This window comes from Anomaloglossus baeobatrachus, chromosome 1 (genome assembly GCF_048569485.1).
Source record: "Anomaloglossus baeobatrachus isolate aAnoBae1 chromosome 1, aAnoBae1.hap1, whole genome shotgun sequence".
Lineage (NCBI taxonomy): Eukaryota > Metazoa > Chordata > Amphibia > Anura > Aromobatidae > Anomaloglossus > Anomaloglossus baeobatrachus.
Genome location: NC_134353.1, coordinates 826939552 through 827011640, shown reverse-complemented (window position 1 = coordinate 827011640; position 72089 = coordinate 826939552).

Below are 72089 nucleotides of genomic sequence, written 5' to 3'. Positions count from 1 at the left end.
AAGCTGGCAGAAGATTCCTCAGACAACCATTAATAACCTCACTGATAGTATGCCAAGTCGTAGAAGTGCGTATATCTCTGTATGTGGCACTCATACTCAATACTGAATAAATTACAATGATTGGAAAAATGTTTTCATTTTTTTACTATTTGTACTTCAGCATGTTTATCAATCAAGTAATTTTCTTGTCTTTTCCTTCTTGCTGTTGCAGCTTCAATGTTGTAGAGTAAATTTTGTTTTAAATGACATTACAGTCTCATCGTATGATTAGAGAGAGGCGAAAAGTGAAGTATTCGAGTTTGGATTATTCAGACCAAGTAATTTCTATTATTATTGTATTCATCACAAATAATGCACCTAATGCAAGTCAATGGAAGACTCGAATATTTTTCAGGAGGATTTTGGACACGTTGGTCTGGGATGGCTGAAAAATGCTTAAAATGATTGAAAAGTGTTGAAAGTGAATAAGAACAGCATGAAGAAGAACAGCATGAAGAAGATGCCTGGTGCATTGCTGACTCGTATTTGGTTTCTGGGAATAATATAGTCAGAGTATTACATGGATTAAAAGTAGGAATATTACACTCAAGAGATTGCCGTGGCGGTCACACTTCTTCCAAGTGTGCTTATTATATCTCATACATATACACTGCTTCCCCCACCCACCTTCTTTGCCACCTGTGATTGTCTGCAGTCAGACTGTCAGCGTTCCTGATTGTCTGCCCTCACAGTACCTTTATGGATCCCTGAATGGAATGTAAAAATAAATAAATAAAAAAATGCATGAGCCTACCCAGCATAAGAATACCAGCCTCCAGAAGTTGGCTTTAACTTGGCTGGGTTTCAAAATTAAGGGGACCACACTTTTTTTTTTTTTTTTTTAAATTATTTATTTAAATAATTAAAAAAGCCAACCTGGGGGTCCCTCCTATTTTGCTACACAGCCAAGATCGCACGCACAACTGGGGGCTACAGCCTGAAGCTGTCTGCTTTATCTGTGCTGGGTATCTATATATGGAGAAAACCTGCTACATTTTTATTTATTTATTTATTTATTTTCACACCCTGTTAGGAGACTGAGACAGCTACTGTGAGGACAGTCAGTCATAGACGCTGGCCGTCTAACTGCAGCCAATCACAGATGCCAGCTGAGAGTGTGGGTGGGGGAAGCAATGCATATGTATGAGATATAATGAGTGTTCCCGGAATTAATATGGCAGCCATGGGGAATCTTAGTAAGTCATTTTTTTTTTTAAAACTGTGCCTACCAATCACAGCAGCAGCAAAGATGGCTATGGCATTACTGTGATTGGAAGGCAATCTAAACATGTTTAGAGGCTAAAAATCAAATGCCAAACATGCTGGTAGGGATCTCAAATCTCACAAGGTGAATTTCAAAATACTTGATGAGTAACAGATATTGCGAATACCTTAATATCCGTGCGAGTAACGAATAGTGCCAAGTAAATTCACTCATCACCACATATCATGTGTTTTATGTGATCTTATGGTCTTAGCATATGCGGTATACTGACATCTCAGTATACAATGTATAATTGTATGATGTTCCTCATTGACTTGCATTTGGTTGACTATTCGTGATGAATACTGGAATAGTGCTAGGTATTTGGTACGAATGTCAAAAACCTGAATATTTTAGTATTTGCTCATCACCACTAAATAGTATATAGCTACCATGTTTTTTCAAAAATTAGACACTATCTTATATTTATTTTGCCCCCCAAAAAAGCACTAGGACTAATTTTTGGAGGGAGGTCTTATTCTTGGAGAAATATGGTTGGGGGTAAGTTTACCCCCCAAAAAAGCAGCCCCGCCCACTTCCCATGAGACTCATACTTACTAGACCCGGCGGACGTCTGCGTGGCTCCCAGGTCCTCCTTGTGATCTCCGGTGGGTGCTGCACGCCGTCCTCCCCTGCTTCTGGCCGGCCCACTCACACACACAGCAGATCACAGATCTCACACTCACACACACACACACACACACACACATCACATCCAGCGTTCAAGAATGCTTCGGGCCGCAGGGAATGATGAAATGAAGTCACATGTGTCCCGCAGGTCCTATAAGTAAGCATTGCAGCAAGTCCTTGCATTCCACTGCACAGCCTCTCAGGATTCTGCCGGTGGGAAGAAATCGGTGTCACTGCATGTGGTATGTGTGCGATCCGATGTGTGTGTGCGATCTGATTAGGTGTGCGATCTCATTGTGTCTGCGCAATCTCATTGTGTCTGCGCGATCTCATTGTGTCTGCGCGATCTCATTGTGTCTGCGCGATCTCATTGTGTCTGCGCGATCTCATTGTGTCTGCGCGATCTCATTGTGTCTGCGCGATCTCATTGTGTCTGCGCGATCTCATTGTGTCTGCGCGATCCAATGTTTGTGTGAGAGATCTGATTGTGTGTGTGTGTGTGAGATTGGATATGTGTGGTGGGTGCCATCACTGCAGGGCCTCCGCTCGACATCTAGTGAGTGTGATTGCGGGGTGCACGCTGTCTATAATGAAGTATCCTGCAGTATCTGTAACTTTTTTAGCTGCACGGACACTTCATTATTGAACCACGACTAGGGTTTTTTTTTGGTGAAGAGCTTATATTTAAGCCTTACACCGAAAATACTGAAAATCCCTGCTAGGGCTTATTTTTAGGGAGGTCTTATTTTTGGAAAAACATGATAGATGTGTACACCTTTAAATAAACTTTATTTATAGTGACTAGGAAACATGACAGCAAATCCACTAAAGTGAGCAAACAAAGAGAGAAAAAGGAAGCGCTGTGAAGGATCTAATGAAGAGGGGTAAACATAATATGCCAAAGGCGCTCACCTGGAAGGGTTGTACACCCCTGCACAACCACGGTTACGGCAGGGAAGACCAATAGTATGCTGGCTGGAGCTGGGCGGTGGTGGCTTCTGCATCTGTCACTCTATGGGCGTTATCCAATTACAGTCAGGAAGCGCGTCACCGCAGGCATCCTGGCAACCACAAGTCCTTAAAACAGGAAAAAAAATGAAAGGATTTCGGAACTTCTCCTGCCGTTAATCCCTCAGCGTGTGTAGATCATAGATTAGACTGAGCAGAACAACGGTCAATCGGAGCACTGGGAATGATGAAAACTTCAGTATATTAAAAGAACAGATCATTATTGCCCTCTACGGCCACTAAAGGATATACACGTTTACATGTGTATACGTGTATGTATTTTCTCATGCAAAGATACAGTATTTATTATTATTATTATTATTATCTAACAACTTGCTTTAATATATGAATAATTCAGAGCAACAAAAAGCTTAAAAAAAAAAAAAATTAGATAATCGTACTTATACACAAGCTTGTACATAACATGGTGAATAAACCTTGTGTGATTAAACGAGCTAATGCGTAAATAGCCTTCAGTGAAATATCTACTCCCAGAAAGTAATGCATAGAAATTATACAGGCAACAGCATAAAAAAACTAAATAAACAAGGTAAAAAGCAGAATACTGGAATTCCATTAGACAATATGCTTTAGGTCATTTATTTTGGTTTGCCCTGGGTCATAAAAAAACACTTATGCTCTCTGGCATTAAACCCATAGTCATTCTACTCTTCAGATATTACCCAGAAGCACTTGAGTGTTGTTAATGATTAATGCCATCACAGTCCAGCCACAAACCTTTCTGCTGCAGATAATGCCAGGCAGCAAGCGCGCTTGACACTTTTAATGTATAATTAAGTAGAAAAAGTCAGCACTCAGTATGCAAATTTTTCAAAATGATGAATGGTGCCATACAGCAGTAGGGATTGATTTGGTGTAAATGAAACTAATTAAGGAAATGTCAAACATAATTAATAAAACAGGTTTAAGCTGCAAAACATTGTCAGTTGAATGAATGAGGAGGCAGTGGCTCCCATTGTTTCTGCTTTATTTAGAGCTAGTGTTTAGCTTGTACTCTATTCCTAAATGCACTTTCACCACCTCACACCCTCCACTACCAATTCCCAGAGAGGGGGAAAATAAATTTGCGTGTCTCTCCACTGACTGCAGAAATTAATTGCAGAAACCTTGTCCTATCCAAGTGTTACATTCACTCACAGGACATTAACATAACTAATTTAAAAAAGCCCAAATGACTGCATAATAGAGGACTGTCAGTGTGCCTGACAGTCTTTGGTCATACCAAATTAGCTTGAATGTCTAATTGAAATTTTTTTCCCTCAGAACTCTTTTCATAATTTTATTCTTAGCTATTCATTTTTGATAAGAACAAAGGTTTGATAATTTAAAAAAAAGGAGAGCTTGACCTATAATTACTAAGAGGAAATTAGGAGAGCTTGGAAAAGTCAGATTCAGTCCTGCTAATGATGCAAGAGACCTGAAGTCCTCGAGGGAATTGGAAGAATAATGGAATCTCCTATTTTTACGGATGACCTGTGAACCGGGGTTGACTTTAGCGGTGAATCCAGTGTTCTGCAGATCACTTCATTAACACTAGGAGGTTATACTGTAAGTGCATGAAGAACAGTTTAGTACTTGTGTTTTGATTTACTTGCTGATTTAGTGTTCAGATGAATTGTTTGGTAAAGTTTTTGCTTAATGATTTTTGGACACTGACGAGCAAAAGGCTTACAATGCTTTGAACTTTTGAGTTTCAGGTTCCATATCTCACCATCCACTGCATCTTTGAGAGTGAGACTACGTCCATTTTAAGGGTAAACCCACACGAGCGTATGAATCGGACAAGTGCAATGTGAGAAAATCTCGCAGTGCACTGGGACCAATGTTAGTCAATGAGGCAGAGCAGATGGTCAGCATCTGCTGTTCCTTTCTGTGTTTTGTCCTGATGAAGAAGGCGGAGATGCCTTTGAAATGCGTTGACCTGTAAAAATAAATAAAGGGAATTCACGATATCCCTCGGATTTGTGGTTTTTAGGGCAGCATTGAACTCGATTTCCTTAAACCATTTTCTGACTTCTACTACAGACAAGATGAAACTTGGAGACCTGAATAAGAGTATCCATATTAAAAAAAAATTTGGTGCAGACACTAGGACAGTTTCAGCAATTTCTCGAAAGTACCCCTAGAGTCTTTTGACAGCAGTGTTGCATGAGTCATACAATACATAGGTTGTGTCCAGCATTTACAGCCTTCAAATGAAGAGGTAGGTGGTTGAGTGACAGGTGTAGGCCTCATGCTCTGAGAACCCTGTCACTATAGGCAAGAAAAAAAAGTGGAAGTTCAGCTGTTGTTCGACAGTGAAGAAGCAAGAGATGCATTTGATGAAGTGGCCAGTGGTTTAGGATGCCCACTAGGCCGCATTTTCACACAGTAAGATTCCCAGATTAACATATGTTGGTAGACCATGTGCCGGTTAATGCATGTATGACGCCCTGGCCTATGAGGTCATCACAAGGGTGCCGTTCAATCTGCCCTTCTGCATGGTACCCGCACCTCCTTGGTTACGGGTCCTATCAATTTGGTGTTGCTACCAACAGGTGTATCAAAATCCTGAGGAACACTCTGCACCACACCCACCAACCACCCATTGGGCAGCCTGAGGGGAATAGGGCCACCCAGATGGAGGGATGGAAGAGGGAGGGCAGAGATGTCAGTTGTACAGTTGTAGAGTTGTACAGTGGAAGTGGAGCAGTGAGCAGCGGTGACAGGACAGGTCACGCTGTGGAGCTGGGCTCCTATACCCGTCCCAGGTGCCAGACATTGGCCTGGCCAGAAGGAGCTGGAACCCCAGTCGCAGGGGGTAGTGACAGGGGGCACAGTGCTGCTACAGAGAGAATCTTCAGGAACTGTTCCCCACTCGCTCCAGAACTGGGGTACTAGCGGAATGAGGGGGATAGGACTTCCCACAACCGTCCAGAAAATCCCAAGCGTGAGCCCTGAGAGCAGGCTCACCCTGCTAGCCACGCAGGTGAGCGGGACCCGAATCGCTTCATGTGAGAGGGATCCACGAGTAGGACACACAGTGCAAAGGGACAAGGCTTCAGACCAACCTGTAACACCAAAGGGGCACGGACCCAAAATACTCGCCCAAAGAGAGCAGGATACTCAAGAGTTTGGTTTACCTGGTGTCAGTGACTTTGGACTGTGCGAGTACCCGCTATCCCTGTTCACCCGACGGGTCCCCCACACCATCCTTCACCGGGTTCTGGGACATCACTCCCCCTGCCCATGGAGGGGTTAACATCTCAAACTGCCACACACCATCGTCCCCGGGCTCCCCCCAAATGGCAGCGGTGGTCCCTCATGTTACCACACACCGTGGGTGGCATCATGAACATTATCCTATTCACCACCCAAAGCAACAACATTCCCCTTTTTATTTCTGAGGTACTCACTCGACCCCGCCTTGGATCCGGAGATCCCTCGAGCCACTGTGGATCCGGGTCCGAGCAGCCCGTCGGCTGTCGCGGGGGCGGCACACATGTAGTATTCAAATTCTTGGAACTTTTGCCACTACTGAGTCTTTGTTTACAAACTCTGCAGATAACAAAAGCTGGGTCATAATTTGTGGTCTCAAAAAAGGCCCAGGATAAGCACCCCTTCCTGCAAACTACAGACACAAGACTGTTGTTAGCCACAGCCAGAGCTGTAGCTGAGGACGCAGTACTTGTCATGGTTGCATCAGTACGAGATTGTGCGGGAATCGGCATCATAACTTTCTAGTCTTCCTCCTTCTCCTCTGCTGAGCTAATCAGCTGCATGCCTCTGGGTTCACACTAAGTGTGATCTCCAACCTAATCATCATCATCTCTGTCATCCCATTCATCACCCTGACAGTCACCCTAATTTTCCTGCGCTGACATGTGGTGACAAGAGTCTTGATTCTTCTCAACCCTACTTTGTCCGACCCCCGGATCCAAGTCACAAATATTTTGGGCATCTGTGCAGATGCTTTCCTCCTCTTGTGTCTAGGAATCTTTGGAGCTACTATATTCGGGTGTCTGCCTGCAGAAAACGTATATGCCCAAAAATGGTGCAAGACAGAACACACACTGACTCTGTCTGCTCCATTATAGTCAATGGCCCCTTCGGCGTATTTGTTTAAAACAAGTTTTGCAGGGGGGAGGGGAGTTTGGACGGATGCCCTGATGGAATTAGTGAACGTAGGTGAAAATGCAATGTGAAAGCGGCCTAAGTCATAGGGTATGTGTGCATGTTGCATTCTGGCATGACAAATATAAAGCAGCGTTTTGTCACTGCATGTGTGTGGCGCCCTGGACAAGCCAGGTCGTCACAGAACTACACCAACACACCCCACACCCCGGCTAGGCACACCGAAGTCAAACACAAAAATCCTTGTTGCCTTCCTCCAGGGGCTGATGTTCACACCAGGGGGTGGGCCAGGCGGTTGGTCCCACCCACCGAGGAGTTCACAGTCCTGGAGGCGGGAAAACAGTTCAGATCAGTTTTGGAGAGTGAAGTGGTAGCAGAGGGGACTGACCGCATCCAGGTGTGTGGCCCGGACGGTACAGGAAGGTTGGCAGACGGTGGTGACCGTCTGCAGGAAAGGCTGATTGGAGCAAACCGTAAGGACCGTGGACGGGCGGTGGCCCGGCGGTACCTGAACGATCGGAGAGCAAAGAGAAGCCAGCACCATCCAGCAGGGCTTACGGACCCTGACCAGGCTAGGAGTCACCGTAAAACCGGTCAAATCCATTAGCGAAGGGAACCTCCGGAGTTTCCCAGCAGTCAAGACCCGATTGAAGGCAACAGCTCACACCATAAAAGGGAAGCACAGTCACCGCCAAGGCAACAGTTCCCAGGGCCAGAGCCTTCGGACAAAAGGGGCTCCATCAGCACCCATTCAAGCTGGGGAGCGGGTTACCGGTGGGAACCCATTGGAACCGTAAACACAACATAGGTGCAGGGAAAGGCAGTCACCATCAACCTACCGGAAGGAGAACAACCGCAGCCGCCTGTGGGACCCGTCCATCCAGCCATTTGTTTGACCAGAGACTCTGTGTGAATTACTGGCTGAGTGAGTACCACCGTGCCGTGCGGCACAGCGCTGCCCCTGCGACCCTGCACCTCACCAGGCCCCGTAATCCGCCTGCCATCCATCCCTACCCCTTCACCGGGCCCCGGGACAACCAACCCCCCTACCCACGGAGGGGAGAACCAACATCCCAGCTGCTCCCTGTCACCACTCCCGGGATCCTCGTCCAGAGCAGCGGTGGTGTCACAACCTCACCACAACCGTGGGTGGCGTCATGGACAATATCCCTAAACCCAAACCACCCCCTTTCACTCACGGGCGAGGAACGCCGCTTGAGTCCCCGGGATCCGGCCCACCGCTCGAGCCACCACTGAGCAGCAGCAGCAGCAGCAGCCAGACCCGAGCAGTGGGTGAGCGCTGCGTCCCCTCCTCCGCCCGCGACATGTGCGTTTCAAAAAGCATCCAAAACGCTGCATTTTAGATGCATTTTGAATGCATTTTGGATGCATTTTTGACAGTGCAGTCTCACTCGGCTTAGCTACATCCCCATAGAAGCATGGCTGGCTGCGAGACAGTCACGCGATCATCATGAACTTGAATGAACTTCACCCACCCAACTTTATTGTCATCGCGCGGCTCTGTCTGTGTGCCATGGCCTGATTTGCGATCACAGGTGAAGGACTCACGGCTGACTGCAAATCCCCTGAGTGACTGAAGTGAGCCGCACGATCAGCGGTGCCGTCACTCAGGTTACCCACGGCCAGCTGAAGTCCTCCACCCGAGACCTGTGGCTGCAGGTAACCTGAGTGACATCATCACTGATCACGCAGCTCACTTCAGTTGCTGCGTGGAGCTGACAGAGAGCGACGGTGTTCTATGGCCACTCCTGTCAGCTTCATGTAGCAGAGCTGGATGCGTCGTGGGACATCATGTGGATTACGTCGTACCTGGAGGGCTGTTTGGGGATTTTAGTAAAGTGGTGAAAGAGGGTGGTTTTTTTTTTTTTTTCAAATAATGGATTTTTTGGGTGTATGTGTTTATTTACTTTCACTTACAGGTTAATAATGGGGGGTATCTCATAGATGCCTGCCATTATTAACCTAGGACTTAGTGGCAGCTATGGGCTGTCATTAACTACTTATTACCTCGATTGCCACAGCACCAGGGCAATTCGGGATGAGCCGGGTAGAGTCCCGGGACTGTCGCATCTAAATTGATGCGGCGATTCCGGGCGGCTGCTGGCTGATATTGTTAGGCTGGGGGGCTCCCAATAACGTGGGGCTCCCCATCCTGAGAATACAAGCCTTCAGCCATGTGGCTTTACCTTGGCTGGTATCAAAATTGTGGGGGACCGCACGCCGTTTTTTTAAATTATTTATTTTACTGCACTACATAGACCCGCCCACCGGCGGCTGTGATTGACAGCTGTCTCACTGCAACCACTCAGTGTGGGGGCTCGTCTGAATGCAATCAAACATAGGCGCCGGTGGGTGGGGGAAGCAGTAAATACGAGATGGAATAATGAGCGGCCGGCATTTTCAAAAGCAGGAGAAGTCGCCAGAGCTTTGTGACGCCGGTGATCGGTGAGTATGAGAGAGGGGGGAGAGAGAGAAACCGACAGACAGACAGTGAGAGACTGACATGGACAGAGAGAGAGAGATTGAGATGGACACAGAGAAAGAGAGACCGACACAGACGGAGAGACCGAAAGACCTGCGTTCTGTTTGTCAAAAAAGCATGCAGAACGCAACAAAAATGCAATGCAAGCGCACTTTGGTTGCGTTTTGACACACCTCATTGATTTCAATGGGTGGAAAATGTAACCAAAACGCACAAAAGAAGTGGCATGCAGTGTTTTTAAATGCATCGATTTTGTCAAATATTTGGCATCCAAAACGCTGCGTTTAAAAAAGCAACGTGCTCATGGAATTTGCTGACTTCTCATAGACTTTGCTGGGGAAGAAGAATGCATGTGTGTCGCCCCCGTGGAAGCAGGCAAGATGCTTGGATCCGGGTTCGCTGTGGCTCGAGGGTCTCCGGACCCGGCGTCAACTCAAATGAAAAAGGGGGGAATTTACAGGGGAGTTGATGTATAGTACGTGACGCCACCCGTGTTGTACGGTAATTTGGGGAGTACCGCCACTGCCATTGGGAGTACCCAGGGTGATGGAGTGGGGCAGCCAGGTGTTGTCGCCCTCCACGGGTAGGGGGGGGGATACCCTGGCACTCGGTGTGGGATGCCGGGGGATGCAGGAATCACTCTCATACTCACTCAGTTCATAAGCAGACACCGACAACCAGGTAAACCAATTCTCTGGGTACCACTGCCGCTGAGGGGAGCTCGTCTGGATCCCGTCCCCTATAGTGTTGCCTGGTGATCCGTGACCTGCCTCCTGGCACTAATGCAGCCCAATGCTGCCGCGCCCCAGGGCCTGCAGGGGAGCTGATCGGACCCGGGTGTCCGCTTCTCAGAGTCTATGTCAGTGGAAGCCAGTACACGATTCCGTGACCCCCAGAGGCCACTTGTAAAAGGGGTTATATTTACAGGGGATAGATAGTTTTTAATGTCCGTGATGCCACTTGCGGTATGCGACAATGTGTAGAAGCCACCGCTGCATAATATCTCACCAATGGGGCTGATGGTATAGGGCAGCCTGGATGTTATCACTCTCCGCAAGTAGAGCGGTGCCCCAGGGGAGGATGTTGGTGGTTGTAGTAGTATGTTAGTTTATAATGCAAGAAAGCAGCAGTAATGGAGACCACACAGGGACTGAAGGTTAACCGGTTCTTTACTCACACAGGTGGTAAGATGTAGCCTGGTGCTGGTTGCAGGGGTCCCAGGTTCCTTTTTTCCAGTGCTGGTCCTGTGGCTCCGTTGGCTCTGTCTCTGGCACCTCGTAATTGGAGGTCCCAGTGACGTGAAGCTGTTTGGGGTCTCTCCCTGATTCCCTCTCTCCTGCTGCTGCTGGCCCGTATGACAGGTGGCGTGAACCGATGCGGCGCCAGACCTTCGTGACGCTTCCTGGTTCCCTCTCTGCCACTGTGTCCCGGACACTCTGATGGTGATGAACCGTGAAGGTCCCCGTCACCTGCAGACTTGCGAGATGGTCCTGAAACTTCCACCTGGCCTAGGGCTCTGTACCCTGCTGTGCCCTGGTCCCTGGAGTTCCTATTACTCGACTCCCTGGCGACTACTCCTTATGCGCCATCTAAGACCACCTCAAGCCCTTGCAGTGGACCAGAGCCACCACACATACATCCATCCTCCACTCCTCCTTCTTTTAACTAAAAACTGTTATTTTAAACTGACTCTTTGACCACTCCCCTCCATGGGCTTCCAGCTCCCGGATTGGGCAGATGCCAGCCAATGGGCAGCGACCCCTCTAAACCCGTTGCTAACCTGTTGCCTGGGCTGGGGAGTGGACAATTTGAATGTCGGTTGTCAGCACTGAACTCCAGGAGCCTGGGATTTTGTTGTTTCTTAGCAACACCTGACACCATAGTGTGCAGGGTGCTGCACTAAGTGTAACTTCAACGTGGTGGCCAGGTAGTATGGAACTTGCCGGGTCCCGCTCCCCACTGTGGCTAAGTGTGGGAGCTTGCTCTCAGGGCTCACGCTTGGGATTTTCTGGACCGTTTTGGATTGGAAAGTCCTATCCCCTCAGTTGCGCTAATGCCCCGAATCTGGAGCGGGTTGGAACAGATCATAAAGGCTCCGTTCTCCTCAGGTGAATTGTCGGGTTGCCTGAAGCTACTCCCCGACCTAGGGTCCTTGTACCCCGTCATGTCTTTGGTCCAAGACCGGTGACAGTGCTAGGCTGCTGGCTGTCCTCCTCGACAGGTCTAGGCACCTTGCCACAACCCCCTGTGACCTGGGGTCCAACTCCTCTAGGGCCAGACCACCGTCTGTAACCTAGGCAGCTTCTCTAGGGACCTCCTCTCTCTCTCTCCTTCACACTTTCTCTCTGACTTCCCTCCTCACCTCCCCTCCCTTACACCCCAGGTGGAGACTCTATTCCATTCAAGCTGTCCACTGGTGTGCCTGGTGGGTGTGGTGCAGGGTGTCTCTAGGATTTGATTTGCTGTTGGAGGCAACACCATTTAGATAGGGACTCAGAGCCAAGAAGGAGGTGGAATACTGCATGGAAGGGCAGCTTGTGCAGTACCCTGTGATGACCTGATAGTCCAGGGGCGTCACACATGCATTTACGCTGCTGTTTTAAACACTGCGTAAACGCGGGAAAAAAACGCAATAGCCATACAGCTGTGTGACTGACAAAGAAAGACAGTGGAGTAGCCTGTCCAGTAACAGAAGTTGTTAGTTTTGTTTGGCTAGGATAAACCAGTGTTTTTTCAGTAGAGCTTTAAAGAACCTTAGCATCCACTCCATATACACCTTGAGAGAGGGGAGCCAGCACGATCTGAAAATGGCATGCATCATATAAAAAGTGCAAATTCACAGATTTATTCCAACTATACTGTAATATAAATGAGATTTTTAGCAAATAATTGATCAATTCTTTGAGCCACCCCTGCCAACGTCACGGCAAATCTCAATAGGGGGGGTCCTACTCTATATTCTGTATTTCATGTGCCATGCGGCCTCCTAGATAAAAGTTAAAAGCAGAACCATAATGGAGCACACATACCTGTAACCTGTATATATAACCGCTTCTATGTTGCAAAAGAGGCAATTGTGGATAGAGGCCAGCCCAGGTCCCAGCATGTGGAGCAAGCGCTACACATACCAGGACTATATCAGAACTGACCCTCCCAGTGCCAGACAGCAACCATTGATAAAGGCAGACCAGATCCAAGTATGGTGCTTAATTAGCAATGCCTGTGGAAAGGGTGAGGCAACTGAATGTGTACAGCTACCAACAGGAGGAATATATTGAAAACCAAGATCAGGCGTGCATAGCATGGTGGTGACCAGCCACCAGACATTTGTAGACATTTGCTAAAAATCTCATTTTTTTTATTATAGTACAGTTGGAATAAATCTTATGTATTCCTCCTGTTGGTAGCTGTTCAGATTCAGTTACCTCACCCCTTTCCACAGGCAATGCTAATTAAGCACCATTCTTGGATCTGGTCCGCCTTTATCAATGGTTGCTGTTTGGCACTGGGAGGGTCAGTTCTGATATAGTCCTGGTATGTGTAGAGCTTGCTCCACATGCTGGGACCTGGGCTGGTCTCTATCCACAATTGCCTTTTTTGCAACATGGAAGCGGCTATATACAGGTTACAGGTATGTGTGCTCCATTATGGTTCTGCTTTTAACTTTATCTAGGAGGCCGCATGGCACATGAAATACAGAATGTAGAGTAGAACCCCCCTATTGAGATTTGCCGTGACGTTGGCAGGGGTGGCTCAAAAAATTGATCAATTATTTGCTAAAAATCTCATTTTTTTTATTATAGTACAGTTGGAATAAATCTGGGAATTTTCACTTTTTATATGATGCATGCCAATTTCAGATCGTGCTGGCTCCTTTTTCTCCATATACACCTTGACAACCATGCTTATTCTTCGTTCCATCACGACATCAGGATTTCCCATTCACATTTTTGTGCCTATTGAAAAGCACAAATACCACTTTGGAGTGTGAGCTGTGCACTAATTTGTCCCTATTTAGAAGCACAAATAGGACGTTGGAGCGTGAGCACTGAGCAATATTAATTGTGCCCTATTTTAAAGCACAACTAGCACTTTGGAGCGTCAGCACTAATTTGGCCCTATTTTAAACCACAGATAGCAGGTTTGAGCTGTAGAGCTGTAACACAAAATTACCTATGGCTAGATTATCATATGCTGTTTTGTGGCACATAACTACGTTCCCTACACTGCACTTCCCTATTCTACACTATTATTCTCCTATCTATCTCTCCCAACTAGCTGCGATTAAATGCCTAGCTAAGATAACTGTCTAAGGCTATGTGCGCACTTACCGGATTTTGCCGCGGATTTTCTGCAGATTTGCTGCATGTTTCTGACTCGCCCACCCCAGGGCTATGGGACACCCGGTGCCGGGCCGGACTAGTCCGGTGGTAGTCAGTGGTGGCTGGGCCCGGCTCCGTGGCCCTGGTGGGTGTCAGTAAAATATGTGGCTTTCTTGTTAATGGTTGTGTTCGTGACGCCACCTGTGGTATGCGGCTATTAAGCCGCCGCTGCTGTGTGAGGCCTCCGGGATGATGTTATGGCAGCAATGGTAGTACTGCTCCCCACAGGTGGAGCAATGCCCGGGGCACAGTTGGTGCTTGTGAGTGTCTATGCAGCAGAAATAACAGAGGCAACTCCAAGGGTGCAGTTCAAGTTCTTTACTCACAGTTCTTGTCACAGCTGTAGCAGGACCCTCGGACTGCTGGGACCACTGTCAGGGACCTCCGCCTTCTGGGTGATTCAGAGCGTGAAATCCGGTACCCTCCTCTTAGTGTCTCCTTCTCTGCTGTCTTCACTAGCCTTGCCTTAGTTAAGATGGACCTGGCTTGGCCTCCAGTACAGCCTCCAGGCTGGGGGGTCACCTGTCGGCTGATTACCCCTTTTCTGAAGGTCTGCTCTGGGTTCTGGCCCTGGGAGCTTACAACGTCCCTGGGCCTCGGTTTTTACTGTTTGGAGATTGTCTTTGCACTCCTCCAGTCTCTAGGGACCGTCCCCTGTCGCAGCTAGTCACTCCACCGATGTCACTGTGGACCAGGCCACCGCAGCCAGCAACTACTCGTAGCGCCTCTGGGCCCTCGGCTTCGGTACCCAACAAGGACTGCTCGTGGTACCTACAGGACTACCCGCGGCCCTGCGACCCTTTTCTGTCTCTGCGTGGTGTCACCTGGACCTCTGGGTCCCAGGTTCTTCACCAGGAAGCGTCTCCTTCAGTTCCTCTGCTCCTGACTGACTTGGAGCCTTTCTTTCCTTCTTTCTTTCTTTCTTTCTTTCTTTTCCTCCTTGCCTGCCTCCAGCAGGCCTCCTCCTCCCTCCTTTCTCTCGTTCTTCTTCTCCAACTACATGCTGACTCCTCACTCTCTCACTCCCTGAGGTAAACTGAAACTAACTTGACCTTCCCTTCTCTATCTGCTCTCTGGTGGCTCCTCCCACCTCCCCAGTTGCTAAGCTACCACCCTATGGGAGCAGGGATGGGTCTTACAGCCCCTCTCAGCATGCAGCATGGGAGGGTTGCCTGCCACTTTCCCTGGTCCTGTGTGTCCCTAGCAATGGGTGTAGTGTGGATTTACCAGGGGACCGGAGTTCACTCTCTTCCTCTCCCAGAATGGGGCATCACACCGCTGATGGGGTGCAATGACCTGTGGCGACGGAAGCCTCAGGGGCGCCACATTTCGCTGCAGAAAATGTTCATAACATCTCTGCAGTGAATCACCAGCAAAACCTATGGGAAAAAAAAATCCTGTGCGCACTAGGCGGATTTTGACAGCTGCATGTTTTGCTACGGGATTCCCGCAGCAAAAACAATTGCATGTCAATTCTTTTCCACACGTCGCTGCGGGATTTCACTCCATTGACTGGAATGTAATCGTGAAATCCTGCAGGGAATAACGCAGGCAGCAAATTCTGTGCGGTTCACTGCGTTTTGCTGCGTTATTCCCTGCGGTATTTCGCGGTTTACCTCCGGTAATGTACATCGCTTGCCTGCGGTTTTGCAGGGAAGTGATGTCATTACAGGAAGAGGAAGCCGTGCAGAGAGTAAACACACACATCACAGACACACACACAGACATCACAGACACAGAAGACATAGACACAGACACATAGAACACGCATAGAAAGCAAACGGAAATATAGAAAACAAATCACGTGTGCTCCGCTGTATATTTACCGTCCAGCCGAGGGCCCGGTATTCTCAGGCTGGGGAGGGAGAGGGGCAGGGTTAATGTCCCCCGCCTCACTCCCACCTCCCGCAGCCGAGAATATCAGCCGCAGCTGCCCCGGCACTGTCGCATGCATTATGCGGCAGTACCGGCGTGTCCCCGACTCTTTCTGCCGCCATGTAGCAGTGGCAGTCAGGGTAATACAAGGGGTTAATGGTGGTGGATCACCGCCATTAACTCCAGGCTTGATTATGGCACCGTCTATGTGACAGCTGACATGATCAACCCGCAAGTAAAGTGAATAAAACACACAGAAAAATCCTTTCTTTTAAATAAAACACAAACAAGCCTCGTTCACCCGTTTATTAACCCCACCCGAAACAAAGCTACGGCGTAATCCACAGCTCCAGCATAATCCACAGGTCCTGCGCTGCTTACATCCAGCCGCGACTGACACACAGCGCAGAATGAATGCAGCCTCGCTGCAGACAGCAGAGGTAATTACCGGTCATTTCCCACGGCTGGTAATGTGAACTCACTGCCGACCGTGGGAAATGCAGCGATCTGTCCTCTGTCTATCCCTCTATCTATTCTTCTGTCTATCTATCCCTCTATCTATCTATCTATCTATCTATCCCTCTATCTATTCTTCTGCCTCTTTATCTATCTATCTATCTATCTACTATCTAAGAAAGAAATGATTTTTTTTTTCTTTTTTTTCAATGTTCTTTATTGCATTGAATGCAATAAGCACATGTACCAACCCGCACGCGGCAAAACCGCAGCAATACCGCAAACAATACCGCGGTAAAACCGCGGCAAACCGCATGCGGTTTTCGGGTGCGGTTTGCCGCGGTTTTTTACCGCGGGTGCGGTAATCTTTGAGAGCATGCGGAATTTTCTCAAGAAAATTCCATTTCCCAGTGCGCTCATAGCCTAACAGAACCTTCCCTAAGCTTTAATATTCACAAAATAGCAACGAGCCACATACAGTTAGGTCCAGAAATATTTGGACAGTGACACAATTTTCGCGAGTTGGGCTCTGCATGCCACCACTTTGGATTTGAAATGAAACCTCTACAACAGAATTCAAGTGCAGATTGTAACGTTTAATTTGAAGGTTGTTGCGAATCCTTTGGAGGCAATCACTGCCTTAAGTCTGGAACCCATGGACATCACCAAACGCTGGGTTTCCTCCTTCTTAATGCTTTGCCAGGCCTTTACATCCGCAGCCTTCAGGTCTTGCTTGTTTGTGGGTCTTTCCGTCTTAAGTCTGGATTTGAGCAAGTGAAATGCATGCTCAATTGGGTTAAGAGCTGGTGATTGACTTGGCCATTGCAGAATGTTCCACTTTTTTGCACTCATGAACTCCTGGGTAGCTTTGGCTGTATGCTTGGGGTTATTGTCCATCTGTACTATGAAGCGCCGACCGATCAACTTTGCGGCATTTGGCTGAATCTGGGCTGAAAGTATATCCCGGTACACTTCAGAATTCATCCGGCTACTCTTGTCTGCTGTTATGTCATCAATAAACACAAGTGACCCAGTGCCATTGAAAGCCATGCATGCCCATGCCATCACGTTGCCTCCACCATGTTTTACAGAGGATGTGGTGTGCCTTGGATCATGTGCCGTTCCCTTTCTTCTCCAAACTTTTTTCTTCCCATCATTCTGGTACAGGTTGATCTTTGTCTCATCTGTCCATAGAATACTTTTCCAGAACTGAGCTGGCTTCATGAGGTGTTTTTCAGCAAATTTAACTCTGGCCTGTCTATTTTTGGAACTGATGAATGGTTTGCATCTAGATGTGAACCCTTTGTATTTACTTTCATGGAGTCTTCTCTTTACTGTTGACTTAGAGACATATACACCTACTTCACTGAGAGTGTTCTAGACTTCAGTTGATGTTGCGAACGGGTTCTTCTTCACCAAAGAAAGTATGCGGCGATCATCCACCACTGTTGTCATCCGTGGACGCCCAGGCCTTTTTGAGTTCCCAAGCTCACCAGTCAATTCCTTTTTTCTCAGGATGTACCTGACTGTTGATTTTGCTACTCCAAGCATGTCTGCTATCTCTCTGATGGATTTTTTCTTTTTTTTCAGCCTCAGGATGTTCTGCTTCACCTCAATTGAGAGTTCCTTAGACCGCATGTTGTCTGGTCACAGTAACAGCTTCCAAATGCAAAACCACATACCTGTAATCAACCCCAGACCTTTTAACTACTTCATTGATTACAGGTTAACGAGGGAGACGCCTTCAGAGTTAATTGCAGCCCTTAGAGTCCCTTGTCCAATTACTTTTGGTCCCTTGAAAAAGAGGAGGCTATGCATTACAGAGCTATGATTCCTAAACCCTTTCTCCGATTTGGATGTGAAAACTCTCATATTGTAGCTGGGAGTGTGCACTTTCAGCCCATATTATATATATATAATTGTTTTTCTGAACATGTTTTTGTAAACAGCTAAAATAACAAAACGTGTGTCACTGTCCAAATATTTCTGGACCTAACTGTATAATGCATTTATATGTGGAGAGACATGAGACTTAGCAAACCAATGACACAAGCCCTTGTGTCTGAAAGTTGTGGATTTTTTCTGCGTCCTGATTGGCTACAGTGAACATCAACACATAAATTTAATAAAAGAAAAAAAAATGCCACTCCTCTGACCTCTCCCCACCCCCTTCCCTCATAATACACATCCCCTACTCATCATACAGCACGATTACAGTAATTACTCACAGAAAAATGGCAGCAGATGTAAACTGCCCAGGCCAAAAAAACTAAAGCACTACCAAGATGCAGCAAGACCTCCAATAAATGGAGGCGTCACAGGTGCAAGAGGAGCAAATCACTCCAATGATGGAGGAGAGTGATTGCTTGATGGTAAAATTGCACACTTTTGGCTTGCATAGGGCACCATTCACACATGCAGGTTCACAGTATCTGGTAAGCAGCCTATTAGTTACACCCATCCTATTAGATGCTAGTGGGCTGTGCCAGTACTACATATGTGCACCATACAGGGACAAAGGCTATAGTATGCAAGGCCTAACAAAAAGAGGCCTGGCTACATCCTGTATAAAATGTTCTGTGCAAAAGAATATATAAATATATGAGGTATTGTTTGGTATTATGGCCATAGTACGCTAGCCCACAATCCACGTCACGGATCCTCATTCTTTGGCTCCCTACATTAATATATATTTATATATAGAAAAAACAACAACAAAAAGAGTAATTAAATAATCCAATAGCTAAGCAATTACTCACAGAAAAGTGGCAGCAGATGTAATCTGCCCAGGCCACAAAAATTAATACATTATCAGGATGCAGCAAGACCTCCAATAAATGGAGGCATCACAGGTGCAAGAGGAGACTACAGTAGTCAAAGTAACATTAAAGTTTTAGAAACGCTTCGAACATGTACCTGTAGCACCCCACAGGACCTGCAGGGCTACTCCTCACAGGGCCAGTGGTATTTAGGGTTTCTGTGAATGGCCTGACCTGGCTCCTTGGCTCTGTTGGCTACATAAACGAGGGTGTAAGGTGACGGGTAATAGGGGATGGGGGTTTGCTTTGCAGCGCCACCCGTAGTATGCGGCCAGAGATTAGCTGCCGCTGTGAGATGTTGCTTTCCTCTGGGGCTGATGTAGCGCAGCTCAGATAGTCTAGCTCCCCAGAGTCCACCTGTGTGGAGTCCCAGGAAGGACGGTGGTGATGGGGGGGGGAAGGGCCGATGGCACCAAAGCGCGGAGAGGTGGTGCCGGCAAGGAAAGGGCTTACAGAACAGTTGCGGTTCAAGATCGTTTACGCACTGTCCGTAGGTCACCTGAGGAGTGCCGGGGACCACCATGATGGGCCTCAGCCGATCCCGGATAATTCAGGGGCCACTACCGGTGTTGTGGAGCGTGTGAGACCTTTCCTCCTTGCACTTTGTAGTGTGGATCCCCATGGAGTGAAGCTATTTGTGGACCCCAGTGTCCTTGGCTTTAGTTCCCATCCCGTTCTCAGGCAGCACAAAACAATTATGCGCCCGACCGTGGTCCTGACGCCTGTCTCTATATGCTGCTGTGCTCCGGGATCTTTGTGGTGGCCACAATCCAATCCCGGATAATTCAGCGGCCACCACCGGTGTTGTGGAGCGTGTGAGACCTTTCCTCCTTACACTTTGTTGTGTGGATCCCCATGGAGTCAAGCTATTTGGGGACCCCAGTGTCCTTGGCTTTAGTTCCCGTCCCGTTCTCAGGTCCGACCGTGATCCTGACGCCTGTCTCTATATGCTGCTGTGCTCCGGGATCTTTGTGGAGGCCAATGGGATGTGAAATCCCCCTTCCCTGCAGAATCTGGTGGCGTAACATGAAGTATACACCACCATAGGGCTCTGCACCCTGCCTTGCGCCGGTCCCAAAGGGGCAGTTGTGAACCCTTTGTATTTACTTTCATGGAGTCTTCTATTTACTATTGACTTAGAGACAGATACACCTACTTCACTGAGAGTGTTCTGGACTTCAGTTGATGTTGTGAATGGGTTCTTCTTCACCAAAGAAAGTATGCGGCGATCATCCACCACTGTTGTCATCCGTGGACGCCCAGGCCTTTTTGAATTCCCAAGCTCACCAGTCAATTCCTTTTTTCTCAGAATGTACCCGACTGTTGATTTTGCTACTCCAAGCATGTCTGCTCTCTCTCTGATGGATTTTTTCTTTTTTTTCAGCCTCAGGATGTTCTGCTTCACCTCAATTGAGAGTTCCTTAGACCGCATGTTGTCTGGTCACAGTAACAGCTTCCAAATGCAAAACCACACACCTGTAATCAACCCCAGACCTTTTAACTACTTCAGCGATTACAGGTTAACGAGGGAGACGCCTTCAGAGTTAATTGCAGCCCTTAGAGTCCCTTGTCCAATTACTTTTGGTCCCTTGAAAAAGAGGAGGCTATGCATTACAGAGCTATGATTCCTAAACCCTTTCTCCGATTTGGATGTGAAAACTCTCATATTGCAGCTGGGAGTGTGCACTTTCAGCCCATATTATATATATAATTGTATTTCTGAACATGTTTTTGTAAACAGCTAAAATAACAAAACTTGTGTCACTGTCCAAATATTTCTGGACCTAACTGTACATGGTATACCGCAACGTTTGTTATGCATAGAAAATAGAAAAATATAAACATTCTTCCTTTTATGGAAGGCAGGATCACTTAAACGTTGCAAACATAATAACTCTTAGTTCTTATACGAAAAGTGTACACAGTTTTTATAGAAGACCGGTATCATAAGACAATAGAAACGGATGTATAGATCAATTAGGTGATGTATCGCCACATAGCAAACAGATGTAATAAAACAGCCTATCGAAAAAAAAAACCCAGAGCAAAAACTCTTCAATAGCAAAATCCTATCGTAGTAAGAGCCCTTATCCTATACACACACACACACACATTTTATATATATATATATATATATATATATATATATATATATATATATATATATATATATATATATTATATATATATATAAAAAACTTTTGGAATATTATCTTAGTCGCTGATGATGGTAACAGAGGACTGGTCCCGCCCCCCCTGGTTCGGGACACCTATGGACAATTCTCCGATATGGTGTCCAGCTTTTTCCACACCGACTGCAGTCCAATCCATTGTTAAAATCAATCCGAGTATACGCTTCCATGGTGTACTGCGGCAACTACAATGCTCCCGGAAGGTACTGCATGATGCTCCGGGAAGGTATGTCATATCAAATAGCACCATCGGAGCTAGTGATGGTGCCGCAGCATCAGCAACAGGGGCAGCTTAACAACAAGTCCTTGTTTCCAGTAAGTCTCTGGCAGTGGGGCTCTTTTTCGCGCTCTTTGTGGTTTCTGCGCACAATGGCACGCCCCTTCTTTCCCCACGCCGAATGGTTAATGGTGGGTGTTGGTACTAAATAAATGTTTGACACAGTCCATGAATATACTGTCCTTTAGGCACATAGTACCCATTGTTAGGGGCACGCGACCCTGCTCGCAATGCCAAAGTGTAGCACTCCACAGGACCTGCAGAACTATTCATCACCGGGCCAGTGGTATTTGGGGTTGTTGTGAATGGCCCGACCCAGCTCAGTGACCCCATCAGCTACATAAAAGAGGCTGCAAGGTGACGGGTAATAGGGGATGGGAGTTTGCTTTGCAGCGACATCCGTGGTATGCAGTCAGAGATTATCCGCCGCTGCGAGATGTTGCTCTCCTCCGGGCCTGATGGTAGCACAGCTCAGATAGTCCAGCTCCCAATATGTGGAGTGAGTCCCAGGGAGGATGGTGGTGATGGGGGGACTGAAGTGCGGGGTGGCAGCGCCGGCAAGGAAAGGGCTGACATAGCAGTTGCGGTTCAAGGTCTTTTACTCACTGTCCGTAGGTCACCCCAGGAGTGCTGGTCATCGCCATGATGGGCCTCAGCCGATCCCGGAAAATTCAGGGGCCACCACAGGTGTTGTAGAGCGTATGAGACCTTTCCTCTTGCGCTTTGCAGTGTGGATCCCCATGGCGTGAAGCTACTTGGGGACCCCAGTGTCCTTGGCTTTAGTTCCCGTCTTGTTCACAGGCAGCGCAAAATAATTATGGGCCCCACCGTGGTCCTGACTAGTGTTGAGCCACCCCCCTAGTGTTCGAGTTCGGTTCAGTTCATCGAACGGTGGCTCAGTTCAGCAAACGTTTGACGAACACCTTCGAACCCCATTGAAAACAATGGGAGACAAACACATAGAAAACATCTTCTAAGGTGTCCAAAAGGTGACAAACAACTCACAAGACACCACAAACACATGGAAAGTGACAAGTACATATACTCATGCGAAAACAAAAGAGCTGGATGAGTAAAAGGAGGAGACACAGATATAGGCATGTCATGCCCTTCTAAAATCATGTAAAACACAGCAAGGGGACTCCAACCAGAGTCTCCTTTTTTTCCAAAAATTGGGCCACAGACACCACTTAAGTGGCATCAGTTGTCCCCCAGATGCAAACTTGACATGTTGATTTGTATGAAGCACAATCGAAATCCACAAGCATTTACTCTCCCCAGGATGACACAGGGGTAGAAAAGTCTTTGCAGATCCTTGACTTGTTCATCTTGATGAACGTTAGTCTGTCCACATTGTCACTGTGCTGTAGTGGGGGAGACAAGAAAGGCGCAATAGGGTTTTACCCGGTTTACAGAGTGATAGAGGATAAAAACAGTGCACTCACCTGGCCGGGTTGTGCCAGTCACAACCCCTTTATTAGCATGGATGAGCGCTTGGGTGGTTCTGCAGCGGCCCCGTTATAGAGCAGATTTTGAATATGAAGGACTGGAGAAAACGGGTTTATTGCCGCGCTAAAAACCACGAGCATGTATAAGTCAAAATATTCTCTTTATTTAGATAAATAAAGAGAATATTTTGACTTATACATGCTCGTGGTTTTTAGCGCGGCAATAAACCCGTTTTCTCCAGTCCTTCATATTCACATTGTCACTGGACAGACGCGTGCGCTTATCTGTCAGCACACACCCAGCAAAACTGAAGACATGTTCCGAGAGAACGCTGGCTGCGGGACATGACAAGATCTCCAAGGCGTAAGTGGTGAGCTCAGGCCATTTTTCCAGATTGGAAGCCCAAAATGAGCAAGGCTCCAGTTGCAGAGTCATGGCATCTATATTCACTTGGAGATACTCCTGTATCATCCTCTCCAGCCGTTGACTATGTGTCAGACTTCTTGTCTCTTGTGGCCTTGCAAAGGATGGTCTAAAAAATCATGAAACGATTCCATAAAATTGCTGTTACCACCAGATACGGTGTTGCTGGTACGGTTTGTCTGATAATGACGACAGTCCCATGGTTGGCAAGTTACAACTGTGAGATTCACTCTGTGCACCACTGGTGTTTAGTGGAAAAGCCGAGCTAAGATTGCATAACAGCTTCTGCTGATACTCCTGCATACATGTGTCCCTTTCTATGGCTGGAATTATTTCACCAAATTTTGACTTGTACCGGGAATCTAAGAGTGTGGCAATCCAGTAGTCAGCATTACTTCTAATTCGGACAATCCAAGGGTCATGTTGTAGGTAGTGCCGCAAGAAGGCCCTCATGTGTCTTGCGCATCCATGCGGACCAAGTCCTTGCTGTGTTTGTGTCGGCAAGGTGAGAATCGTGCTTTCTTCCTCTGATCTCTCCCCCAACCTCGAACAACAGAAATGTGATCAAGGTCTACCTCATCTTCTGAGTCTTACATGCCTATCGCCACTTCGTCCTCCATTTCTTCCTGGGCTCCTGCACCTTCCTCAACAGTTTGGCTGCTACCATGCGCCCTTGTTAATCCCTCTTCACCACCGTCCCATGCCTGCCGCCTTGCCGATGTTGAATGTCTGGACCTTGTGGATCTTGGTATCCCTTGGTATCCCTATCCCTTGGAATCCTCCTGTACTTCCTCCCCTTCCTCTTTTCCCTCCACCTGACTCCGAATACTGTTTAGAGTGTGCTCCAGCATGTAAATGACTGGAATTGTCATGCTGATAATGGCATTGTCAGCGCTAAACATCTTAATCACCATGTCGAAACTGTGCAGAAGGGTGCATAGGTCCTTGATCTGAGATCACTCCATCAGCATGATCTGCCCCACCTCTGCATTTCGTTGGCCCAGGCTATATGTCATAACGTATTGCACCAGGGCTCTGTGGTGCTGCCACAGCCGCTGCAACATGTGGAGAGTCGAATTCCAGAGTGTTGATACATCGCATATCAGGCGTTGAACCGGCAGGCCGAAAGACTTCTGGAGCGATGTAAGTCAGTCAGCTGTGCCGTTTGAACAGCGGAAGTGAACAGATAGTGACCGTGCCCTGTGCAGAAGCCCATCTAAGCCGGGATAGTGGGATAAAAATTGCTGGACAACAAGGCTCAACACGTGAGCCACAAGGCACGTGTGTCACCTTGCCCCGGCGAAGGGCCACACCCAGGTTTGCAGCATTGTTGCACATGGCCTTCCCTGGCTGCAGGTTGAGTGGAGACAACCATTTATGAAAATCGGTCTCTAGAGCAGACCACAACTGGTCAGCTGTGTGACTCTTATTTCCCAGACATTTCAACGTAAAGACCGCCTGATTCCGTTGAGCTCTGCTGCCAGCATAGTAAGGACGGTGTGCGAGATTCCTTGTGTGCAGTTACAACGCAGTTGGCCTGACCAGACAGGCTTTGGGCAGAGGTGGAGGACCCAGACAAGGTTGAGGAGGCAGAAGCAGTGGAGGAGCTTCTACATACAGAGGATTGATGCACAACTCATGGGGACGGCAAGACTTGTACAGCAGACCCTTCTCCATCTCTCACCATAGTTACCCAGTGCCCAGTCAGCGACATGTAACGCCCCTGTCCATGCTTACTGGTCCAAGTATCGGTGGTGAAATGCACCCTGTCACACACAGAGTTTCTCAAGGAAGCGGTGATGTTGTGTGTGACATGCTGGTGTAGCGCAGGCACACCTTTCTTGGAGAAGTAGTGCTGACTGGGCATCTGGTACTGGAGCACTGCGACGAACATAAGGTCTCGAAAATCCTCTGTGTCCACCAGGCGGAAAGGCAGCATTTCTGTAGCCAAGAGCTTGCAAAGGGTGAAAGTCAACCTCTTAGCTTTGTCATGGCTAGGAGGAAATGGTCTTTTACTTGTCCACATCTGAGGGACCAAGGGCTCTCTGCTGTGCTGAGACGGCATTGAGTAGGGTGCCCTGGAAAGCTGCTGGTCTGTGAGGAAAGTGCAGGCGGAGACATAATGTTGCCTACATCCAAAGTTGGTTCTCTCGATGTCTGAGAGAGCTCAACACCAGCAGCTGTTTCCGCTTCCAAAACAACTGATGACCTGCCAATCACACTGCCTGTTGCAGTTAAAGAGGTGGAAGGTCTGCGTTGCAAAGCATGTGTGACTGCTGTCCCCACAGTCATAGAGGATGAAGAGCGCGCAGATGCACTTGAAGGGGCAGACGGTGGTTGGCCTGCTCTGCTAGGCCGCATTGTAGCACACTGAGCTTCCCACTGGGACTTATGCTTCATATCCATGTGACGGTTCATGGACGAAGTAGTCAAACTAGTGAGATTATGGCCTCTACTTAGAGATTGTCGACAAATCTTACAGATGACATGAGTTGGAAGATCCTTTGCGATGTCAAAAAAGGACCAAGCTAGACAAGGCTTAGAGTCCATGAGACCTGCAGAGCCACCCCGACTTGTGTTCAGAGGCAGAGTTGTGGCTGAGGATGCAGTTGTTGATATGCTTCCAGTAGTCCGTCTCTGTCCAGGAAGGCGCAAGCTAACCTCGTCGTCAGTTGCATCCTCCACCGCCTCGGCTGACCTCATCAAGTGCCTGACTGTGGGTTGACAGTAATTGGGATCTACAACCTCATCATCACCCTGTGTGTTTGCACTCCCCTCATCCTCAGAGCTAATCTCTTCCTGCCCTAACCGAATAGTTAAGTTGTCATTCCAATTAGGTATCCAAGTCTCATCGTCATCAGCATGTTCCTCATTGTCTCCACCAAGAGGAGTTACAGTTTGGGAATGAGGTTCTACATTATGCTCAGAAACGTCTTCTTCAGGACCTGAATCTGACTCACAAAGCTTCTGGCCATCACTGCAGATCAATTCCTGGTCTGGACTCACTGTAGCTTTGGAGCAGACCTCTGATTCCCAGGCTATAGTGTGACTGAACAGCTCTGCAGACTCAACCATCTCTGTTACCCCATGCTCTGCAGGGCGGGTGTAGACTTGAGAGCTGTTAGAAAGCAAGTGCGATTTGGGTGACAACTTAGAGGACTGGAGTCTTTGGGATGTTGAAGTTGAGGTGGAGGAGAGGCCACTTGATGGAGCACTTGAGATCTATTCAAGCATGTGCTTTTTTTGTGCATCATCTACCTTTGGTAGAGTTGGTCATTTCCGTAAAAAAGGGATCACATCAGATTGTCTACAGAAAGTAGTAGACATCTTACTTTTGCTGGAAGATGGCCTTTCTTCAGCAGATGTTACTGTTACTTTACCACCTACCCCACGGACACAAACTTTTTTTTTCACTTTCCAACACGCCTGTTCCCCTTTTCACCAGCATCTGTCCTTTTGCCACTCATTTTGTTTGTTACCAAATTGGACACTTAAAATGTCGTCGCAAAAATGGAGAGGTGTTGTAGATTGCAGAGGTGGTCTAGCTTTATTGACAGCTGAAGAACCAACACTGACTATCCTAGACAAGTAAACTATGCCCCTAAAACTGGAAGCACTTTTTGCAATAGAAATTGCATAGCAAAAATGGACAGGTGGGGTACAATGCAGAAATGGTGTAGCTTGGTTGTCAGCAGAGGAACCTTCACGTACTATCCCAGACAATGAAAATATGCCCCTAAAACTGGCAGCACTTTTTGCAATTTAAATTGCGTAGCAAAAATGGACAGGTGGGGTACAATGCAGAGGTGGTGTAGCTTGCTTGTCAGCAGAGGAACCCTCACGTACTATCCCTGACAATGAAACTAAGCCCCAAGGAATTGCCTGAGCTGAGTTAGACAGACGCTGTGATAAAACCTTGCACAGCGCTGCTACAGACCTGCCTAGCAAAAATGGCTATGAAGTGCTGTAATGTAGCCCTGAAAATGGCTGAAATTACAAGTAGTCCCTAATCCCTAATCCGATGTGTAGATTGCACTGTATAAATCTATAGCGCACACATCAGCAGCAGCAGCGGGAGCGGTGACTGTCACACACCCGCAGCAGAGAGACACGGCCGGAACGTGAAGTGCTGCGTGGAGGTAAGTTTGAACTCCCTGATCACTCCAGCACTTGTTCTGCATTGAGGATGCAGTGCTGAAGCCATGGTACTATATTCTTAATGCACAATGACCGCAGCATATCCGCAAGACATTCCACAAATAAACCGCAGCATGGAAACAGACAAAGTTGTACTGCGGTTTTCTGGGAGCTCCTGCGGAATGTCCTGCGGATATACAGTACAAACCAAAAGTTTGGACACACTTTCTCATTCAAAGAGTTTTCTTTATTTTCAGGACTCTGAAAATTGTAGATTCACATTGAAGCCATCAAAACTATGAATTAAAACATGTGGAATGAAATACTTAAAAAAATATGAAACAACTGAAAATATGTCTTATATTCTAGTTTCTTCAAAATAGCCACCTTATCCTTTCATAACTACTTTGCACACTTTTTGCATTCTCTTGATGGGCTTCAAGAGGTAGTCACCAGAAATGGTTTTCCAACAGTCTTGAAGGAGTTCCCAGAGATGCTTAGCACTTGTTGGCCCTTTTGGCTTCACTCTGCAGTCCAGCTCACCCCAAACCATCTCGATTGGGTTCAGGTCTGGTGACTGTGGAGACCAGGTCATCTGGCGTTGCATCCCATCACTCTCCTTCTTAGTCAAATAGCCCTTACACAGCCTGGAGGTGTGTGTTGGGGTCATTGTCCTGTTGAAAAAATAAATGATGGCCAAACTAAACGCAAACCGGATGGAATAGCACGCCACTTCAAGATTCTGTGGTAGGCATGCTGGTTCTGTATGCCTTCAATTTTGAATAAATCCCCAGCAGTGTCACCAGCAAAGCACCCCCACACCATCACACCTCCTCCTCCATGCTTCGCGGTGGGAACCAGCCATGTAGAGTCCATCCGTTCACCTTTTCTACAAAGACACGGTGGTTGGATTCAAGGATCTCAAATTTGGACTCATCAGACCAAAGAACAGATTTACACTGGTCTAATGTCCATTCCTTGTGTTCTTTAGCCCAAACAAGTCTCTTCTGCTTGTTGTCTGTCCTTAGCAGTGGTTTCCTAGCAGCTATTTTAACATGAAGACCTGCTGCACAAAGTCTCCTCTTAACAGTTGTTCTAGAGATGAGAAGGTGTGTCCAAACTTTTGGTCTGTACTGTATCTGCAGGTCACTTTTCCCTTGGGCACACAGCCTTAGTCTCCGGACTTAATGAACAAATTGTTATTAAGGCAGAAGTTAAGATTACAGCCTATTGGACAAGAGAAAAGAGGTTTCTCCCATATTTCAACCAAGAGGAAAAACTTGTATACTGCAATGATATCCCAGGAATTCTACTTTAAATGGGACTAACGGACTATTGACCAAAACACTGGTGGCTTTTTATAGACAGTTCCATTAGAAGCTTGAAGTATGGTCTTTTGTATAATGGTAAACATTGTGCATCTATTCCCATTGTCCATTCAACAAAACTTAAAAAAGAACATGAAAATGCAAAATTCATATTATAGAAAATAAGTTTTTATCAAGATCAGTGGTGGATTTGTGTTGATCTGAAGATGGTGAACTTCTTGCTTGGAAAGCAATCTGGATACACAATATACCCATGCTATATGTGCCTCTGGGATAGCAGGTCATGGTCAACAAGGGAAGAAGTTACTATTGGCTCTGCAAATATCAACAAGCTGCGTGGAAAAGAGCAAAATCATTTTCCTATCTCTTCATATTAAGCTAGGACTAATAAAGCAATTTGTTAGAGCTTAAGACAAGTCGGTTAATTGTTTCAAGTATATTTGTAGATCATTCCCTGGACTGAGCATGGGAAGACTTAGGCTATGTGCCCACGTTGCGTTTTTTCATGCTTTTCTGCAGCGTTTTCAACTGCACCTTTTTAGTGCCCAAATGGCTGCGTTTTGATTTCCCAGCAAAGTCTATGGGAAATAGGGATTTCTTGTGCCCACCATGCAGTTCAAAATGCTGCGTTTAATTTGCAAATCTTGTGGCAAAAACCATGCATTTAAAAAAGCAGCATGTCAATTGTTTTTGCCATTTGAGGTGCGTTTAGATAACATAGAAGTCAATGAGAAACAGGGAGTAACCAAGAAACATCAAAATTCCAGCGTTTTACCTGCTTTTTAGGTGCAGAAAACATGCGTTTTGGACTACTAAAACGCATGCTTTTTGCACATCAAAATAATGATTTCATATGTCCCTTTACACATACACATAGTCCGACAATTTATTTAAAGAAAATCATCATTTTATTGCTATATTTCCGTTTTTTATTAAATAACCGCTATAATTCTATTAAATCTTGCTATTTTTTTTTTTTCATACAAATATTTATGTGCCCCTTTTTTTTTCTCTTTTTTCATTTTGTTTGACTGTTGTAACTTTATTTATCAGTGTCTTGATGTTCAAAACGCATGTGTCAAAAAGCATTTGAAAAAGCATTCAAAAAGCGCTAAAAACGCATCAAATACGCATGCGTTTTCAGCGCTAAAATTCTGCAAAAGGCAACTTTGGCTAATTCAATTAAGGACAAAATGTGCATTTAGAACTGCAAGTAGGGAAAAGCAACGTGGACACATAGCCTTAAGGCTGCTTTACACAAAACAATATTGCTAGTGATCTCGTTAGCGATGTTACACGCCCAGATCGTTGTTACGATTTGCCGAGATTGCTCATAGGTCGTTTTGTAGCGGTCACAAGTACACATCTCACAAACAACGCTACATCGTTCAGCGATATATTGTTTGACCAAGACGGTCGTGTGGATGTTGTTCGTCATTGCAGGGTCAGGGTGTCAAACGTAGCAATATGTCTGCTGCATTACAAACGACGAACAATATTTTGAAACTGAACGACGTGTCAACGATCAACGATTTTCACCCTATTTGTGATCGTTTGGATTCGCACGTAGGTGTAACACGCAACAACATCGCTAACGATGACGGAAGTGTGTCGCGAAACCGTGACCCCGGTGACATAGCGTCAGATAAATCGTAGCGTGTAAAGTGGCCTTAAGGCATAACAATTGCACAAAAAACACCAAAAATGCACCGAGGCAAAAATGCAACAAAAACGCATTGCGTTTTTATCGTGTTCCTTACCGAGTTTTGTTCAATGCGTTTTTAAGTCAAAACTATTGACTGCAAGGGCTCCAAAACACTGCCAAAATGCAGAAAATAATTGACATGCTGCATCTTCAAAAACGCAGCCAAGATGCAGCTAACAAAAGATGCCCAGTGTGGACAGCAAAATAGAAATCTCATAGACTTTGCCGGAGGAAGGAAATGCATGCATGTTGGTGCATCTTTGTGACCTCAAAAACACACCAAAAACATAGCAAAAGATGCACAAAAGATGCCACATGTGAACATAGCCTAAATGCTGGAATCTTTCATGGTGCTCATATTCGTACACTCATGAACAATTCCAATTTTCCGATATACAAGAATGACACTGAGGTTTCGGCCTGTAAAGGGCCCGTTACACGCTACGATATATCTAACGATATGTCGTCGGTGTCACATCGTTAGTGACGCATATTCGGCATCGTTTGACATGTAGCGTGTGACAGCTACGAGCAACTGTGATCGAGCAAAAATACTCACCTTATCGTTGCTCGTTAACACGTCGTTCATTTTAAAAAAAAAAAAAAAAAAAATCGAGCATCCTTCTGCGCGCCGGTTGTTCATTGTTCCCGAGGCAGCACACATCGCTCTGTGTGACACCCCGGGAACGATGAACTGCAGTTTACCTGTGTCCTGCCAGCAATGCGGAAGGAAGGAGGTGGGCGGGATGTTACGTCCCGCTCATCTCCGCCCTTCCGCTTCTATTGGCTAGCTGTTGGGTGACATCGCTGTGACGCCCAACGTCCCTCCCCCTTCAGGAAGAGGATGTTCGCCACCCACAGCTAGGTCATTCAGGAGGTAAGTACGTGTGACGGGGGTTACCGACTTTGTGCGCCACGGGCAACAAATTGCCCGTAATGCACAAACGATGGGGGCGGGTGTGATCGCACATGCGATCGCACGATAAATCGCCACATGTAAAGCAGCCTTAAGAGTTCTGAAGAATCTCTTTTGTGAAGAACTACTCTAGTAATCTAGCAAGATATAGCAAGACTCTAGCAAGATATACTCCTAACTTCCAAAATGTGGTAGTTAATATGAGCATAAAGATGCACTATCGCCATCTCAAGGCAGATGGGACATACACATGATGCCAGATACTGCAGCATGAATGTCCTGATGACACACAATAAGAAAATCACATCAACTTTGTTCTTTGATACAGTGACATTAATAAAAATTAAGAACTAATTAATGTTGTATTACTTAATCAAATCATAACTAACTTTTTCTGTCATTGTTATTATTATTATTTATTATTATTATAGCGCCATTTATTCCATGGCGCTTTACAAGTGAAAGGGTATACGTACAACAATCATTAACAGTACATAACAGACTGGTACAGGAGGAGAGAGGACCCTGCCCGCGAGGGCTTACAGTCTACAGGGAATGGGTGATGGTACAATAGGTGAGGACAGAGCTGGTTGCGCAGTGGTCTACTGGACTGAGGGCTGTTGTAGGTTGTAGGCTTGTTGGAAGAGGTGGGTCTTGAGGTTCCTCTTGAAGCTTTCCACGGTAGGGGAGAGTCTGATGTGCTGAGGTAGAGCGTTCCAGAGTATGGGGGATGCACGGGAGAAATCTTGTACGCGATTGTGGGAAGAGGAGATAAGGGAGGAGCAGAGAAGGAAATCTTGTGAGGATCTGAGGTTGCGTGCAGGTAGGTACCGGGAGACTAGGTCACAGATGTAGGGAGGAGACAGGTTGTGCATGGCTTTGTATGTCATGGTTAGTGTTTTGAACTGGAGTCGTTGGGTGATGGGAAGCCAGTGAAGGGATTGGCAGAGTGGCGAGGCTGGGGAGTAGCGAGGGGAGAGGTGGATTAAGCGGGCCGCAGAGTTTAGGATAGATTGGAGGGGTGCAAGAGTGTTGGAAGGGAGGCCAGAGAGCAGGAGGTTGCAGTAGTCGAGGCGGGAGATGATGAGGGCATGCACTAATGTTTTTGCTGATTCTTGTTATATTATATATATATATTATATATATATATATTGTTATATATTTATATTGTTTTTGTATGATTTTAGACTGTTTATTTACTAGTTGTAGCAAAAATAATAATATTCTTGCAATTTTGAATGCTCTTCAATCATGTTGCATTAATTAATTAACTATTAAATATTTCAGAAATTAGAGCCAAGCTGGCAAAACCAAAGTAATATTCTTAATCTGCACCATAAATTTAATATAAAACCATTCAGACATTTTTGGCACCAAAATAACTTTAAACCAAGTAGGTGACAATGATAACCATTTTAATATGTAGATTAAAACACAGACATTAAAGAGGGTGAATGACCCCAAAATTCTGAATTTTTTTAAGTTAATAATTTGCGCTGTACCATAATATACAACACTCCTATAAACTTTGTTTTTAGATTCTACCTTTCTTTCCTCCTAAATTTAACTTCACCCACTTTATCTGTGGCTCCACCAAACTTAGCAGCTCCCTTTGTTTTTTGTATAGGTAACGTCTAATTCCCAGTGGCCAGAAGGACCTCTGCTGATGTCATGCACATGTGACCAGAAGGGGTGGGGCTTCCAACAACATAGCATACCTAGATACCAGGAATTAACGTTATTTTTCTAAGTCCTCATGGGCAAAGAGTTTATTATAATAGAAGTGGGGGACTGGGGACATGATTATAGTGGGCAGGAGGAAACATCACCACGACCACAGACCATGCCCACTAACCAAGCCCAAAGTCCTTCTAGCCACTGGGATTTAGCCACAACCTTTAAGCATAACCTCACATCCAGAGCTGGCACCAGCCAGCCTCAGTGTCCAGCACCGCCCTCTGCCCACCCGCTGCACACTCACTGGTCAGTAATCTGCCCAGGCTCTGACCTCGATCATCACTCCAGCATTGGAAATAATAGAGCTGAGGTCCTGGCTTAAACAAACCACATCCACTGTGTGATAAAGCTTCATATGTCCCCACATCACCCCTGACATATAAATACTAATAAGTAAAAAGTCTATAATGTGGAGTATGTATATCCACATATATCCCTCATAATATACTTCAGCTACTGCAAAACCTCAGTCGATAGTGATGTATGTGTGCAACTGTGTGTGTTTGTGTATATATCTATTTTTATAACTTCTATTAACCTCATATTACATTTCAACTGCTGCAGAACCTCATAATACACACCTAAGCAGCTGCAAAACCTCTTAATTTACTCCTCAGCTGCTGCAGAACCTCACAATTCACATCTTAGCTGCTTCAGAACCTTATAATTCACACATCAGCTGCTGCAAAACCTCAATATAGACACCTCAGCTGTTGCAGAACCTCACAATAAATCTTAGACCTCCTTCACCTGTACGCGTGAAAATATGCATGTATGACATGGTCCGTTTTTAGATATGTGCTCTCCGTGTAAGGCCCCTTCACACGTCCATGCAAAACACGAACGTGTTGCATGGTCCGTTGTGGAGTTCCGTGGGCCATCTGTGTGTCAGTGTGTTTGTCATCAGTGTGCTGTCCATGTGCAAGCTGTGTAACATCTGGGTAACACGCGGACAGCATGAACTTGTATACTTACCTGTTTCCGGCGCTGCTGTAACACGGGGCTTTACATGTACCAGAATAAAATGCATTTAAGATATTACAGATTTTTATATGTTAAAGATGTGCAAAGATAAATGATAGATATGTAGATAGCTTGATAAATAAAAAAAAAAGAATGCAACACTTCAAAATATGCAAAAGCAAATGGACTTTAAAAGCCCATGTGGTATGGCCACTTGTTTTTGCACATCTTGAATTGCTGCCTTTTTTGCTCTATTTACTTAATCTTTGGATATTGGTAACTGGAGGGCTTCACACAAGACGTATCATTTTTTACGCTGTTGCAATTTTTTTTTTTTTTTAGTTAGCTAGATGATAGATAGATAGATAGATAGATATCTGGCAGATATATAACTTCACAACCAAATTAAACATTATAAAATTACACCCTTTAGTGTCTGGCATGTGGAGCTTATTGTCCAACTTTGTATTAATAAAGTAAATAAATGAAAAGAAAACAAAACGGCGGGGGTTCCCTGCCATTTTTATTAACTAGTAGTAATGAGCAGATAACCAGGAATGTCAGATGCCTGTTATCTGGTTTTTAAAATCTGGTTCCAGACCGGATTCCTGTCCCCATATAAGCCTATGGGGACCAGAATCTGGCAATTGAAAATGGTGGTAGAAAGGATAGGGGATAGGAACAAGCATGCTGTACTTACCGAGCATCCGGCACGGCTGTACACTGCTTCCAGGCCACACATTCACTTCTGGGGCCACGTATTACATTCATTGTACATGCACTGCTTTCCCTGCCCACTGGCATCTGTGATTAGTTACAGTCAGACGTGCCCCCAAACTGAGTTTCAGGGTGTCAGACGACTGCTTCCAATCACAGGCGTTGTCTGCATCTATCTTGGTATAAAAATAAATAAATAAAAAATTGGTGTTGGGTCCCCCCATATTGATTCTCAGCACAGATAAAGCATATGGCTACAGGCTGCAGGCTCCATTAGATGCAACAATCCCAGCACTTTATCCAGCTCTTTCCGACTGCCCTGGTGCAATGGCAATTGGGTTAATTATGTTGGTGGTTGATATTATCTGTGAAATATCCAAAAACAGAGCTGACATAAGGCCCTGTTGTTAGTAATGGAGAAGTTTTATTCAGATATCCCATTACTAACCCATTAAGCCCATCACCCCGGGGCGATTTTCTGTGTTTTGTTTCAGTTTTTTCCTCCCCTTCTTCCAAGAGCCATAACTTGGCACTTTATTTGCAGGATGAGTTGTATGTTTGAATTACATCATTCATTCTGCCTCATATTGTGCTGGGAAATGGAAAAAAGATTCCAAGTGTGGTGAAGTTATTTTAAAAATGCAAAAGCACAATTGATTGTTTTTTGGGTTTTTTATTCACTATGTTCACTATTTTGAAAAACTGACATGGCATTATTATTCCTCAGGTCAGTATGAGTTCATAGATACCAAATACATGTAGTTTTACTTTTATCTAAGTGGTGAAAAAAATTCAGAAGTTTGTATAAAAAAAGAAGTGAACTTTTGTTGCCATTTTTGTTCTCATTTCTCTGAATCTGGGGATCAATGTTGGTTTATTTTTTGTGTCTTGAGCTGGCATTTTAAATTATACCATTTTTGGGTAGATGTGATGTTTTGATCACCTGTTATTGCATTTTAATGCACTGTTGCGGCGACCAAAAAGCTGTAATTTTGGCTTTTGGATTTTTTTCTCACTACACTGTATATTGATCAGAATAATTGATTTTATATTTTGATAGATCGGGCATTTCTGGGAGAAAACGTCTAGGTTTTTCCAATTTTTCAGTTTTTAAAACTTTTGTTTTTTAGATTTTTTATTTATTTTACTAGTCCCCCTAGGGCACTTTAAGCCTACACAGTCTGATCGCTTCTCCTGATCAGAGCAATGCTTCGGCATCACTCCAATCATGAGAAATGCTGTGTTACTGCCGACATTCACAGGAAACATGTCATGGCAGCAACAGAGGTCATCATCTGACCCCACACTGCCATGGCAACCCATTGGCATCCAGTGATGGTATCATTGGGCCAACCATGGTGCTGTCAGAGTTTGACAGTGCAATCTAAAGGTTTTAAAGGGTTTATCAGAGATCTACCCATGCCTGTTAGCCTCACATATCTGCTGATCAGATCATCAGGCATGTATCACTGCCTGAGCCCGCAATAACGTGACAGAAACAGCCAAGGATGTACCGGTACGTTCTTGGTTGTGAAGAGGTTAATAAAAAGGAAAATCACACACACAAAAATACTTTATTAAAATAGGCACTTCCCATCACTTTCATTTTTACCAGTTTATTTTATTTTTTTAAATCCCACGCAGTTCCTTCGTAGTCCAGCGAATCTGACTTAGACAAGCAAATATGATGGAGCCTCGATTTGACACTACATTGGCTTTGTCAACAGGCATTTCCAGTTTACTCTGTGCGAGACCCAATGATGCTGAATAGCAGAGACATCAGTTAAATTGCGCCTCTTCAAACGTTACTAGGTGACTCTGGACAAGATAGATAATAGATGGATAGCTAGATAATAAATATATAATGGAGATATAGATAGACAGATGATAGATAGATAAATGGATATTACATTGATAATAGACATTTTGATAATAGATATATAATAGACTCAGCACATTATACTCACCTATTTAGAAGCCTTTACCTTCCTTGGGTGTCAGTAGAGGATTGGGTGTTCAGCATCCTCTTATTCCTTTCTTTCCAGGAATATAAGTCTGTCATGTGACTCAAAGGTCCTGTCAGGATCTTCAGGCTTTTCTGAAATTGAATGGTGGAGAAAAAAGATTTCAGCTTTATTGTCTACAATTCAGCAGTCTATCCCTGCTAACAGCGGATTGGAAGACTGGTTAGTCCAATCAGTTGAGTCCTTGCCCTGCTGGCAGCACTGTGCGCTGTACAGGAGGATGAAGCAAAAAACAGGAGACTGCTCTGGCAGAGACTGCTCATGGCCTTAGGGGGGCAACTCTGGCAGAGACTGTATGTGGCTTCAGAGGGCAGATCTTGCAGAGACTCTGCGTGGTTTTGGGGGCAAGTCTGACAACCAGTCTCTGTCAGACAGGAAAACACTAGTTGGGGTGTGATTAGCTACTCGAGAATCAGGACAGAACAGGTCACATGACAAAGTGTGGTATCTAGGCAATGGTGCAGAATACTGATAGGGAGTATATTACAAACAGTCAGCATTCTGCAGCTTATGTCCACACACAAATTATAGAGAAACCCCAGACAACGCCTTTAACTGAAACAGAAACTGCTGTGTAGAAGGCTTAAAACTTGGTAAGGAACAGCCAAACTCTACTACTATAGTGAGATAGGACACAGGTCATATATATATTGTGACAAGATTGGGCACAGCAAAAAGACACAAGATAGTTATACTGTATCAGCAAGGTCTCTACAAGGCAAATATTTCAAGGCAAAGTGAGGTGCTTTTTAAGCCCTTTTGAAGAAAATCCAAAAAAATTGACAATGTTAAAGAACCTTCAAGTAGTGGATAGTCAAGGAAATTCAGTGTAATAGATGAAAGACATGCCATGCTTATTTTTGTTAGAATTTGGATGATGTACAGCAGTGTCATCAGCTCAGAACTGGCAGCAATTATTGGGACCAATCTCCACCAATCTATTGTTCTGAGAAATCTGTCCAGAAGTGGTTGTCATGGAAGAATTGTGGCCAAAAGGTCAAGTGAATATACTTTGCACAAAAACATAGATACTGGGATGTAAATAATAATAACAACCGAATACCCTGGGCTGATGTGTTAAAACATGAAACATTTGGCTGTAACAGATACGAGTTTGATTGCCAAAATGCTGTAGAGCAGTACACATGATTTTTGGCATCAGTAAAGCATGGTGGAGATTCCTTGCAAGTTTGAGGCTGCATTTTGTATATGGTGTTGGGCATTTGGTCAGAATTATGGCTGTTCTCAGTGATGAGAAATTGAGGTAGAGATTTATCATTCATTTAATACCATCAAGAAGGGTTCTGATTGGCTCCAAATTAATGACTGAAAATATGCATTCAATGTCATGAAGAACTACCTTCAGCATTCAGTAATGATATTTCCCCCACAGAGCGCCCAAATTTTAAAATGATTACATTTGTGTAGGATACCAATAGAAATAATTCTGCAAACCTACATCCACATAAAGTCTGTGGTTTGTTTTGAAAAATGTTTGGAACAATCTCCCTTTTACAAGTTCCTCTAAAAAAATGTGTACAAGTGTACCTAGAAGAACCAATGCTCATTGGAAAGCGGTCACACCAAATTAATTTTGATATGGATTTATCTTTTGTTCATTCACTTTCCATTCTGTTATTGAAAAATTATTTTTACTTTTGAAAACATGCTTACTTTGCAGCATTTTTTCCACACTTTCCTACAATTATTGCACAACACTATATATATATATACATATATATATATATATATATATATATATATATATATATATATATATAAATAGATATAGATAGATAGATGTATAGAAAATCAGAAATCTAATTGAGTAATAGTATTTCTAAGAGTACAAATGGTGGACAAAACACATTTTAAGTCAATAATTTGAATATATGAATACCTTCCCATGTTTATTCTTATCAAGTTCTTCCTATGTGGGGTATACTATCCACATTATGCTAAATCCCAGTTGATAAATATGAAAGAGATGAAGTGCCATTTAAATAGCCATAAGCCACCCATCATGGTAAACCCACCAATGACTGATGCAATTTGTCATGTTACGATGAGGTGTGTTATCTGCATACAAACACTCCTCGGTCTGAAGGTGGCAAGCATATAATCAATAATATCTGAATGAGACAATGAATCTGAATACGAAAGAATTTTAAATATTGTAAAATAAATCCATGTAATGCTTCAGACTTGACATTCTTATCAAGACTTGGCTGATGCTAATTCAACAATAAAGGCAGTATTTCGATGAGGTACTGAAAAGTAAAACTTCTATTCTTAAATACCTGCTATAAACCATACAATAGGGGAGATGTAATAATAACACCCCTCCGAGTTCAGCGCTAACCCAACTACTGATGAATATATTGTAGGCAAAAATGAATGCCAGAAAAGCAAGTTGGAAAATTTGTACAAGCATCTAGCTATTACAGCTTTTTCCAACATATTTAATATATTTACAATAAATACGTTATTTAACGGGCAAAAAAAAATACAGTATTTTTAGTTTTATAAGACCACCAGATTATAAGACAGACCCCAAATTTAAAGAAAAAAATTATGGAGTCTGTCTTACAATCCGGTTGTGTCTTACCAAGGAGGACGGCAGTGGTGGTGGACTGGGGTCACAGGAGGTGAGGGCGGTGGTGGAGTAGGGCGATGCTGCGGGCGGTGTGGTGGGTGTCCTGGCTGCTCGCTGCAGGCAATGACCGGACAGGACCATAAAGAAAGTGTCAGCATGTGGGCTTTAAAGAAATGTCACCCGTAGTCGGCGGCAGCGCAGATTTAGCTATCAGCTCAATGACAAGCAGAGATCTCATCTGTGCATGTGCCACATCATTATCCTTAAGTCTGCTGCTCGGAGATCAATGGGCATGAGGCGGCGCATGCACACATGAGATCTTGAGCTGAGAGCTCAAACTGCGCACAGCCGGCTCTGAGCGCCATTATTTGAACCCCACACCACTGACATTTTCAGGATGGCCCCTGCAGCAAGCACTAGCACCGCCTGCAGAACAGCCCACAGCATGCAGCATTTCCTCTGCCTCCTGTGACCATTCTGCACAAACCCCCAGTAAGGTACATTCAGTTTATAAGACATCCCCCTTCATTTTCCTTCCAAATTTTTGGAAGGAAAAGTGAAACTTATAATCTGAAAAATACTATGTTCATTATAAAATGCTGAACCTGTCATTCTGTACAAAGTCTGGATGGCAAGAGGACATCCCCCAGCTACTGATTGGCTTCAGCAGTGAATGAGAGACCAGTCACAGGCCATCCCTCTTCACTACTGCAGAACTAAAACTGAGAGAAAGACAAAGGGTCCATTTTTTTAAAAAAGGTGTCAGTCCGCTCAGTATATAGCACATTATATAAATCCCCTCACTATATAGCATAATATATATTTTATATATACATATATATATATATATATATATATATATATATATATATATATGCGCATTGTAAAGGACATATGACTCAAGCCGCATACAAGGTTATCCTGGAAAAACGTGAGTAGAGAATATCAGCTCACCTGTATATGTGCTCTCTCAGTTTAGATGGGATGCATGTAGTTCACCAGACAGGCAGGTCCATAAGAACATTGAGGAGAAAGGAGAAGGAGGGACTCAGCACCGATGCCTGGGTAGAAAAATATATCCAACGAAATATAAAATGTAGAAACTTTTTTCGATGATTAAAAATTTAAAATTTCAACGATTCCATAAAAACGTCATGGCTTGATGCGTTTCGGACAGTAAAAGTATGAGTAAAGTCCTTAATCATAATTATGTAACAAATTGCATGGTTCATTTTCTCCTATTACCTTATTAGAAAACTAAAACTTTGAAGCCAAAGCATCATTTTATTGGAAAGAAATTGTTACTTTTTTATTATTTTTACAGCCCAATGTTATACAATTCCGTAAATAACCTGAGGGTTAAAATTGCTTGTTACACCAGAAATGAATTCCTTGAGAGGTGTAATTTCCAGAATGGGTTCACTTGTGTGGGGGTTTATGCTGTTTTGGTTTGTCAGTGGCTCTGGTATATTAACAAGGCATTCGCAATTTATTCCAGCCAAAATGGCTCTTCTTCTCTTTCCGAACACTGCTGTGTGCCCAAACAGTAGTTTTTCACTACACATGGGGTATCAGTGTACTCAAGAGAAATTGCACAACAAATTTTGTGGTAAATTTTTTATGACTCAATGTTATAAAATTCTGTGAAACAACTGGGAGTTTAAAGTGGTCACCAAACATCTATAAAGTTCTTTGAGTGGTATAGTTTCCAAATGGGGTCATTTGTATGAGGTTTTCACTGTTTAGGCACATCAGGGGCTCTGAAAATGCTACATGATGTCCCCTAACAATTTCAGCCAAATTTGCATTTCAAAAGTCAAATAATGCCCCTTCCATTTTGAGCCCTGCTGTTTGTCCAAACAGTAGTTATATACCACATATGGGTGATTGGCGTACTCATGAAAAATTGCTCAAGAAATTGTATGGTGCTTTCCACCTGTTCCCCTTGTAAAAATGAAAACAAATTAGATTAAATCAACATTTTTGTGATAAAATGGATGTTTTCATTTTCACTGCTCAACATCATAAAATTTTCAGATGCACCTGAGGGTTCATGGTTCTTACCACACCTCTAGATAATTCCTTAAGGGGTGTAGTTTCCAAAATGGGATAATTTGTGTGGTCTACCTACTATTTAGTCACATCAGGGACTCTACAAATGCGACATGACATCCACTATCTACTCCAGACACTTTTGCACTCCAAAAGTGAAATAGCGCTCCTTCCCTATTGAGCCCTCCTGGTGGCCAAAATAGTTGTTCTTCACCACATATTGTGTATCTTTGTACTCAGGAGAAATTGTACAACAAATTTTATGGTGCATTTCCTCCTGTTACCCTTGTGAAAATGGAAAATTTAGGAAAAAACTAAAATATAGTGGGAAAAAGTAATATTTTTATTTTTTCTTTCCACAATGCTTTAGTTCTTGTGAAGTACCTGAAGGGTTAATATACTTCTTAGGCCTGTTTCAGACGTCAGTGATTCTGGTACGTATGTGACAGTTCTTATACGTACCATAATTACGGACATCTGCTGACCCTTTAAAATCAATAGTTTTCACTGACATGTTTGCATGCAGCATACACGCGTGTCTGTGATTTCCGCACGGAGACATGTCTGTTTTTTTCTGGCATTACTGATGTGCCATGGAATACACTATGGCATAAACTACACAATATATGCAGATATTGAAACAAAAATGATTATTTGAATTTTGTATATTTTTGTCTAAATTTAACTGATAATTGGCTTCAATTAGATTTGATTCACACGTCTTTTGGCATAATGTTTTGGGGACTAGTGATTAGAAAAAGGGATTTTTTAAAATAACTGGATTCTATCATATCTGCCATAAAACTAACATACAGTTAGGTCCAGAAATATTTGGACAGTGACACAATTCTCTCGAGTTGGGCTCTGCATGCCACCACATTGGATTTGAAATGAAACCTCTACAACAGAATTCAAGTGCAGATTGTAACGTTTAATTTGAAGGTTTGAACAAAAATATCTGATAGAAATTGTAGGAATTGTACACATTTCTTTACAAACACTCCACATTTTAGGAAGTCAAAAGTAATTGGACAAATAAACCAAACCCAAACAAAATATTTTTATTTTCACTATTTTGTTGCGAATCCTTTGGAGGCAATCACTGCCTTAAGTCTGGAACCCATGGACATCACCAAATGCTGGGTTTCCTCCTTCTTAATGCTTTGCCAGGCCTTTACAGCCGCAGCCTTCAGGTCTTGCTTGTTTGTGGGTCTTTCCGTCTTAAGTCTGGATTTGAGCAAGTGAAATGCATGCTCAATTGGGTTAAGATCTGGTGATTGACTTGGCCATTGCAGAATGTTCCACTTTTTTGCACTCATGAACTCCTGGGTAGCTTTGGCTGTATGCTTGGGGTCATTGTCCATCTGTACTATGAAGCGCCGTCCGATCAACTTTGCGGCATTTGGCTGAATCTGGGCTGAAAGTATATCCCTGTACACTTCAGAATTCATCCGGCTATTCTTGTCTGCTGTTATGTCATCAATAAACACAAGTGACCCAGTGCCATTGAAAGCCATGCATGCCCATGCCATCACGTTGCCTCCACCATGTTTTACAGAGGATGTGGTGTGCCTTGGATCATGTGCCGTTCCCTTTCTTCTCCAAACTTTTTTCTTCCCATCATTCTGGTACAGGTTGATCTTGGTCTCATCTGTCCATAGAATACTTTTCCAGAACTGAGCTGGCTTCATGAGGTGTTTTTCAGCAAATTTAACTCTGGCCTGTCTATTTTTGGAATTGATGAATGGTTTGCATCTAGATGTGAACCCTTTGTATTTACTTTCATGGAGTCTTCTCTTTACTGTTGACTTAGAGACAGATACACCTACTTCACTGAGAGTGTTCTGGACTTCAGTTGATGTTGTGAACGGGTTCTTCTTCACCAAAGAAAGTATGCGGTGATCATCCACCACTGTTGTCATCCGTGGACGCCCAGGCCTTTTTGAGTTCCCAAGCTCACCAGTCAATTCCTTTTTTCTCAGAATGTACCCGACTGTTGATTTTGCTACTCCAAGCATGTCTGCTATCTCTCTGATGGATTTTTTCTTTTTTTTCAGCCTCAGGATGTTCTGCTTCACCTCAATTGAGAGTTCCTTAGACCGCATGTTGTCTGGTCACAGCAACAGCTTCCAAATGCAAAACCACACACCTGTAATCAACCCCAGACCTTTTAACTACTTCATTGATTACAGGTTAACGAGGGAGATGCCTTCAGAGTTAATTGCAGCCCTTAGAGTCCCTTGTCCAATTACTTTTGGTCCCTTGAAAAAGAGGAGGCTATGCATTACAGAGCTATGATTCCTAAACCCTTTCTCCGATTTGGATGTGAAAACTCTCATATTTCAGCTGGGAGTGTGCACTTTCAGCCCATATTATATATATATATAATTGTATTTCTGAACATGTTTTTGTAAACAGCTAAAATAACAAAACTTGTGTCACTGTCCAAATATTTCTGGACCTAACTGTAGCATTCCATAATACCAACACAACAACAGTCAAAATAGATGGTGATATGTCGGAATGCTGTGCTGCTTCTTAAAAGATGGAAACATAAATACTGCTGTGTCTGCCATAAAATCCTGAAGGACAATGTACAGTCATCAAACCATGATTTGAAGCTCAAACATATTTGGCTTATGCTGCACGATAATCCTATGCAAAGGAAAAAAAAAATCCATCTTTTGCATGCTCCCAACCTCTCTGCAGCCTGTTTCACACGTCAGTGATTCTGGTACGTATGTGCTAGTTTTTATATGTACAAGAATCACAGAATCGCTAGGCAGACTCATTATAATCAATGGGTCTGAGCACATTGGGATTTTTCAATGACCATGTCTCTGTGCGGCGTACCCGCGTGTCCGTGATTACTGCACGGAGACATCACTGATGTCCCACGATCCACCACACTATGGTGTGATCCGTGAAACACGTACCAGAAAAACATGGACATTAAAAATAAAAAGCTTTTTTAACTCACCTTCTCCAGTGACGCTCTCTCCTGCCTCTACTGGCTGTTGCTTCAGAGCCAGCTAATTACTGGTATGCATATTCATGTATGCAGCCCCAGCCTACCCGGAAGAAGCTGCAGCAGGGGCAGAAACACAGCAGAGCTGAGGAGTTCAGCACCACGGACAGCAGGAGCGGGGACAGGTGAGTATACGTCCATGTGCAATCATGGAGCATGGATCACGGATTGCACATGGACAAACCATGTGTGCCGTGAATCACGGAACACGGAGGGACACATGCGTTTTTAACACGTCAGTGAAAAACATCTGTGTTTTTCACTGACATGTGAAACAGGCCTAAGGGGTACTTTGCACGTTGCGAAATCGCTAGCCGATGGTAGCGATGCCGAGCGCGATAGTACCCGCCCCCGTCGCACATGCGATATCTTGTGATAGCTGCCGTAGAGAACATTATCGCTATGGCAGCTTCACATGCACTTACCTGGTCGGCGATGTCGCTGTGACTGCCGAAGAATCCCTCCTTCAAGGAGGCGGTGCTTTCGGCACCACAGCGACGTCACTAATCGGCCAGCCAATAGAAGCGGAGGGGCGGAGATGAGCGGGATGTAAACATCCCGCCCACCTTCTCCCTTCCGCATAGCCGGTGGACGGCGGGCGCAGGTAAGGAGATGTTTGTCGCTCCTGCGGCTTCACACACAGCGATGTGTGGAGCTGCAGGAACGACAAAAAACATCATACCTGCGGACGCACCGACATTATGAAAATGAACGACGTGACACAGATCACCGATTTTTGACTGTTTCACACTCGTTCATCTTCTCTCCTAGGCTTTACACGTTGCGACGTCGTTACCGGCACTGGATGTACGTTACTTTCGATTTGACCCTAACGATATCGCAGTAGCGATGTCGCAACGTGCAAAGTACCCCTAAGACTGAGAGGAGAGCTGCTGCAAAGTGTCTCTAGCTCTGATTATTTCACTATGACCATGGTCAGCCATTAATTTGCATGAACACTATGAAAACTAATAACACAATTATTAATTATTCCCTGCAGAGGTGTAACCACATTACAATATGACCCAGAGCAAACCTTTGTATGAGGAACCCTCGTTACTTGCTCATCAGGTCATTCCTCGACATGCTATCCCCCAAACTTCATTTTTCAGCACCTCATCCCCATTTCATTGCTCAGCACGTTATCCCCCACACTTCACTTTTCGGTACGCCACCCCCACTAACTTGTTAGCTTGTCATTCTGCAGTTAACAACACCTCCCTTGCCACCGATTGATGACATCAACTCCAACCCCTCGAGTGACATCATTGCACTCAGCGGCTCAGTGCATTGAACAGCTAAGAGTGTAAGTGTCATTTCAGGAGAACTTGCAGCAGAATGTCTGTCTCTGTCTGTAGTGGATCCTCCCTTCTCCATAGAATCTTATGAGCAGCAACTGACATCTCCTATCTTATCAATGGTAAAGTCGTCAATGAAAAAAAGATTTTACCCATGAAATTAGAATTTTGAGAATGACTGATCAGTCTAGGACAGTGATGGCGAACCTATGGCACGCGTGCCACCAGGGGCACGCAGAGCCCATTTTGCTGGCACGCGTGCTGTCGCCTGATCCTGCCGATTTGATCTGCTGGTGCAGTCGCGCCGGCAGATCAAAGCTGTGTTGGAGCGGAGGAGACATTTCTCCTCGCTCTGACACTCCTCCTCCCCAGGCTGCAGGTGTGTTGCCTAGGAGACGGAGGAGCGGCGTCGGTGTAATGAGGTCTTCTGGCCGCGTGGGATCTGAGGACCCAGCGGCGCGCAGCGTGTGCAGGAAGGTGAGTTGTGTGTTGCTTTTTTTTTATAACTCGTGTGCGGCTGTGCCAAGGTGGGGATGGGGGGGCCAGTGCCAGTGCCAGCGCTAGCATGGGGTGGGGGAGAACACACATGCCAGCATGGGGTGGGGGAGAAACACACATGCCAGCATGGGGTGGGGGAGAAACACACATGCCAGCATGGGGTGGGGGAGAAACACACATGCCAGCATGGGGTGGGGGAAAAACACACATGCCAGTATGAGGGGGGAACACACATGTCAGCATGGGGTGGGGGAGGGGGAACACACATGCCAGCATAGGGTGGGGGAGGGAGAACACATGCCATCATGGGGTGGGGGAGGGAGAACACATGCCAGCATGGGGTGGGGGAGGGGGAACACACATGCCAGCATGGGGTGGGGGAGGGGGAACACACATGCCAGCATGGGTTGGGGGAGGGGGAACACACATGCCAGCATGGGGTGGGGGAGGGGGAACACACATGCCAGCATGGGGTGGGGGAGGGGGAACACACATGCCAGCATGGGGTGGGGAGGGGGAACACACATGCCAGCATGGGGTGGGGGAGGGGGAACACACATGCCAGCATGGGGGGGACATGCATGCCAGCATGGGGGGGGGACGACATGCATGCCAGGATGGGGAAACATGCATGCCAGGATGGCCAAAACATACATGCCAAGATGGAGGAAACATGCATGCCAGGATGGGGAAAACATGCATGCCAGGATGGAGGATACATGCATGCCAGGATGGGGAAAACATGCATGGCAGGATGGGGAAACATGCATGCCAGGATGGAGGAAACATGCATGCCAGAATGGAGGAAACATGCATGGCAGGATGGTGAAAACATGCATGCCAGGATGGGGAAAACATACATGCCAGGATGGAGGAAACATGCCACGATAGGGTACATTTACCAGGAAGGGGAACATTTACCAGGAAGGGGGACATTTACCTGGATGGGGGTACATTTACCTGGATGGGGTAAATTAACCAGGATTGGGAACATTTACCAGGATGGAGGACATTTACTAGGAATGGGGTACATTCCGGGCTGGGGGAACATTTACAAGGATGGGCAATATGTCAGGATGGAGTACATTTACCAGCATGGGAGAACATGCCAGAAATGAGGTATATTTACCAGGATGGGGCCATGATGGGGACAAATATACCAGAATGTAGGAAATATATATCAGGATGGGGGACATGTTTACCAAGAAGTGGCCCAGGAAGGGGGACATAACTACACAATGAAAGGGGAGGGGAGCAACTCGTACGTCTTTATGGGATTTCAAGATGTTCAGACTTTGAAATGTAGATGTGGATTACAGGGTGACATCTGATTGCATTCCAGGCTAAAATCTCTGTCTAATATGCTGAAATTTTTTCCAGAAAGATCAACTGCTGTGTCTGGAAAGGGCAGGGGCTCAGCTTCAATGTGTGGTAAGCATGCTGCCCCCTGCTGAAGAGAAGACTGCAAAGGTAAGGTTACAATCAATTATTTACATAATAGGATTGGTTGGCACTTCGGAAAAAAAATTGGGTTTAGGGCTACAGTTTGGGCACTCGGCCTGTAAAAGGTTCGCCATGACTGGTCTAGGAGGTGAAATAAGCAGCCTTACAAGCCCTAAACTAATAAAAGATTTTAAAAAATTTACAAGCCCTAAACTAATAAAAGATTTTAAAAAATTTCTTCTTTTCACATGTTCTATTGATTTATGAAATAAATAAATGAACAAAATGACAGATGCTCTCTGCTGGAGTGAATATGCTGGCTGCTGAGTCTTCAACTGCAGTTGCAGGCACAGTAGGGCTCACTGAAAGTAGCATGCTGCTTAAGTGCTGATCCACCAAATGCTCCGGCCTTCCAACCCCTCTACACCCCTGGTCCTCTCCAGCTTGAAGTCCAGAAAATGTAGCAGTGATACACAGCTTCCAATAGTAGTAACAGTATATTCTAGGCCCGCCTTGACTGCAGGCAAAACACACACAGTTTAACTTTCCCCATGACTGTGCCATTGCGCCCCTTAAAAGGTAGTGTATGTTATTCTGTGTGTGGTTGTGTCGCGGGCGGGGAGGAGCTGACTTCACTCTTGCCCTGCCTGGGCTCTCTGCCTGGTTTCTCCCGCCTCCAGAACTGTGATCTCCTTGGTGGGCGGAGCCAACCGCCTGGCCCACCCCCTGGTGTGAATCATCAGCCTCTGGAGGAAGGCAACAAGGATTTGTAGTTTAGCTGTGATGTGCCTACCTGGAGTGTGGGGTGCGGTGGTGTTGTGACCTGTGACCCCTGGCTTGCCCAGGGCGACACATTCCCCCTTAGAAAAATGCAGACCGTCCGCGGGCTGCTGTCCTACACCGGTTTTATTTTTCTGAAAAAGGGGTAACAAGGTTAAGCAAACATGAATAACATTTTTAATAACTTCTTCCCAAGACGGGAGGCACATTTACTTTTAACGTTGCAACGGTTTACGGTTACGGTTTCCGCTCTCTCCCACCCAAGTAACCTGGCCCTGATGCTGCCCCTAAAACCCAGACAGCACCCCTTGACCCACAGTCCAGCACACGGTACCCGAGCGGGATCTGTCCTTCCCTCCAGAGGGTAGCCACCGGTTCCTTTGGCGGCTGGGCCCTGGCCTGCTCTGCTCAGGGCCCTCCCTCCAACCTGCCTCTCCGGAGGCGGCATTGCGGAAACGGTAACGGTAACCAACATATTTACAAGCCACTAACGTCTGTGGTTGCCCTGCAAGTTCACGGGCTTGTCCATGGATAGTTCCCATGCATTTTTTTAAACGGTCCCCACGGGGACAACGGTGCCGGCTCCAGCCGGTTGCAAATCACAGCAGACAATCAGGTGAAAACTCGGTATAATCATTTTCTTCATCATCAGAACTTTCAAAACTTTTCAAACAAACAACTTCTGGTGGTCCCCACGGGGACGGTGCAACGGGCATCCGCTGCCCTACTCCGGTCCTTCTGCTGCTTCATCCGAGGGAGGGGGTGCAGGGCTCACCTTGCTCTCTTTGCTGCCCCTGAGCTTTACATCCAGGGCAAACCACCCCCTCTCTCCGCAGTGCCGGGTATACCGCACCATGTCTCCCGGTATGAGATTGCGGCCAGGATGCTCCTCGGGCAGGTGGGCATTTACATCCCGCCGGGCTACAAACACTTCGGCCTCCAGGCCCGGTTCATATATAAATCCGTAGCCCCGGCGGACATCAAACCGCCTCACCTGCCCCTCGTACAACGGGCCCCGGACACGGAAGGTCGCTTGCCGCAGGTTTTCTTTTTCCCGAATGGCTCGGGCCACCAGCTCGGCTTTCCTTCTCTCCCTCTCCGCGATCTCCAGGCCCAGCTTTGTCGGCTCCCTTTCCCAGTATGGCGCTGCTGCCAGCTCCGGCGCACGGGTCGAGCCCCGCGGGACATCCAAAACGTTACCCACTGTCAGGAAGGTGGGCAGCATATCCCGCGGTGTCATGGCCTTGGGCGCTGCCTTGCAGCAACAACCCGGCGCCACCTCAGCCGAGGTGTGGGGGATGGGCACAGGGGCTTTCCGCAGCGGGGCCTTCGGCTCGGAGCGGGTCATCGGCTCCGGCTCGGGAAACTGCTCGGGGACTGTCTCTGGCACAATCTTCGGGGCCTTCCATGGTAATGCCTCCGGTTTGCTTCGGGCTCCGGCTACAGGTCGGTCCGCTGGGGCGGACGGGCTGGGTGTCGCTACCGGTTGCGGTGGCAGCGGGCCTAGTGGCGGGGTCACGGCCTCCGAGACGGGTGGCGAGGGAGGCAACGGGGGGAGAGGGCTTGGACCGGGTCCCTCAGCCGCAGCGACCGGTCCCTCCGGGACATAGGGGCGTGGGTCACTCACCCTCCCTTCCTCCGCTTCCTCCTCGCGTCTCCGCACGGTGGCTATAACGTCCGCCATGTCGGTCTCCCACTCCTCCAAGAGGAGCTGCATCTTGACCTGCAGCCTTAGATGGAGCTGCGCGGTCCGGATTTTCACCCACGCTGCGGTTCCCGGCGCGGGGGCCACGGTGTTTCGGGACGGCATCCACATGGTGACTTTCTCTCTTTCTTCCAGGAACGGTATCTTTGCAGGGTCCTGGCGTCCCTGCTTTTATAGCCGCGGCTACATGCGGCCAGCCGCCATCGCGTCCCCCTTAGCTCTTTTCGGCCCCTCCTCTCTCGGGGCGGGGTTTTGGCCTTCGCGCCTCTACTGCTCGAGAAGACGCTCGAGCGGGAATTTTTCGCGCCAAAGATGGCGGCTTCTGAAATTTTCCTGCCGGATACCTCCGGCGGTAACAAGGCGCACCTCTACCAGACGGCAGAGCGGTAAGATCCTGTTCGTGACGCCAAGTTGTCGCGGGCGGGGAGGAGGGTGTCAGCACACCGCGCTCACCCCCTCTGCTCGGGTCCGGCAGCTGCTCAGTGGTGGCTCGAGCCGTGGGCCGGATCCCGGGGTTTTCTCGAGCGGCACTCCTCGCCCGTGAGTGAAAGGGGTTTGTTGGGTGCGGGGATTGTTATAGTTCGTGACGCCACCCACGGTTGTGGTGATTGCACCACCACTGCTCTGGATGGGGATCCCGGGGATGGTGATGGGGAGCAGCCAGGTGTTCTGTTTCCCCTCCGTGGGTAGGGGTTGGTGATCCCGGGGCCCGGTGATGGGTTGTGAGGTGCGGGGCCTGGTGGGCGCAGGGACGCGGGGGCAGCGCTGTGCCTTGCGGCACTGTGGTACTCACTCAGCCTGAGACACGGACACAGTTTGTACGGTAAACCAAACGGCTGGTAGGACGGTCCCACAGACGGCTGCACCTGCACTCCCGGTAGGTGACGGTGATGTCCCTCTTCCTTGCACCTATGTTTGACTGATGGTAGCGGTGGATTCCCTCCGGTTACCCGCTCCCCGACTGCAATCTGGGCCGGAGGAGCTCTACACTTTGCCCGCAGGCGCTGGCCCTGAGAAACTGGTGCCTTGGCGGTGGCGGTGTCTCTCTGCTTCAGGTTGGGCTGTTGCCTTCAATCTGGACTTGGTTGTTGGGGGATCTACGTCCCCTTCACTGACGGATTCGGCAAATTTGGCGACTCCTAGCCTTGCCAGGGTCCGAGAGGCCCCTGCCCTGGTGCTGACTGTCCTTCGGAACACTGCTCCAGACCACCGGGCACACAGCCAACGGGGTCCTTCCAGGAACTTCCAAACGGTCCCCCTCCAGACAGTCACCGCCGTTGCTGACCTTGCTGTTCTGGCCCTACACAAAGCTGGGCCCTTCAGGCTTTGCACACTCTCTGCTCTGTCACCACTTCTTGCTCTCCTCCTTTACCACTTTTCCTTCCTTCACTTTCACTTCTCTGTTGTTTACTCTTGCCCTCCCCGGGGCTATATGCTGTTTACTCAAGCTCGTCCCTGAGCTGACTTCACTCTTGCCCTGCCTGGGCTCTCTGCCTGGTTTCTCCCGCCTCCAGAACTGTGATCTCCTTGGTGGGCGGAGCCAACTGCCTGGCCCACCCCCTGGTGTGAATCATCAGCCTCTGGAGGAAGGCAACAAGGATTTGTAGTTTAGCTGTGATGTGCCTACCTGGAGTGTGGGGTGCGGTGGTGTTGTGACCTGTGACCCCTGGCTTGCCCAGGGCGACACAGTTGTACTTTTTAGGAATATATTTTATAAATGCATTTGAACAATGTTTTCCATTGACACATAATTCAAATCTGAAAAATAAAGTCATGCTTGGTGTATGATGGTGTTTGGTGTATAATACTGCTATTTAGATTTGTATGGTGGCATTATTTTTAACCCTAGAACCGGCAACCATAGAAATCTACACTTTCACATACCTGGGGCCTTTTAGGCCTATGTGCAAATAACATGGAGTAACTCAAATAGAAATACTTCTCAAAGTTTATTTGAGATGTGAATATTTGAAAACATTATAATTATGTGCATGAAACAAAAAAAAGTAATTACACCGGCTTAAAACGCCCAATATATGCATTCTATATAATTCTTTAAATATATAACGATTTTTTTGTCTAAAAGTTTTTTATATAAAAGTTTTAGTAAACATGGTGCAGGAATATTTCTGTTCAAAAACTTTCCTTTTCAACATTACTGATTACCCCAACACTTTTCACATATTACTTTTTTGGAAGAATGTTCCTTGGAGACATTTTGCCCACAAGTAGTACAGAAATGTTCAGATTTCCTTTCCTTTTTTGCTGGTGTCGCGGGCGGAGGGGTTGGGAACGCCGCTCGCCTGTAACCGGTGGCGCTCGGGTCCGGTGCTTTTGCTCCTCGGTGGCTCAAGCACGGGGCCGGACCCGGGGGCTCGAGCAGCGCCTCCTCGCCCACGAGTGAAAAAGGGGAGGTTTGTGGTGGGATGTTTGTCGGTCGTGACGCCACCCACGGGTTGTGGTGATGGTGGGCACCACCGCTGCTGGTGATGGGGGATCCCGGGAGCGATGGTGGAGAGCAGCTAAGGTGTTGACCCCTCCATGGGTAGGGGCTGTTGGTCCCGGGGCCCCGGTTGGAGAGTAGGGAGGAGGTATAGGTGCAGGTGCCGATGCGGGGAGGCAGCATGGGCTCGAGTGCAACGTTGCGGTGCAGCACAGTGCCGGATGGCACTGTTGTACTCACTCAGACACAGAAGGACAGAGTCTCTGGTAAACCAAATGGCTGGATGGACGGGGCCCACAGCTGGCTGCGGTGTTCTCACTCTCCCCGGATGGGTTGATGGTGGCTGTCGTTTTCCTGCACCGGTGTAAATGTGTTTGACTCCTATGGCTTCACACGGGTAGTCCGCTCCCCGGCTTGTACGTGTCGGGAGAGCCCGTTTTGCCCGCAGGCGCTGGCCCTTGGATCTCTGGCCCTTGACGGTTGCACTTATCCGGACGGGTTGGGCTGTTGCCTTCTGACGGGACTTAGGTGGGAATGAACCCCTGAGGTCCAGACCGCAATCAGAGAATTTGACCTTTTCGGCGGCTCCTAGCCTAGTCGGGGTCTGAGTACCCTGCCTTGGTGCTTGGCTTCAATCTGCTCCCCGGTTCGGTACCGGCGGGCCACCGCCCGACCCCGGTCCTACGGTTCCGCTGACCTACAAAACCTCCTGCAGATGGACAACACTGTCTGCTGACCTTGCTGATCGTGCCTGGGCTCCAGCCCAGACACCGACAGTCTTTACTCCTCTCACTCTCACTGTCTACTCTCAACTACTCCAACTTCACTGTCCTTTTCCCGCCTCCAGGCCTGTGAACTCCTCGGTGGGAGGGGCCAACTGCCTGGCTCCTCCCCACCTGGTGTGGACATCAAGCCTGGAGGGTGGCAACAAGGAATTTTTGGTTGACTTGTGTCACCTAACCAGGGTAGGGGGGTGTGTGTGTGTGGTGTTAGTGTACTGTGACCCCTGGCGGTCCAGGGCGTCACAGTGGACAAATAGAACAGCGCTTTCTTTATTTTTCTCTTGGCTCTGCATGTTCCTGAAAATGTATACCACATTGGATCATAGCTTCCGTAATTTGCCTTGACAAGCATTTCGTGTTGCTTTGTTCCATCATGGTAGGCATCAAGAGTTCAAAGACAAAGTAAGACAAGATAAAGACAAAGTCTTCCACAGCAACAGTACAGACAAAAAGACTGAGGATCACATGTAATCCAAGTGCAGGCCTAAAAGGCCCCAGGTATGTGATTATGGGGTAGTCCCAAAAAAGAGTTTTTACCAAAATGCCTATAAAATAAAAATATATGAACAACTGGAAATTACTAACAACTATATACCTAAGGAATACCTAGAGTTTCAAAATTCTAACTAAAGTAATCTTACAGAAAATAGAAAACAAGTAACCTAGCAGGCCTGCGAGGCCCCAGGTATGCGTTTTAGGGGTAAGTAGTGGTGTAAGTACAATGGATGCAGGGGTTGCAGTTGAATCTGGGTCTTGAAGCATATAGGTATCCAGAAGAATCAATTAGCTCACAGTAAAAGGTCAATATTAGGGGCAAATGTTGTACATCACCCTGCTGGAGATTTTTCACTGGAGGCCACAAAGTTACACTAATCTTTAGAAGGATATTTGAGGAGTACTGTCCTATGAGACATTCAACCCAGGCACACAAAGTCACCAAATATTGCTCAATTTATAAACCAATTGCTCTAATCAATAAAAAATTGACATCTCTACTTATAACCAAGTATTGAAAAAGTGGCATACTACTTGACAATATGAAATGACCATATAATGTTTAATAATATAATAATAATAGAATATTATATAATTATAATATAATATTATATTATTATTAATTATAATATAATTATAATATAATATTTGATTAGTGCTGATCTATGGTAGTTCAAACCAGACCAAAAAAACTCAAAAAATTGCTGAAGTAAAAAAGACCTTACAGGCAACTGGTCACGTTCTTTTTCGATATTAATGTGCATGTGTGTATCACTAACATGGTTTTGTCAAACAAACGTTTGCCATATTTATCTTAACCCCCACACACTTTTTATGATCAGGTGAATGCATTAAATACCTTTTTTTCCAGTCATAGGGGTGGGCAGTTCTTCAGTTCAGGCACAGTCCTCTTCAAAGTATGCGCGCCCCACGCTTTGTGATTGATTGTTGTAACTGGACTGATGTCACAGCAATCATCTCGCACATTTCCCCTCAGCTTCCCGGGCATGCACACTGCGCGTCTCTCGTCTTTCTTCTCCTCCTGACAGCATCTGGTATAGAAAAAGGGTGAGGTCTTAGCCAGTAAGAAGTTAATGTATTGTGCTACATTGCTACAGATTTATCAAAAGTAAACTTATACTCAAATAAAAAAATAAATCAATAAACTAGTTTAATTTAACTAAGGAATTTGTTAAATGAGGCCATATATATTTGATTTTAGCCTTGCGCTTTATATAGATACAAGCTGTAGAACCTGGCGTTGTCCGGGATAGTTACTAAGTGTTTCTCTCCCTCCCTCTCTGTCCATCTCACTGTCTGTCTCTCTCTCTCTGTCTGTCTGTCTGTCTGTGTCTCTCTGTCTCTTTGTCTGTCTTTCTGTCTGTCTCTGTCTCTCAGTCTGTCTGTCTTGCTGTCTGTCTGTCTCTTTGTCTGCCTCTGTGTCTGTCTCTCTCTCTCTGTCTGTCTGTGTCTCTCTGTCTCTTTGTCTTTCTGTCTGTCTCTGTCTCTCAGTCTGTCCGTCTTGCTCTCTGTCTGCCTCTGTGTCTGTCTCTCTCTCTGTCTCTCTCTGTCTGTCTCTGTCTCTCTGTTGGTCTCTCTCTGTCTCTCTGTGTCTCTCTGTCTATCTCTGTCTGTCTCTCTCTACACTGACATTATATTACCTCACACATAAGCTTCTTAAGATTTTTACTAAGAATGTCCTTTGTTGCCTATAGCAACCAATCCGAGATCCTATTAAAGACCTGTAGGTCCCTGCTTCATTGACTTTAATATTAGGTATTTTGCCGAATAACTGTAAAACGCAGGGTTAATGTTTAAACCCAGGCCTTAATATTCATACTTTGATAAATACAGATAATGTTTATAGTTTGTATTATTTATTATAGTTATTTTTTGCAAAGAGTATAATTTTGAATCAAGAAAAAAAAGAAAGAAAGTTAGAAGAAAAAAGCTGATTTATGGAAAATATATTTGAGTTTCTGTAACTTTGTTAGTATCAGTATAATTTAATATACTATAAGTCATTTGCCTTTTATATAGTTTTCCACATATTCATGTGTAAAGGTTAGATTTATAGCAGGTGCAATATTGACCCTGAAAGCAATTAATATTGTTGAAATTAAATAAAATGATTTTATCACTGAAACACGCTGCAGTCTGTCACTTTAATCTGATTTTTAATGGCATTTCTTTATAACTAAGTGGATTTTTACATGGTCTAAAATAAAACTAATAAAGTAGGACTCATCACAACACTTTTATTGGAAGCAGTGAAATGAGCTCTCACTTCTATGGTTCTGCTCAGGTTTTGCTAATGACATACACTAGGGGGTACTCATCAGTATTCATATTAATTATGCAATTACAATATTCCATGAAGGCTGTTAAAATATGATTTCCTAACAACTGAGGAAAATATGCATACCAGGTCATGCCGGCCAAGCCATTAATTGCAGAAATGCTATTTTTAATTTAGCTTGTGGCACTGAGGTAGTACAGGAGGAGGACTCCAGCAATTATGCAGGTAATAGATTTTTTTTTTTTTTTCAACTGTAGAGACACAAGTCAGTGAAGTATTACATTTATAAGAAACTCTGATGTCCTGCTGGTGGGCTTATGTCATGCGGATCACACACAATGCCTTATTAATATATAGAGGCTTTTAAGAAGTGCCCTAATTATTTGTACAATGAAGAATGTGTATGGAAGAGTTTAGATTATGCTTTACATACATTAGCTCTATTATTATACAGTATATTTACATAGCACCATATGCTTCCAAGTGCTGAGCATGTGAATTGAAAGGGAATTATACAAAGAACTAGGTATGCGTACAATTGTCATATGAGCAACTACAGTAGATACTGTAAAGAGCGGACAGAATAAAGAGACAGAAAAGGACAGAAAGAGATTAGAGCACAGCCCATATCAGGTACAATCTGCAAGAAGGAAGAAAAAGTCAGTATGTTGAGAGGTAGAGCAATATATATAACCAGTTGTGTACATGGCATGTGTTCACATATTGCAGTTACAGTGCTTCGGCAGAGCATTTATTTGTGATAGCAAAAATGCATCAGATTTGATGATATCTTGGAAAACTCAAAAAACACACCTGGCAAGATATAATCTAGAAAGTGCACAGTTATTCACCTACCTGGCTTTAGTGCTGGACTATGCTTCTTCCTTCTCCTATGGCCGACTCGGTCTGCACTTATCCGCCCAGGGCTGCCACCAGAAATTTCAGGGTCCCATACTGACAAATGTTTGAGGCCCCCTTGAAACTCCATCCAGGCTTCACCTCCAGCCCTCAAACCTTCCACAATCCCACCACTTTTGGAAAAACTCCACTACTGCACCACGTTCTCACCAATCAAACTGTAACAGTATCACCTAAAGTACAGACCAAAAGTTTGGACACACCTTCTCATTTAAAGAGTTTTCTTTATTTTCATGAGTCTGAAAGTTATAGATTCACATTGAAGGCATCAAAACTGTGAATTAACACATGTGGAATTAAATACTTAACAAAAAAGTGTGAAACAACTGAAAATATGTCTTATATTCTAGGTTCTTCAAAGTAGCCACCTTTTGCTTTGATTACTGCTTTGCACACTCTTGGCATTCTCTTGATGAGCTTCAAGAGGTAGTCACCGGAAATGGTCTTCTAATAGTCTTCAAGGAGTTCCCAGAGATGCTAAGCACTTGTTGGCCCTTTTGCCTTCACTCTGCGGTCCAGCTCACCCCAAACCATCTCGATTGGGTTTAGGTCTGGTGACTGTGGAGGCTAGGTCATCTGGTGTAGCACCCCATCACTTTCCTTCTTAGGAGGTGTGTTTGGGGTCATTGTCCTATTGTCCTATTGAAAAATAAATGATGGTCCAACAAAACGCAAACCGGATGGAATAGCATGCCGCTGCAAAATACTGTGGTAGCCATGCTGGTTCAGTATGCCTTCAATTTTGAATAAATCATCCAACAGAATCACCAGCAAAGCACCCCCACACCATCACACGTCCTCCTCCATGCTTCACGGTGGGAACCAGGCATGTAGCGTCCATCCGTGCACCTTTCCTGCATCATACAAAGACACGGTGGTTGGATCCAAAGATCTCAAATTTGGACTCATCAGACCAAAGCATAGATTTCCACCGGTCTAATGTCCATTCCTTGTGTTCTTTAGCCCAAACAAGTTTCTTTTGCTTGTTGCCTGTCCTTAGCAGTGGTTTGCTAGCAGCTATTTTACCATGAAGGCCTGCTGCACAAAGTCTCCTGTTAACAGTTGTTCTAGAGATGTGTCTGCTGCTAGAACTCTGTGTGGCATTGACCTGGTCTCTAATCTGAGCTGCTGTTAACTCGGATAAACTTATCCTCCACAGCAGAGGTGACTCTTGGTCTTCCTTTCCTGGATTGGTCCTCATGTGAGACAGTTTCTTTGTAGCATTTGATGGTTTTTGCCACTGCACTTGGGGACACTTTCCAAGTTTTCCCAATTTTTTTGGACTGACTGACCTTCATTTCTTAAAGTAATGATGGCCACTCATTTTTCTTTACTTAGCTGCTTTTTTCTTGCCATAATACAAATTCTAACAGTCTATTCAGTAGGACTAACAGATGTGTATCCATCAGACTTCTGCACAACACAACTGATTGTCCCAACCCCATTTATAAGGCAAAAAATCCCACTTATTAAACCTGACAGGGCACACCTGTGATGTGAGAACCATTTCCAGTGACTACCTCTTGAAGCTCATCAAGAGAATGCCAAGAGTATGCAAAGCAGTAATCAAAGCAAAAGGTGGCTACTTTGAAGAACATAGAATATAAGACATATTTTCAGTTGTTTCACACTTTTTTGTTAAGTATTTCATTTCACATGTGTTAATTCATAGTTTTGATGCCTTAAATGTGAATCTACAATTTTCCGAGGCATGAAAATAAAAAAAAAACTCTTTGAATGAGAAGGTGTGTCCAAACTTTTGGTCTGTACTGTACATAGCCATCAAATTTTGTTTTGGACAAAATATTTTTTAAGCCTTCCATCAAGAGAAGGTAGACTCATTTTGCAGGGCCCTATTCTATTCTAACATTTCTTAAACTATCCAATACTCTTGTTAGGTATATTTTTTATTTTTTTTTCTTTACGAGAATTTGCCACAGACTTTTTTTTAAAATGAACAATAATACCCCATGCAAGAGAGAAATACCATCACACCATGGCCAAACAACTTATTACCACCAAATAGTGACCAAATAATATCACATAAAAAGGACAAATATTGCCACAACATGGTCATACCACATACTACCACCACAGTGACTGAATAATACCACATACAAGGGACAAATAGTGCCATACCATGACCAGACCACATATTACCACCACAGAGTGACCGAATAGTACAATACTGATCATTGATAAAAAAACCCCCCATAATATTAATATTACTGTAAGTGCCATAATGCACAGGAACTTTGTACATAGAATACAGTGTATAGTGTAAGTGTACAGATAATACAGTGACTCAACAGTGACAATATACACAGGAGCTCTGTATATAATATAAAGTGTAGAGGCAATACAGTGATCAACAGTGAAATTATATATAAATATAGAGTAATAAAATGACTTATCAGTGATGTTTCTAGTTGGTCATTCATCTTCGCTTTTCTTCTTCATTCAGGGCAAACCACTATCACTTCTCCTGGCCAGGACACGTCTCTGCAGAAAATAACACACAGTTATTTATAGTTGATAGATTCCAGAGCACATTTTCCACTTTTTTCCTGATTTCTTCACTATGCCAGATAAAGATAAAGATTTAAGATAAAGAAAAAAAGTGACATAGTGTCGTCCTGCACAGTTATAGAGCTTTCCCTCTGCTGAAAACTGTATGCTCAAAAATAAAATACATCACGGCAGTAGTAATATCACTTAATTAGTCCCTAAAGTAGTAATACCCCACATCCTGGCCCCTTCCTGAAATAATATCCCACATCTTGGCTCCATGTCTCTGCATTCTAGCCCCATGTCTATCCACCCTGGCTCCATGTCTATTCATCCTGGCCCCATGTCTACCCATCCTGGCCCCATGTCTATCCATCCTGGCCCCATGTCTATAAATCCTGGCCCCATGTCTATCCATCCTGGCCCCATGTCTATCCATCCTGGCCCCATGTCTATCCATCCTGGCCCCATGTCTATCCATCCTGGCCCCATGTCTCTCTATCCTTGCCCTGTGTCTCTCTATTCTAACTCCATGTATTTCCATCTTGTCCGGAAACTTTATATAAATTTAAAGTAATGATTTGAAACATATGTTGGGTGGAAGATTAGCCACGGCTATTTATTATTTCTTTAAACACATTTACAACTTTCTAAACATCTGCTTTACCAATAAAGGGATAGTCCCATCTCCAAGATCCTATCTCAATATGTAGTAGGTGTAATAATAATAATAATAATAATAATGATAATAGCAAATATGTCCAATTAGAAATGTAGTATAGTTCTCCTGATTAGCTATGTTACTGAATGCATGTGCAGGGCATTGCAGCTTAGGTATCCATGGTTACAACCACTCATATAGTGACAGTTAGTTAGTTGCTAGTGGTAGTACTGTCCACAGAACAACTATTAGGGTACGGTTTCATATGCACATAGCTTCCGAGGCTTTTATGGAAGAGTGAGCCATACAAAGTCTCATTTTTAGTTTGTAGAAAGCCTTTTAGTGGACACAGGTGCTCTTGTCAAATGAGAAAAAAGTACAATATTTTGAGCTGAATGCAAGATACTGTGTGAGATGGAAAGCTAGCAAAGCACATCTCTACCATCAAATATGGTGGTGGCAGCATAATTCTGTGGAGGTGATTTCCTTCAGCAGGGGCAGGGAAGCTGGTCAGAACTAATGGAGAGATGGATGGAACTAAATACAAGGCAATCCTGAAGGAAGACCTATTAGAAGCTGCAAAAGACTTGAGACAGGGGCGTAGGTTGACTTTCCAGCAGGATAATGACCCTAAACATACTGCAAAGGAAGCTTTAGGTCAAAGTATATTCATGCGTGTCCTAAATCCCAATGAGAATCTTTGTTAATAATTGAACATTGCTGTTCACAGATGCCTCCATCCAATCTCACTGAGCTAGAGATACTCTGCAAAGAAGAATGGGCAAAAATTTCAGCCTCTAGTTGTACAACGTTGGTAGAGACATCCCCCAATAGACTTGCAGCCGGGCCTCTTAATACGGCCGTGCATAGTGGAATCTCTGTCCCTTGTGTGCTGCAGTGAGTAGTGTCCGAGTAACCAGCCTAATCTAATAGTAAGGGCGTGGTAATAGGTTGCTGGCTGGACACCATGCACATACAAGTGTGAACAGTGCCCTATGCGCGCCACTAGTGTGCAATTTACCTTGCACCTGGGAAGTGTCCATCATGTTGAGAGGTTTGTCTGCATCCTGTTTGTGCTTTAGATGTGTTGGCCTGGGCTGACTGGACTGGTTGCCCTCTTTTCTGCTGTGAGTATATTTTATATCACAGACGCCTCCATCCAATCTCACTGAGCTAGAAATATTCTGCAAAGAAGAATGGGCAAAAATTTCAGCCTCTAATTGTACAACGTTGGTAGAGACATCCCCCAATAGACTTGCAGCACTAAATGCAGCGAGGGGTGGTCCTACAAGTATTTACTCGGGGGTGCTGAATACAAATGCACGTCACAATTTTCTGATTTATATTTTTAAAATATTTAGAAAATTTCCATTACACTTCACAAACACTTGCTACTTATACCATATAAAATCCCAATAAATGCATTTAAGTTTGTGGGTGTAATATGAAAAAATGTGGAAAAGTTCACGGGGTATGAATACTTTTTCAAGGCACTGTATTTGTAAGGGCAGTTAGTCAGTGGATAATTGAGATAGTTTGTGTGACTCTTCATTTTTTTGGTAGCTCTGCCCGATCAGTTCTTATGTTCTCTCCTCTTTACTACTATCCGCCTCCAGGGAATGTAAGTGATTTACATTAGATATTGAGCAGCAATTTAGCTTGAAATAAGTCTAAGAGGAGGCAATAGGCAGGGCCGGCGTCAACATGCCGCACACCCGGGCAAATGCCGGGGCCCCGGAGAGCTGGGGGGGCCCACTCCGCCTCGTCAGTTCTGCTGCCCCTTGGCCGGGGTCCACTCACTGTCCCTTCTGCTGCCCCTGGGCCGAGTTCCGGGGACCAGCAGTACACGGCAGTAATCTGCAGCGCTGTCCCTTTAAGGCGCGCAGACCTCCTGGTTTGAATTTCATCTGTGGGCGGAGCTACCGCCCGGCGTCCTGCTCAGTCCCACAGATGAAGGAGCCAGGAGGTGCTTTGCCAGCCAGCGCCCCCCAGCACAGCGCCCCCCGATTTATGGGCCCCTTTGAGCTGTATGGGCTTATCACCCCCCCAAGATGTATGCCCTGGCCCCGCAGAGCCACGTGTGGGCCCCGCAGAGCCGCGTGTGTGGCCCCCAAGAGCCACATGTGTCTGTCTGTAGCAGAGCCGAGTGTGTCTGTCTGTAGCAGAGCCGTGTGTGTCTGTCTGTAGCAGAGCCGCATGTGTCTGTCTGTAGCAGAACCACGTGTGTCTGTCTGTAGCAGAGCCGAGTGTGTCTGTCTGTAGCAGAGCCGGGTGTGTCTGTCTGTAGCAGAGCCGCAAGTGTCGGTCTGTAGCAGAACCGCGTGTGTCGGTCTGTAGCAGAGCCGAGTGTGTCTGTCTGTAGCAGAGCCGAGTGTGTCTGTCTGTAGCAGAGCCGCGTGTGTCTGTCTGTAGCAGAGCCGTGTGTGTCTGTCTGTAGCAGAGCCACGTGTGTCTGTCTGTAGCAGAGCCGCGTGTGTCTGTCTGTAGCAGAGCCGCATGTGTCTGTCTGTAGCAGAGCCGAGGTTGTTTGTCTGTAGCAGAGCCGAGTGTGTCTGTCTGTAGCAGAGCCGAGTGTGTCTGTCTGTAGCAGAGCCGTGTGTGTCTGTCTGTAGCAGAGCTGTGTGTCTGTCTGTCTGTATGTATGTAGCAGAGCTGTGTGTATCTGTCTGTCTGTCTGCAGCAGAGCTGTGTCTGTATGTATGTATGCAGCAGAGCTGTGTCTGTTTGTATGTATGCAGCGGAGCTGTGTCTGTCTGTATGTATGCTGCAGAGCTGTGTCTGTCTGTATGTATGTATGCAGCACAGTTGTGTCTGTCTGTATGTATGTATGCAGCAGAGCTGTGTCTGTCCGTCTGTATGCAGCAGAGCTGTGTCTGTCTGTATGCAGCAGAGCTATGTCTGTCTGTCTGTATGCAGCAGAACTGTGTCTGTCTGTATGCAGCAGAGATGTCTCTCTCTGTCTGTATGCAGCAGAGCTGTGTCTGTCTGTATACAGCAGAGCTCTGTCTGTATGCAGCAGAGCTGTGTGTTTGTCTGTATGCAGCAGAGGTGTGTGTCTATCTGTATGCAGCAGAGCTGTGTGTCTGTCTGTATGCAGCAGAGCTGTGTGTCTGTCTGCATGAAGCAGAGCTGTGTGTCTGTCTGTATGCAGCAGAGCTGTGTGTCTGTCTGTATGCAGCAGAGCTGTGTATGTATGTATGCAGCAGAGCTGTGTCTATCAGTATGAATGTATGTATGCAGCAGAGATGTGTCTGTATGTATGTATGCAGCAGAGCTGTGTCTGTCTGTATGCAGCAGAGCTGTGTCTGTCTGTATGCAGCAGCGCTGTGTGTGTCTGTATGTATGCAGCAGAGCTGTGTCTGTCTGTATGTATGCTGCAGAGCTGTGTCTGTCTGTATGTATGTATGCAGCACAGTTGTGTCTGTCTGTATGTATGTATGCAGCAGAGCTGTGTCTGTCTGTCTGTATGCAGCAGAGCTGTGTCTGTCTGTCTGTATGCAGCAGAGCTGTGTCTGTCTGTCTGTATGCAGCAGAGCTGTGTCTGTCTGTATGCAGCAGAGATGTCTCTCTCTGTCTCTATGCAGCAGAGCTGTGTCGGTCTGTCTGTATACAGCAGAGCTCTGTCTGTCTGTATGCAGCAGAGCTGTGTGTCTGTCTTTATGCAGTAGAGCTGTGTCTGTCTGTATGCAGCAGAGATGTCTCTCTCTGTCTCTATGCAGCAGAGCTGTGTCTGTCTGTCTGTATACAGCAGAGCTCTGTCTGTCTGTATGCAGCAGAGCTGTATGTCTGTCTTTATGCAGCAGAGCTGTGTGTCTGTCTGTATGCAGCAGAGGTGTGTGTCTGTCTGTATGCAGCAGAGCTGTGTGTCTGTCTGTATGCAGCAGAGCTGTGTGTCAATCTGCATGAAGCAGAGCTGTGTGTCTGTCTGTATGCAGCAGAGCTGTGTATGTCTGTATGCAGCAGAGCTGTGTCTGTCTGTATTCAGCAGAGCTGTGTCTGTCTGTATGCAGCAGCGCTGTGTGTGTCTGTATGTATGCAGCAGAGCTGTGTGTGTCTGTATGTATGCAGCAGAGCTGTGTGTGTGTCTGTGTGTATGCAGCAGAGCTGTGTTGTCTGTGTGTATGCAGCAGAGCTGTGTGTGTCTGTGTGTATGCTGCAGAGCTGTGTGTGTGTCTGTGTGTATGAAGCAGAGCTGTGTGTATGTGTGTGTGTCTGTATGTATGCAGCAGAGCTGTGTGTGTGTCTTTGTGAATGCGTCAGAGCTGTGTGTGTGTGTCTGTGTGTATGCAGCAGAGCTGTGTGTGTATGCATGTTTGATGTGTATCTATGTATGTATTTTTGTGAGTTTGTCTTTAAATATGTATATGTTCATGTACGTATGTGTTTATCTGCGTGTGGATGGGGCCCACTGGGACTCTTCCGCCCGGGGCCCACAAAAACTTAGAGCCGGCCTGGCAATAGGGATATACTACGGTGAGCTATACTTACATAATAGCACACACTACTGTCCCAGTTGCATTTTTCTCATTTTCATTACACTGGTCAACACAAAAAAATCATCAGCAAAGGTAGTATATCTATTTTATGGAGTTTGATGTCCTGATTCCAAAAATATGTTTCGTTTTGCTCTATCACAAAGTTTTGAGATAAAAGTATTTTTGTTATTACTTTATTTTTGCATTTTCAATGTATGTGGTTCTTCCTATGTTATTCTCATTCCTTTGCTTCTCTTAATTGTTAATTTTCTTACAGGGACAACATCAGTAAAGGTATTAGTGAGTTTTATGGGAAGGAGTATTGACAGTGCAGACAGCCAATGACTGCTTCTTGGACAGTCACATGTTGTGGGGAGGAGCTAACTGTTATGAGGCGGTAAGATTTGAGTCAGTCAGAAAAGGATGGTGATGACAGCAAGGACTGGTATGTGAGTCTCTGACAGGAGACAGGCCTCTACAGGGATCTGGGCCCTGCCACTGGGAGATAGAAGGGACTGTATCTGTCATCTGTGGGGAAATATCTTCATATAGTCGGTCACCTCATCACATTTTTTTTGTTTCTCACCACCATTGAACTGAACTTACTCTACTTTTTGATCTGATTTAAAGGAGAAAACTGCCCCGACAATAATCATCTGGACAAATTCTGCTATATGTGTTGTTTTTTGACACCAAAAGGCCAAATACGTTTAATCACTCATGATATTAAAAATATGTACACATACAGTACAGACCAAAAGTTTGGACACACCTTGTCATCTCTAGAACAACTGTTAAGAGGAGACTTTGTGCAGCAGGCCTTCATGGTAAAATAGCTACTAGGAAACCACTGCTAAGGGCAGGCAACAAGCAGAAGAGACTTGATTGGGCTAAAGAACACAATAAATGGACATTAGACCAGTGGAAATCTGTGCTTTGGTCTGATGAGTCCAAATTTGAGATCTTTGGATCCAACCACCGTGTCTTTGTAGAAAAGGTGAACGGATGGACTCTACATGGCTGGTTCCCACCGTAAAGCATGGAGGAGGAGGTGTGATGGTGTGGGGGTGCTTTGCTGGTGACACTGCTGGTGATTTATTCAAAATTGAAGGCATACAGAACCAGCATGGCTACCACAGCATCTTGCAGCGGCGTGCTATTCCATCCGGTTTGCATTTAGTTGGACCATCATTTATTTTTCAACAGGACAATGACCCCAAACACACCTCCAAGCTGTGTAAGGGCTATTTGACTAAGAAGGAGAGTGATGGAGTGCTACGCCAGATGACCTGGTCTCCACAGTCACCAGACCTGAACCCAATCGACATGGTTTGGAGTGAGTTGGACCGCAGAGTGAAGGCAAAAGGGCCAACAAGTGCTAAGCATCTCTGGGAACTGCTTCAAGACTGTTGGAAGACCATTTCCGGTGACTACCTCTTGAAGCTCATCAAGAGAATGCCAAGAGTGTGCAAAGTAGTAATGAAAGCAAAAGGTGGCTACTTTGAAGAACCTAGAATATAAAACATATTTTCAGTTGTTTCACACTTTTTTAAGTATTTCATTCCCCATGTTTTAATTCATAGTTTTGATGACTTCAATGTGAATCTACAATTTTCCGAGTCATGAAAATAAAGAAAACTCCTTGAATGAGAAGGTGTGTCCAAACTTTTGGTCTGTACTGTATATGATCCACTTGGTGATCAAGACAAATGCTGGGCCCCTCACGTGATCTGCTCAAGTTGTTCAAATGGTCTTTGTGACTGGTTGAATATGAGGAAAGTGGCTATACCATTTGCTGTTCTTATGATTTGGAGAGAACCCAAAATCATAGTGATGACTGCTACTTTTGATTTGATAAACTGAAGGGCTTTTCAACAAAGAGCAAATATAAGAATAATTACCCTGAACTTGAATCTGCCATTAGGCCAGTTCCACATGATGGTACCTTGCCAGTTCCTGTATTACCATTGTCTGGATTAGATGAAAATGAAGGATATGAAGACTATGGAGCTGAAGCTACTGGTGAAGACATGGAGACCTCAAGTCAAGATGAGTATGCACCTGATAGAGCAGTCGAGGAGACAGAATGCTTTACTCAACATGAATTAAATGATTTCATCAGAGACCTTTCATTGTCAAAAGATAAAGCTAAACTTTTTGCATCTAGGTTGAAACAGAAGAATTTTCTTCATGATGATGTCAAAGTGTCTTATTACCAAAACAGAAGTAACACTTTAACACAATTTTTCACAGTTGATCGTCCAATGGTGTACTGTAACAATGTGAATGTCCTTCTTGAAAAACTGAATCATAAGTGTTTTGTTGCAGATTGGCGATTGTTTATTGACTCATCCCAGAGAAGTTTAAAAGCAGTGTTGATTCTCAATAGAAATATGAAACTATCAATCTCAATCAATCAATCATTGCTCACTCATGTCATCTAAAGGAAAGTTATGAAAATCTGTCAGTTGTTTTAGATGCTATACAATAAAAGCATCATCAATGGAATATCTGGGGAGATTTGAAAGTGATTGGTTTGCTAATGGGAATGCAAGGAGGTTTCACAAAATATTATTGCTTCTTGTGTTTATGGGACAGTAGAAATGCAATAGAGCATTATGTTCATCGTGATTGGAAGCAGAGAAACATCTATGCTCCTGGTAAAGACAATGTTCAGCATAATCCTTTAGTTGCTCCAACAAAAATTATTTCTTCCTCCACTACATATAAAGTTGGGAGTGATTAAAAACTTTGTGAAAGCCATGGGAAAGATAAATTCACAAGGCTTCCAGTACATTTCACAGAAATGCTCCAGCATTTCACCAGCAAAACTGAAGAAAGGGGTATTTGTTGGTCCTCAGATCAGAGAGCTTATGAGAGATGGTGTGTTTGAATGAACTCTAAATGATAAGGAATTGAGATCTTGGAAAAGCTTCACGTGGATCTGTGAAAACTTCTTAGCAAAAAAATGAATCCCCAGAAGGTGTTGAGGAACTGCTAAATGCATACCAGTGTCTTCGATGTCTCATGTCTCTGAAAATGGACTTTTTGCATTCACACTTAGATTTCTTCAGTCAAAATCTTGGGGATGTAAGCAATGAACAAGGCGAGCGGTTTCACCAGGACATTAAAGTAATGGAACACCGCTACCAGGGTTTTTGGAATGACTCAATGATGGCAGATTACTGTGGGATGTTATATAGGGACAACCCTGACAAATCGTATCAATGACAGTCTAATGTCAAGCACTTTTAAATTTTGCTCATATTTTGGTTTCTATTTTCCATGTGAAATTATTTTGGTTCAATAAAAACTTTTGTAAGGTAAAGCATTTTTTTCTGATACAGTCATATGAAAAAGTTTGGGCACCCCTATTAATGTTAACCTTTTTTCTTTATAACAATTTGAGTTTTTGCAACAGCTATTTCAGTTTCATATATCTAATAACTGATGAACTGAGTAATATTTCTGGATTGAAATGAAGTTTATTGTACGAACAGAAAATGTGCAATCTGCATTTAAACAAAATTTGACCGGTGCAAAAGTATGGGCACCTCAACATAAAAGTGACATTAATATTTTGTAGATCCTCCTTTTGCAAAAATAACAGCCTCTAGTCACTTCCTGTATCTTTTAATGAGTTCCTGGATGAAGGTATATTTGACCATTCCTGTTTACAAAACAATTCCAGTTCAGTTAAGTTTGATGGTCGCTGAACATGAACAGCCCACTTCAAATCATCCCACAGATTTTCAATGATATTCAGGTCTGGGGACTGGGATGGCCATTCCAGAACATTGTAATTGTTCCTCTGCATGAATGCCTGAGTAGATTTGGAGCGGTGTTTTGGATCATTGTCTTGCTGAAATATCCATCCCCTGCGTTACTTCAACTTTGTCACTGATTCTTGCACATTATTGTCAAGAATTTGCTGATACTGAGTTGAATCCATGCGACCCTCAACTTTAACAAGATTCCCGGGGCCGGCATTGGCCACACAGCCCTAAAGCATGATGGAACCTCCACCAAATTTACTGTGGGTAGCAAGTGCTTTTCTTGGAATGCCGTGTTTTTTTGCCTCCATGCATAATGCCTTTTTGTATGACCAAACAACTCAATCTTTGTTTCATCAGTCCACAGGACCTTCTTCCAAAATGTAACTGGCTTGTCCAAATGTGCTTTTGCATACCTCAGGCGACTCTGTTTGTGGCGTGCTTGCAGAAACGGCTTATTTCGCATCACTCTCCCAACGTGCGCTGAATTGTTGACCGATGCACATTGACACCATCTGCAGCAAGATGATGCTGTAGGTCTTTGGAGGTGGTCTGTGGATTGTCCTTGACTGTTCTCACCTTTCTTCTTCTCTGCCTTACTGATATTTTTCTTGGCCTGCCACTTCTGGGCTTAACAAGAACTGTACCTGTGTTCTTCCATTTCCTTACTATGTTCCTCACAGTGGAAACTGACAGTTTAAATCTCTGAGACAACTTTTTGTATCCTTCCCCTGAACAACTATGTTGAATAATCTTTGTTTTCAGATCATTTGAGAGTTGTTTTGAGGAGCCCATGATGCCACTCTTCATAGGTGATTCAAATAGGAGAACAACTTGCAAGTGGCCACCTTAAATACCTTTTCTCATGATTGGATACACCTGCCTATGAAGTTCAAAGCACAATGAGGTTACAAAACCAATTTAGTGCTTTAGTAAGTCAGTAAAAAGTAGTTAGGAGTGTTCAAATCAAGAAATTGATAAGGGTACCCATACTTTTGCACAGGTCAAATTTTGTTTAAATGCGGATTGCACATTTTCTGTTAGTACAATAAACCTCATTTTAATCCAGAAATATTACTCAGTCCATCAGTTATTAGATATATGAAACTGAAATAGCTGTTGCAAAAACCCAATTTGTTATAAAGAAAAAAGGTTAACTATAATAGGGGTGCCCACACATTTTCATATGACTGCATGTAGATTACGGTTTTCTTAATGTCCCCAGTATATTTCCTATACCTTATAATAATGATGCTGCTCCATGGAAACTATATGTGCTACAGAAAAACTATATACATTTTTTAAATCAGGATAAAAAGATGATTCAGAAAAGTACAAAGTCACCTGCGATGATTACGAAAAATATTTTTTTGTAGACCTGTGTTATTGATGTAGCGCCTTTTATTTTAGAAGAATATAATAAAGGTTCTATTTTAACTTGAATATATCCTAAATGTCTAATACCAACAATATAATAGTCACAGAATGGGTGGATGAATGCGTATCATACATATCTATACTTCACATACGTATGTTTAGGTAAAATGCCCACAAGAATGATATGCAATAGTGCATGACATTAAAATGAAAGAGGCTTATAATTGCCCGTACATGAGAGAACAATCAAATTCAGAACATATTGTAGTTCAAATGGGCTTTTTAAAAGGATCATTAACCCCTATAATGATTGTAAGGGCAGGTCACACTGTTGATTGGGACAATGCAGACTATATGCTTGACAGAGCATAGGCAGAATAAGATTAATGCAAAGTGCGGCCGCCCTGTGTCGGACATTCACCTTGTGTTCCTCAGTGTATTAACACTCCTTGTGTTCATTATTGGGATCAGTAATCCCATTTAAAAGTTACACTTAGAGTGACTTAAGGATCTCCTTAATGGCAAATAAATAGAGGTGATTGAAGTGGGCCTGAATAATTGCAATCATTTAAAGATACATTATTATTATTTCTTACTTTGTAACTTTTCTTACAAACATAAATCTACTCCCATTGAAACTGAATACAAGTTTGAGATTTGGAAAATGTTCCCTAAACTGGGGCTACTTGGGGGAATTTTGTAGCCCTGCTGTCCAGTTTTAAGAAGTCGGTGACTACGTAGTCCAAGTCTAACACCAGGTTTACACATAACATAAATATTACATTATTAAACTGACAAACTCCAAAGCTGCACCAAAATCCACAATTAGGGCTCATGCGCATGTAACTGCTGATTATTTTGCAGCAATTTGACAGCACATGTGCACGTCAAATCGCTGCAGAAACACTGCATAATGAATGCAATATTTTTGTTAAAAAAGCCGATTTCATGAGCTCGGGATGCTACCCCCACCATAGGCATTGTGGGAGCTGCATCCAGAACGCACAAGTAATTGACATGTTCATTTTATGAACGCATGGATTTGGGTAAAAATTTTAGCACCCAAATCGCTGCGTTCATAAAAGCAATGTGCGCACGCCTCATGCATAATCTACATAGATTGTGCAGTGAATGCAGGACGCATGCATGTACACTGCAGTGCCATACATAGCGTAACTGCATGAAAGTACACAACGTGCGCATGAACACTAAAATGCAAATATAGCAGGAAAGTATAAATTAAAAGGAAACAAAAACATCAGCACACCATTCTTGATGGATGAGTTTATCCCATGCTTTTAATGCGAACCTGACACCAGATTTGGAGACTATAAACTGTGGCCACCACCAGTTAGCTCTTATATACAGCATGCTAAAATCCCGCACCAAAACCGCAGCGAAATTGTCATACGGTTTTGCCGCGGATTTACTGCGGATTTACCTCGGATTTTCCACAGGCTGGTCCCTGCGGATTTTTACCATTATCTATGGCAAAAACCACAGGTATCTGGGGGGCGGGCCGATGTAGCGAGGAGAACAGTCGCATGGTGAGGGAGCTCCTGACATCCTTCTGCCATTCTGTTAAGTACCGACAGCTCAGCGTCTCACCTGCTCCTGAACACCATCCCCGAGTATGCGGTGACCCCCTTGGGCTTCAGGGGAGCTGCTCTGGACGACCCGGTCCATCCGCAAACAGCGCGGCTGGGTGAAAGCCAGCTACAGCTGGCGGCCATTTTCCAGCACGCTGCGGAGACGCCGTAGCCTATGTGGCCGGCTTCTCCTTCCTCCCTGTGCCTGAGAAGTCACGTAGGGGAGTCGGTGCACCGACGGACATCAGCAAAAACCGGGGTAAGGTGGTGTGTGCCCTGAAAAACGGGTTCTGCACTTTCCCCTCATACTTGCAAAGACAGCCCACCGGCCATCTTGGTAATCCTGCTTGCTGCACTGCCCCCCTCCTTCCATATTCTCCGGCTCCTGTGT